General features: G+C 39.5%; 4 protein-coding genes across 10 annotated transcripts in view; 2 read left to right on the forward strand and 2 right to left on the reverse strand.

Moving 5' to 3' along the window:
- Positions 1–941: 941 nt before the first annotated feature.
- Positions 942–2,480, reverse strand: LOC119914843 (putative UDP-GlcNAc:betaGal beta-1,3-N-acetylglucosaminyltransferase LOC100288842). The gene is made up of 2 exons (XM_038734385.1): positions 2,404–2,480; positions 942–2,302 (listed from the first exon to the last, which is right to left on the reverse strand). Exons 1-2 carry the CDS (start codon positions 2,407–2,409, stop codon positions 1,196–1,198), a joined length of 1,113 nt encoding a protein of 370 aa, XP_038590313.1. The 5' UTR covers positions 2,410–2,480; the 3' UTR covers positions 942–1,195.
- A 1,296-nt stretch (positions 2,481–3,776) lies between these two features.
- On the forward strand, positions 3,777–8,482 carry LOC119914665 (26S proteasome non-ATPase regulatory subunit 5-like). 2 transcript variants are annotated; one of them, XM_038734107.1, is made up of 10 exons: positions 3,777–3,987; positions 4,700–4,844; positions 4,922–5,035; positions 5,112–5,240; positions 5,564–5,673; positions 5,764–5,906; positions 6,171–6,362; positions 6,498–6,607; positions 6,725–6,865; positions 7,055–8,482. In XM_038734107.1, the coding sequence occupies exons 1-10, from the start codon at positions 3,815–3,817 to the stop codon at positions 7,310–7,312; spliced, it is 1,515 nt and encodes a 504-aa protein (XP_038590035.1). In that variant the 5' UTR covers positions 3,777–3,814; the 3' UTR covers positions 7,313–8,482. The 2 variants fall into 2 exon arrangements, with proteins under 2 accessions (XP_038590035.1, XP_038590036.1); XM_038734108.1 differs by having other exon boundaries at positions 3,801–3,934.
- A 3,631-nt stretch (positions 8,483–12,113) lies between these two features.
- kcnt1 (potassium channel, subfamily T, member 1) lies at positions 12,114–56,977 on the forward strand. 6 transcript variants are annotated; one of them, XM_038733998.1, is made up of 31 exons: positions 12,114–12,604; positions 14,549–14,713; positions 31,767–31,846; positions 32,194–32,341; positions 33,309–33,356; positions 33,713–33,761; positions 33,933–33,992; positions 34,710–34,784; positions 35,569–35,652; positions 36,138–36,232; positions 37,414–37,594; positions 37,678–37,842; positions 38,066–38,202; positions 40,645–40,708; positions 40,869–40,977; positions 42,884–42,992; positions 44,149–44,298; positions 46,791–47,020; positions 47,144–47,360; positions 48,557–48,662; positions 48,804–48,976; positions 49,865–49,936; positions 50,126–50,260; positions 50,520–50,661; positions 50,827–50,928; positions 51,188–51,271; positions 51,385–51,513; positions 52,515–52,809; positions 52,924–52,986; positions 53,090–53,174; positions 55,156–56,977. In XM_038733998.1, exons 1-31 carry the CDS (start codon positions 12,438–12,440, stop codon positions 55,271–55,273), a joined length of 3,837 nt encoding a protein of 1,278 aa, XP_038589926.1. In that variant the 5' UTR covers positions 12,114–12,437; the 3' UTR covers positions 55,274–56,977. The 6 variants fall into 6 exon arrangements, with proteins under 6 accessions (XP_038589926.1, XP_038589928.1, XP_038589927.1 ...); XM_038734000.1 differs by having other exon boundaries at positions 50,520–50,631; XM_038733999.1 differs by having other exon boundaries at positions 12,492–12,604; positions 14,379–14,713.
- A 9,396-nt stretch (positions 56,978–66,373) lies between these two features.
- LOC119914979 (potassium voltage-gated channel subfamily H member 8-like) overlaps positions 66,374–71,720 on the reverse strand; it is a 12,090-nt gene continuing 6,743 nt past the window's right edge. The window contains exons 6-12 of the mRNA XM_038734523.1: positions 71,684–71,720; positions 71,174–71,423; positions 70,870–71,084; positions 68,985–69,250; positions 68,175–68,266; positions 67,521–67,597; positions 66,374–66,718 (exon numbers count right to left, since the gene is read on the reverse strand). The exon at positions 71,684–71,720 is cut by the window's right edge and continues 163 nt beyond it. Of these exons, the coding sequence (XP_038590451.1) occupies positions 66,551–66,718; positions 67,521–67,597; positions 68,175–68,266; positions 68,985–69,250; positions 70,870–71,084; positions 71,174–71,423; positions 71,684–71,720 (1,105 nt within the window). The 3' untranslated portion in view covers positions 66,374–66,550. The remainder of the gene's footprint in view (positions 66,719–67,520; positions 67,598–68,174; positions 68,267–68,984; positions 69,251–70,869; positions 71,085–71,173; positions 71,424–71,683) is intronic.

Genomic DNA, 71,720 nt, shown 5'->3' on the forward strand with positions numbered 1-71,720 from the left:
CTATCAGGTTGGTTGGTGCAAAACTGCCTTTTTGGTCATCATCTATTATTTCTAATACTACCACAATAAATTAGAATTTCTCTGAAAACAGGAAATACCACATACCTATCAGATGAAATAAATGGGACCATATCTTTAGATAAATTGATTCTCCATCCATCCATCGTCAACCGCTTATCCTTCGTACAGGGTCGCGGGTGGCTGGAGCCAATCCCAGCTGACATCGGGCGAAAGGCGGGGTACACCCTGGACAGGTCGCCAGTCTAAATTGATTCTGTAATATTTTATTCACAAATGTATCAGACTCAGGTCAGATTCTTATGATAAATACCTTTATAATAGACAACTTTTATTCAATTTTAATTTATTTGTCAGGGACAGTTTAAACTAAAAGTGGCTTTTAATAAGCACTAAAATGTCAGAAATCATATTGTACCAAATGTTTTTTGTCCGTGTTTTAAAGGGTCTCGACACCAATCGTCCACCCACACTGTTGTTCTCAGTTATTTTGCCTGATTAGACCTCCCCTCAGGACTGTGTGGGCATGTGCAGACTGTGCGTCATTGTCATTTCTCTGACTCACCTGCTTGTTATATTGCATGTGTATCGAGGGCAAGACATAAGGCTCTTTTCACAGCAGATAGGACAAGTAAAGGTGTAATTAAAAACATTAAGAAGGGCTCTGTTCCATTCAGTGTGTACCTGTGAAAAATGGTATATGCAGCTTTAGTTTATCTTCACATTTGTATCTCTCTGGCCATGTCGATCCCCTCTGCATTGGCTCTGTGCACCCCAATTTGAAGCCATCGATTTAGATAATGACAATGTTGTTGGAAATAAATGTAACAACTGATTTTATATACTTTGACAATCTGATGTAATATTCACTCTAGGTGTAAAAATAAATGTGTCATCTATTGGAGCTCCTGTCCTATTAGAAGTTAAATTTGCACAGTACTTTTATTTTCAAAATCTGTTAATGTGTATATACATTACAGTGTTCCAAGTTTTATGTTTCCTTTAGTCATGATAGTGATCTTAGCTGTCGTATGAAGAAATTAACACAGATTTCTTTCAACCATATTGACAGGGAAATGTGAACACTGGTGCATACTTCAAACCCCACTTTCCGTCAGTCTCTTTTTCTCTTTCACTCACAAGCACACACACATGAACTAATCACAAACTCTGTCAATTAATCATGTGATTCAGCTTGACTCTGGGAGTTGAAGAAGGACAGTTTATCCAGGTATGTGAGGGCCTTGCAGGTCACCAGGCCGTAGTACGTCTTTAACAGTGAGCATCTTCCACCTCTCTGTCCCAGGTCTGCCCACACTATATCTAGTTCATGGCTTCTCATTCCTGCTGAGCTAAACAGATAGCGATAACAGCAGGCGTTGTAGCGGATATGTTTCTCCCCTGAGAACCTGGCACTGTGGGTAGGTGCCACACCAGCCTTCTGAGCACAAATGCCCACAAAAACATCAGCTGGCAAAGGTGCCCGGACTTCTGCAGACACTACATACACTTTTCGGACCACATCCTGGGACAGAACATAACTCGTCCCATCACAGTATTCAGGCAGGTACTTGTCAGGGTACAGAGCCGGGAGCAGGTAGCCAGGACTGTTGGGGTCCCTGTCAGGGGAGTCCCTCTGGATCACCCTACCTAGATAAAGATCCTCTGGGTGCCTGTGCAGCCCGAGTAGGTAGCCTCCGATGGCAGGGAGGTTGACAAACACAGAGTCCTTGGTCAGCAGAACAAAGCGTGCCATGGGACAGAAGGTGATCACCCAGCGAAGTGCCAGCACTGTCTTTTCTGTTGGCCCACGGAGGGATGAGTCAGTCACAGCATGACCCTGGACCATGTCCCCATATCGGTCAGACTCTATCATGAGGGCCTTTTGTGCATCGGAAGTCTGAGTTGATCCTAAGAAGAACAGTATCCGCACTGGGAAGCCTTGGACGAATGTTTGGTTGGCCCATGTCCTCCTGACTGCATCTCTTTGGGTGATATTAGCTGTGGAGCTGAAGACTAGAGTGAGGAGGAAGAGGTCCGAGTTTCTGCAGGCATCAGGGTTAGCAATGGGGTAGGCATGGGACACATTCTCCCTGGCGTTGCTCAGGTCAAGTTTCCTTGCTTTCTCTCTTACATCAGCAACCGTGCCATCAGTGTAGACCCCAGGTGTGGGCTGCAGGAGGTACTCCTCGACAAAGTCTGCCCCAAACAACAGGGCATGGAAGAGTAGCACATTGAAGAGGAGGAAACACCACTGGTGGGTACGCAGTTTGCAGGGAGAGCACTGGAGCATGAGATCAAAAAACAGAGTATGAATTATCATAAAGGTAGCGAATCACACTTAAATTAAAATTTCATATAAGCTGCAAAGAAGTAACACTGTACCTGCATGACAGCCTTGTTGTTTATCTGTTTTTAGTAGCTGTATTAGCTGTATGTGACCAGAGGACCTCCCGCTGTTGTCAGTTATACAACACTACTTGCTGACAGACTGGGTTTCCACTTTCATGAAACTCTAGCAGCATGTAACCCTGCACCCCAACCCCAAGTCACATGCTTCATCAAGAGGAGAGTATCCTGTATCATGTATACAACATTAATGATACCAAGAAGGAATAGTTTAACCATACCACAATGACATTAAGGGGCCACTCCAGATGTGTTTTATGGCATATAAAAATACCCTACTTTGAATAATGATTTATGTCTAATACCTTGATAGAAATTCTTAAAATGACATCTACTCCTTCTCTCACACTGAAAAATCCAGAATCTATCAAAATGCAAATATTTTTAATTTCAAAAGTTTAAATACTAGACACATGATGTCTCCTACTTCCCTGAGAAGTCTCTTCTCAGTGTATGTGCACTGTTGGCTTCGACTTTCCAGATCACAGTTGTCTTAGTTGCAAAGTGGACTATGATTGGCTTTGCAGTACAAAATCACCATTGTAAATGTCAAGCTCATATTTAAGGTAACAGTGAAACATTCCCCCTACAGCAGATAAATGTGAAAACTTCTAGTGTCAAACCCATACATCATTTTGCACAGTGAAGGTCAAACATCCACTATAATATTCAGACTATAAGATAAAGTTATCTTTTAAATTAAAGATTTAAATGACAGACATTCACTGGCTATGCACCTGAAAGACTGTGAGAGAAGAGGTTTATATTTAAATTGTAAAAAAGATGTCCTTTTCAAATTGTTCAATTGTTGATGTTCAATTATTGATGATATTGATTGTGAGGAGCGATCCAGGTGCATCAATGGAATGCCAGTAAAATTGCTGCCATGACTGGCCACCAGCCAGTGCATGCATGTTCCCATTAATGAACAGAACAATATCTGGAAGCACTGCAGAGCCCAAACTGCATGTTCTGAGATTATAGGTGTTCCACCATATAGTTATGGGGAGCTGATTTTGCACTTGTTTTCCCTCCATGACAAACATTATATTTATGAGCTTCGGGTAATGTTATTTGGTATATAAAATAACCTTACTCAAAGTACAAAACGCCACTTTACCACTATATATTTACAAAAGAAAGTCATTTTTAACACAAATAGGGAGTGGTGGATGTAAAGAATTGTAAATTATGTTTTACTATAATGTGTTTTAGACCGAAGTGGACAGGCTGAAAGAAAAATAAATCAAGTGGAAGCTCCCACTCCGCCCAGCAGGTGGCAGTAAAGCGCCATAACGTTGAATGTCAACCGCGTTAATTACGACGGAGAAGAAGAAGTTGTCGGAGTCGTTAGTCGATAGTTTGGTTTCCCCAAACATTGACAGTCATGGCTGCTTCCATTGAGAGTTTACTGGAGGAAATCTCCGGTGTCGAAGATCCAATTGAAGAGCTACAGAGTTTAAAAACAGCTCTACTATCGATACCTCTCAGCGCGTTGAGAGACTCTGTGAGCGGACAGCGTTTTAATGTGATATTCTCTCTGTTAAACTCAAATCAGAGGTTGGTTTGGCACAATGCATCTCGTTCACACTGTTCAGCAAACTGCGGTGTGTGAACTGCTGAGTCATTCAGCTGTCAGTATTTGATTTTAGTATCATAAACAGTTACTCAAACAGTAGGTAAACATACCGGAAGGTTAACTAGCTAAATAGGCTGTGTTTACCCGTTCTAGTAAGCAAGCTAACTGGCTACACTACTACTAAACAGTGCAACGCAGGTGTGGGCAGGGACACGTTTCCGTCGTATAGCCCTCTATTATTGGATTGAAAATGAAAATAACATGGCTGACTTTCATATTGAGGGCAACAGAGCTCATAGCGTTGCCCTTTTTACACACAGTCCAATAAATTAATTCGTTTTGTACAGTACAGCAGCAGAAAATGTTTTTGCTAACGTTACACATCCTATGTTACGTTATTCAATATGGATGTGAACACCGTGAAATTAGCCGTTTAACTGCATAGTCATTGCTTAATTTCAAGTTTTGCGTGCTGGATTATAGAGGCTACCAATGTAAACATGTCACTGTCCAAACACTCACACAGACTTTTGCTAATTGATTAATTGTTATATCTCTGACTGTTCTTCTGCTTCCTTGGCAGTAGAGAGAATATCTGAGCTTAAGTGTCAGACAAAACAGCAATTTCAATATGCCAACTTGACTGCACTTGTACTGCACATTTATATTTACTAATGTGAGCTGTGTTCACAGGGAGCAAGTTGAGCTGTGTGTGGACATCCTGAAATGCATCTTAATGGCCCTCAGCCCTGTGTCCCTGGCCCAGAACTACAGAGTGGAGATACAGGGGGGTCTGACCCATCCTAATGAAACTGTTAAAATACTGGCCTTGACACAGGTAGGCTGCTTGCACACAGTACACGCACATACACAGACTTTAAACCACTGACCTTGTCAAGTTTTTATGTTTTTCAGATTGGAAGAATAGTGGAGCACCCTGACGCTGCAACTGAAATCCTCAACAACCATGACATTCTTCGAGCGGTGATCAACTGCATCAGAGAAGAGAAAATTGCTGTGGCAAAGCAGGTGAAGACCTAAGCACGCAAATATCCTGTGTATTTAATTAATATAGAGTGGGTTCAATAATTGTTGTGTTTCTTAGGCCATCCAGTCCTTGTCGAAACTGAGTCACTCCAAGCCCGGGTTAGACACATTGTTCCAGAGCGACCTGCTGAAAGTTATGAAGGATGTGATGAACACAAGTGACATTGTCAGATACAGGATATATGAGGTAAGCTCAACTGTGTGTCACTTTGGGTTACTTTGTGGCTGATGATGCAGAAGTAGCAAATTTTTTTGTGATATACAAGTTTTTATTTGGATGGAATCAGAGGAAAAGATGACTAATCATAACAGTAAGTTCTGCCAGAATGTGTGGGCACTTAGATTCAGTTATATTAAAGCTTCAATTCGTTACAGATGAACTTGTAACCATGTACATAGAAGCAACTAAATTAATAAACTAAAGTTTATTTCAAGTTTATACTGCATATAAGCGCACATAAAATAGCTCTTGTATTGATTTCCCTAATAAAGTTTTCTTGCTGCTTGCAGCTGGTGGTGGAAATCTCTTCTGTATCTCCCATTTCCCTTGGATACTGTGCCAATAGCAGCTTAATTTCTCAGCTGATTGGAGAACTGACAGGAGACGATGTGTTGATCAGGTAATAAGTTTTATCATATCATAGGTACAGAGAGTGTCTTTACATTTCTATCAATGCTACATTTGTTCCTCTTGTTTCCTTTTCCTCCAGAGCCACAGCCATTGAGATGGTGACCACTCTAGCCCACAGTCAGCATGGCCGACAGTATTTGGCCCAGCAGGGTATAATGGACAAGATCTCCAACATGATCAGAGGAGCAGAGACTGACTCGCTCTCTTCTCTCTACCTTCCTGGTGAGTCTCTTGAGAAAACTGCTCCAAAAAAACCCAGAAATACAGCAGTTACTTAAGTTACTGGCTCCTTTTTTTATGTTTTTTGTTTGTTTTCCTGTTAAATCATAGGCAGATGTGTCAGACTATTTTCTTCTATTATGGGAGCAAATCATTTCAGATGTAAAAGGGAACATTATTATGTTTAGATGGAGTATTCCTTTATTTAATACAACAATTCAATGCTGCATTATTCAGTTCTTTACTGTTTGAATTTTACTCCCGTAGGTTTGGTGAAGTTCTTTGGAAACCTGGCCATTATGGACAGCCCACAGCAGGTTTGTGAAGCATACCCGGTTTTCCAGAACAAAGTGTTTGAGATGGCTCTGGACCCAGACCCTGTGATGATCGGCGTGGCTCTGGACACTTTGGGATTACTTGGGTCTACTGTGGAAGGGAAGCAGGTCCTTCAGAAAACAGGTTAGCTTGTTATCTTTCTCCCAGGCTTTATTTAATAAAAGCCAAAGATCCCAAAAGAGAAATGGAGAATGTTTACATTATTGTAATTCTAGCTGATGTCTTGAGATCTTTGTGAGATTCTCTGTGTGTCTTCAGGTGAAAAGTTCAAAGCTGTGTTGTTGAGAATGAGCCAGCTTGCCAGCTCAGGCGCTACAGAGCTCAGAGTGCGCAGCTTAGACGCCATATCACAACTTCTCACTCTACAGGTATGTGTGTGCACATGCAAAAGTATATTCATAGCCATACTTCTTTTTTTATGTTTTTAAATGACATCTACAAAACAAACGTTGATCACATCATCACTCTAAAATGCTTCATTGCAGCCAGAGCATCAGACAGAAGACCTCTTGGCCCTCACAGAGTCCTGGTTTCACCTTTTGTCTAAGCAGCCCATGGACATGATTTGCAACATTAGCACTCAGCCGTTCCCAGAGCTGCATTGTGGGGCTCTGCGGATATTTACTGTGAGTGCTCAGCTCTTTCTAACTACCATTATTTCCTCCATGTGTTACTGACTTTTTTTGAAAACCTGTTGAGCTATAGATATTGGAAGATTTTGTCTTGGTGTCTGTACCATTACACAAAACCATAATGCCGTCAACATTGCTCCAGTCACATCTGTATCATCACATTTGGTTGTGTGTGTTTTCCAGGCCATCGCTTCTCAGCCATGGGGTCAGAAGTTAATGATCAGCACTCCCAGTTTCATGGAGTTCATTTTGGATCGTTCAACGGGTCAGACAAAGGAGGCCAAAGACGCTAAGTTTGAACTGGTGGGGTCGATTGTGTGCTCATCGACAGCAGCAGAGATTCTGGGCAGCCAGAATTACATCCGTCTGAAGACGTATCTCAGAGAGGGAGCGTACTATGTTTCAGCTGTGGCCTCAGTCAGTACAGAAGGAGCAGACTGATGCAAACAAACAACAACAGTACACTTCATGGGTTTCTGGTTAATGCTTAAGTAATTGGTAAGTGCCTGAGTAATCAAACTCATTGTTAACACATTATTCACTGCCTTCATAAACAATTCTTCTGATAAATACATAAATAGTTCTTACAAATCAGGACAAGATGTTAAAACTTATTTAATTTTCAAACATGAGTTGACAAAAATGCTTATACACCTACAACATAAAATCTGAAAAGGAAGGTTTAAGTACTTTGAAAGTATTTAAAAACAAATAATTTGTCTTAATTACATGCTTTGCCTGACACCTCAGCTGCTGTTAATTTAGGCCAATCTAAACACATTATATTTATCAGGCATTTCTGATAGGACTTTAAACTTTGTTTAAACTTTAGACTTTGTTTTTGTCATATTTAGTCACCACACCTGTGGAGTAAATATAATAGAGTATCAAGTAAAGTATTGAAATGTACGTTATATCAGTTTGGGCTTAGAGATTGCACATTTCTTTACAGAAAGCGTTACAACCTGGGGGCTTGGAGTTTGAAAGATTTGGGCAATTAGAAGACAGGGAGGTTCTAACGTAAGACGCTATTGAGTTGCATTATGGGAAATGTAGGAGTGAGTGATTTTGAAGCTTGACCCATACTAGATATTTAAGATTGGTATATCTTGGAATCCGCTGCTTTGGTTTTCTCTTGTAAGTCACCCAGCGTTATAGAAACACAAAATCGCTGGAGTATCCCAGTAACAGTTAAATTTATTGTGACAAGATGAACTTCCATGAAGGATGTGAAAATCCACACACAAACACATCAAACGTAGCCATTGTAAGATGATGGATACCTGTTCACGTCACTATATCTCCACATCATATGACAATGTCAGCATGGTCTTCTCAGAGTGTTTACCAGTTACTTAAGCAATAATTAAAGAACTTATCCTCAAATGTTTACCATCCAGGCGCTTATAAACACAAATTCCCTTCATCATATACAGTATCTTTCAAATCAAACAGGGCGCAACCAAAAATGCAATCCTGCTGATCAAATGCTTTTCGAATGCTTCAGACATTGATTACATTGTTTTGTGTCAAATATTTTGTTTACTAAATAAAATTGATATAGAATTTTTTTTTTTTTTGCAATTAAAGAGGACGTAATCTGATACCTGATGTGTTTGTTTACTTGTCATATTTTGCACAAGGGTAATTATTACAACCAGAAATGTGATTCTCAAATTTCAAACACACCTTGAAGGTTTTTTAAAACAGCCATTAAATGTTTTGTAGCACCAAGTAAAGTCAATTTAATGGTATGTTTTAGGAGAGTAGGCAGAAATATTTTTCCACTCTAGTCTCACACATCTATGTCAGATGGTTTTATATCTTGTGACAATAAATTGGACCTCATTGGATCTGTTAATATATGAGGGGGTATTATCAATGTGAGGCTTTTCATTAATTTCTCAGAGGGGACAAGGAGTTTCCAGTTTCTCTGAACAGACAAACCATTAATCTGAAACTGGATGGAAGCAGTACTGCACGTGTCTTGATCAGCAGCTTCACATTGAAAAGCTTAGTTATGTCCTGTTCTTAAATTTTGATTCTGCTAAACCATTGAGCATTAAACCCACACATCCAGTGGGTTTGACTTGATTGGTTAAACTTCATTAACAACTCATTTAAGGAGAAATATGACTAATTGGCCATCACTTTAAAAAAAATCATTTTCAGATTTAACCCAACATGTGAGACGATTATTTAATGTATTTGTGTCATATACTGCTGTGTATAAAGTAAGTGATACGAAGATACAAGACCTATAGTTGGCTATCAAGTGTTGGACTGGGTTTGAGATTCAACTGAATTTCTTTGTCTCCACTAGAGGGCGACAGTTCAACTCTGCCTCCCTTAGACACGCAGTCTATCAGCAGTCAGGCAAATTACTGAAATCCAGTTTCACATTATTAATTCTTAGAAGTACGCCAATTCTTTACTTAAGTAATAGTGGGAAACCCACACTAAAAATCCATGACAAGTAAAAAATATTACATTCAAAATCCTTATCAATAAAAAAGCTTTTTACTATATATCATGGTTGTTGGTGCTAGAGGAAAAGTCATAGTCACACTAAACTCATTAACATTTATCCTCTGGGAACTAAGAATGTCTGAATGTGTTGTGATATATGGCAATCCATCAAATAGTTGTCAAAAATATTTCCTTAAAAACAAAATTGTCAACCTCATGGTGTCTAGATGAAAAATCTGATCAATACTAGGTGGTGAACCGTCAGGCAGACGGTTCACCACCTTATTATGGTATTTTCTATATCATAAACACCATTTTCTTGTGAAGAGTTTAGGCTTTCTGGAGTTATTTTATCATAACCCACCTGCAGATCTCCCCAGGTGGGATAATCTCACAGGTGTGACTTATCTCCAGTAAAAAAGACTTCCCGCTTTAGTCAGAGTGACTGACTCAATCCCAAACATCCATCATAAGCTTAAACCTCATGTGACCGTCAACCCAGTGAATCATATCACCTCTCCCACGTCTCCTCCATACTTGGTCCAGTTTGCGTCATCAAATAAACAAAGAAATAAATAATAATAGAAAATCCAGTCAAGCAATCTTTTCTCTTTACATTTTATTTTCATTTCTTCTTCTGGCACTTCTGTGAGTGTAAGTCATTTAGCTTCTCCTCCTTTTCGTTACCTTTTATGATTTTCATCACTGATGTTGAGTTTTAGTGTTATCCTAAAGGATAAAATTACAACAAATACTGGAAGCCATATCATGTTACAAAACATTTTTTAAAAACCCGGTTTGTGATAGGATTCTTCTTTGTGATGCTTTATATTTACCAATCTCAGTCCTCTTTGGTATTCCACAATATGAACTGTAAGCATAAACTCTTATACCAAGAGCTGCCTGTTAATCCCCGTGATGCTGCTGGCCTCTGTAACATCCCCTGCTGTCTGTCAGACTATGAGACGCCTCCTGGGTTTTACTCTTTGTGAAAGGTGGGATGATCTGCTGCTTGAGCTCAACACACCTGAGAATCACTGACAGCAGGCACAAGGTGGAAGGAAATGTGGGATTTTCAGATTTTACTTATTACTCATCATCAAGCCATTGGATTTCTTAAGGCATATTTGAAAAAATCAGTTTAAGAATTATAAATATGCACAGCAGCTAAGACAGAGTACCCTGTATCCTTCATGCGAAGACATTTCTGTTATGTAAAGAAATATAAATTTTTGAATTTGGGGATCCACACATTTTGATTTGCCATGCGATCATCTTGGTTGTTGTTGCTGTCTTGTAATGCCAAGTGGTACAGAACACTTTAGTAAATATATCTCCAACCCATGTAAAAACTACTGTTCTGGTCCACACAAAGGCTTAAAAATAACACATCACATGTGAATTGTAGGCAAACTGACATTTTTGTGTATGTATTTATCATATTATTTCATTCTGTATATTAAGCTGAAAATGTTTCTTGTGCGAAGTCTAAGTGCAGGGATGGAAAGTAATTAAGTGCAAACAATTTTGAGGTACTTTTTACTTCTACTCCACAACAGTTCAGAGGCAAGTATTATACTTTCTACATGACTACATTTATTTGAGAGATTTCTTTTCAGATTCAGATTTTACATGAAAACAAACATAATAATATTATATAATACAATGCATTATAGATTTCTCAAAGAAAAATAGCACATATTTTAGGGCTCCTGGTCACATTTCAGATGTCTATTTATTGTCTAAACTTCACAAATGGTTTCATTTAAAGGAGTCTTCGTGGCCCAAAGAGGTGAAATTATACAACAATAAAATAGTACTTACGCCTTGATATATCATATATGATTAAATATCAGTCACAGGGATATTCTGCAGAATGAGTAGGTCTACTTTATGTACATTTTGCTGATAATAGCTACTCCTGTACTTTTAAGTAGGATTTTGAAGGCAGGCCTTCTGCTTCTACTTCTAATTGTAACTGTTACTTTTACTTAAATTACCTGAGGACCAGTGTTGGGAAAGTTACTCAGAAATTGTAATATATTACTAGTTACTTATTACTCCTTAAAAAAGTAATATTACTTTAGTTATTAGCGGTGTTCACGAGAGAGAGAGAAAGAGGGAGTGAGCAAGCAACGAGGTGCTGCACGAATATATGCTCCTCAATACAGCACCTCGATCAAATATAATCAAAAATGTCCATTCTTCCTTTAGTGTTTGGCTATCAGCAGACATGAACAACAAAGTCGTCGATTCATGTCAAGGATGGTGCGTTCAGTAACGAGTAACGCAGTGTTACTTGCATTAGTAACTAGTAATAATATTACTGTTTTAGAAAATTAATTAGTTACACTAGGCTACTTAGTTACTGGGGAAACTAGCCTAATATTATTACAGTAAGCAATCTGGTACTCTTGCTACTAATGAAGCGTTACTGCCCAACACTGCTGAGGACATTGACATAGGCCTACTTAGTTCACAATAAAAATAACACTTGTACAATTTAATCCAGTACTGCTATGAGAAATAAAAACCTTTTGAATCTGGTAATTATATATGTTTTTTCTCCTTTATGTCACAGTGTTGACTCAGCTCTGTAGCCATTATGATTCTATTGTGCAAAGTCTTTGTCTAAATGTCAATGTTCCCATTTAAACGTCACTTTTACCTTCTGGAAAACTTAAGAGACCCGCAGCCTCCGACAGATGGCGCTAATCTCTCTCTACTCATCAAGAGTTGGGTGATAATTCACCAGTTATGTCATTAGGTGTACCGCTACCTCAGGAAGGAAAGCTGTCATGTTCACTGCTGCAGACGTGTCCTCTGCATCACACAGAATATTTCCACTCACACGATTTTTTCGACACCCAAATTATTTCACTTGCATCTTTCAGTCTGATTCTTGAAAGACTTCATTAGCCAGTTGTCACTTTGCTCGCAGCTTCTTTTCTGCGTTGGTTGACAGTAACTCCTCCATACCTCCAAGATGCACCTGAATAGGTGAGGGGGGTCATCCGCGGGTAGATATAACCCGGGCTTTTAAAAGAGCGCGTCTTTCTTTCCGGGAGTCCGCTCCTTTTTGGCAGATCACCCTCCGATGCAATTAACCCAGGAAGAAGACTTTGTCAAGGGGGACTCAACGCCGACAACCGCAGCTCTCCAGGCCGACGGCAGCGCCGGATCTTCGGCCAAAATGTGCAGCGAATGTTACGAGAACCAGTCATTTGTAAACGATGATGGGACCGTGAACGACCACAAACCTCGGTAAGAGAAACAGACAGGAATCAAGTTGTGAAGGAAAAACTTGAAGTGTCATGTGTGGAGATTAATAATGAATAACTTTTGCATTATTAGCCTTCACGTTTCTGTTGTAGCACAGTGTTCACAATCACTGTCATGCTTTGTAGATTAGGGGTTTGTTTGAATAAAAACTGTGAAAAGTATCAACAATCCTTATATTTGATGAAATTTTAATATTTTGTATTCAGTTAGCGGTGGTGCAGTGCGTATATAAACATGCTGCTTTTTAGATTGTATCAGTGTTTTCCCAAAGCTCCATCCACACATTGTCTACATGTCACCACTGTTGTTTGTTCAGCTGTTCACTGGCTTGCTCTCTGTCTCAGCTTTCTCCATTACAGCTTGGATATTATCTGCTGTAAATTTGGTTGCATAACTAGAACTAATAATAACACGTTAATTAATGTTTTAGTGTATTGGACATTGCATTTGTGTGTTTACTTTGGGACATTTGTGTCACTTGGTGACAAAAAAAAGTGTTTTAAAAAACTATATAGTTTTAAAATGTATGTTAAAGGTCCCAAAGAAGATAGAGCCTACAGATGAGCTCAACAATCTAACCATAAAATTTCTCACTTAATGTCTTTGGCTCTTGATTCTCCAGAGAACAAAACCAGTGCTCCAGTGTGCTTAATGAGATCTGAGTGGGGCTCTTTGCCATTGGGTTTTGTTTGGTTAAGTTAGATGGATGGATTTCATAAAATCCACATGGGAAATATGCCCTTCATCTATTATGCAATAAGTTTGACAAGCTTAATGGAGGACCTTAGCAAACAGACAGACAAAGTGATGGAAGGTGTAAAGATGGAGGAAAGAGAGGTTCAAGGCTTTTGTACACTCTGCCCGCGTTGTATTGTAGAAGTTTAGCTGCTTCTTCAGTCATCTGTTTAAAAGAGACTAAAAAACAGCACCCGTCTCCAATGAAAATTCATTTGAATCCTAAAATACATTTCTTCCATCCCCCAGCGATGAAAAATATTTAATGGAATGGGATGTTTTAACCAGGGAATTAATGTGCAAGGTGTTCAAGTGAAGCTTGTAATCTTTTAAAAATACCCATCCATGCAGTGTACTCTAAATATTAGGGTATAAATCAATCCATTCACTTTACCCTGGGGTTTCTAATGAATCTCATTCCTTCAAGTGATCATATCATAAAATGGTCACTTAAATAAAGTGCTGGTAGCTCAGAAATGTTCTTAAAAACAGTACTTGAGTAAATTAACTTAGTTACTTTCCACCAGTGGTTGAAAACTTCAGACCAAAATAAACAGTAGACGTGGTGGGCATTCACTCTCTCTAGCACCTAGAACTGATTTATTATGAGAAACAAAAAGTGTTTCTTTCCATATCAGAGAAATACCTGTATATATACAGTGTTTGTCTAAAGAACAGTTATGCTTCTGTTAAGAGTTAAAACAATAAAATCAAGTTGTGGACATAAGAAACAGGGTTCAGACTCTGTTTACTCTACTGTAGTCTAACTGTACCTTAGCAGTCTGTGTCTGCTCATTATGCTTAAATTGTCACAAATGAATGCTTACAACCACAGTAACTGCGTTTAATTCTATTGTCATATTACTGAACAATCTGCAAACAGACAGTGAAAGAGGGTAATTAAATGTAATCACCAAAGCTGAGTGTGAAGAATTTTCTGGAGTGTGGTGAAGTACCAGTTTGTGACAGAATCTTTTTTCTTTCCCATTTTCTCGAAACCATGCTTTTCTGCATGTATCAGTCTGCACATTTTCATTCCATGTTTCCTTTCCTTGCTTCCTCTCCTTCTCCCTGTGCTCCTTGTTCCTTTTCAGCATTTCCTGCCCTTCCAAATCCCTCCACTTGTGCACTTCTCCTCTCTTTCTCCCTTCATTTCCCTTCTGCTTCTTTACTTTTCTCCTCTCCCTTCAGCGCCTCTCCAGGGCCACTCCCGACCAACATCAGCAGCAGTGGGGTTATCTTAGACATCTCCACTCTTAAGATGGAGCAGCTGGAGAGTGAGGTGCCTCCGCTGCCGCCCCGCTTCCGCTTCAGAGACCTGCTGCTCGGGGACCAGAGCTTCCAGAATGATGACAGGTAGGCAGCAGAGAAACTGTAACTCTCAGAAATAAGGTTGAGCAGTGTTGTTTTACATAGACACATTAACCCATAAGAAGTTGTTGATTTTTGGTGATGGTCAAAAGTATAAAATTGTGAGAAACATAGCAGATTTTGACTTTCAGATACAGACAATTCAGTTAACACTTTAAAGATGAAACTCGATTAGTCAATAAATCTGTTAGTCCTTGTTTTGAGAGATACCACCAATCACATTCTTTCCCAAACTGTTCTCAATCCCAAGTTTCACAAATTGATGCATGGCCAAGACCCATTGGCGTCAGTTTGTAATGCTGGAAGCCCCTTAGCATCATAGTTTAATGCACTGGGGGAAACCCTGTAGCGTTAGGACGGGTGGATCTGTTAATGGGTTGAGGGGTGGGCCAGATACCAGACTTTCGCCCACTAGACCAGTGTTCGTTTCCCATGTGAAACAAAAAGTTAAGTTAAGCGTTACTTAAGCTAAGTCACATAAGTAATGTAGTTATTTTTAACCCAAACCATGATGCTTTCCTAAACCTAACCAAAGTAGTGTTGGTGCCTGAACCTAATCAAATTTCGACGTTTCACAACATTAAACACTGGTTTTATTTTAAAAGTCTAACCGGACATTGCATATAACTTGACCGCTGATCTGATCATACACGTCCAAAAATGATGCTAAAGGGGTACCCAGGGCATTAGCAAGTGACACCATAGGGTCTTGACCAAGTGTCCATATGATGGGTTGGGAGTGAGAATGTGTTTTCTTTCCTTGCATTCCCAAGCAACTGTAGAAGTACCTTACGAGTAGCCGTGATTGGGAATCACTGATTGATCAACAGAATATTTATCGGTAACTACTTTAATAATAGATTAATTGTTAAAGTAACTTTAAAAACAAAAATGCCAAGATTCACTACTTCTACACTGTCATAGCACATCTTCTATGGTTCTCTGAAATTACATTTTGGCTTTTGGACTGTTGGTTTTTCAAAACAAGACATTTAAAGACATCCCCTCGTGATCTTTGAAATTGTGGTAATTTTTTCACTATTTCACTGTAGACCAAAACGGTTCATCAGTAATAAAAATCATTGTTGGTTGCAGTTCTATAAGACTTAATGAAAGATTTTTCAGACCTCTTTCCTCACTTTTATTTTGACCAGTGGTGTATTGCTTTCACTTTTCAAAATGTGCTGATTACTTGGGGTTGAATGCTAATCTTTGAATTAGCGTTGACCCCCCTTTGAGGCAGTGTTTGTAGTTGTTTTAGTGTTACATCAGTTATTGTGCATGGAGTGTTTACCTTGTCTATCCCCTACAGTCTGAGCATACACAACAACATACCCAAGTGTCATCTAACCCTGTTATACGGTGTAAGTGGTGTTTGTGCTTTGGATTTTGTCAGCCTTGAAAGAGGAAATGAAGCAGAAACATGACAGAGTTGGGGTGCTGTCCATGGTGCTGAAAAAGAGGAGTGTTTTTGAATCACTCTGGTTGTTGAGCAGAAGTTGTGAAGCGTGTGTATGTGTGTGTGTTTGACACATTCTCCTAAGAATTTATTTGAAACTCGAAAAAGTTGGACTTGAAACATGTTTTCAACACTGTGACCCAATTCACAATAAGAATTTGAAATGAGATCTCACCATCAGTCCCTCTGTTATCTACCTTTCCTCATCCACACATTCTCCTCTTGTACCTTCAGTTCTGCATTCTGCTGCAGCCTCTGGGCTTCATAGACAAGATCAGTAGCAGTCTGTTTTTCTGAGATCTGCTTCATTTGTTTTTGTCCTGAGATTCGACACAGTGATATAGCAAGGATTTTGATAGCTTCTGCTTCTCAAGTCTAAAACAAAGAGTCCAAAATAGCTTGAAAAAGCAAAACACATGTCCTCTTTTCTGTTATTGCAATGGTTTTGAAGAGTGTTGGAATTGAACAATCTACAGCAGTTAGTTATCCGCTCATATTTGCGTTTCTTAAAGATATTTATTCAGTATGTAATCTGGGGTTCTGCCAGATGGAACTCAGGAGAGTGATGATCAAATGTAATTTTAGATGTGATTACAGCAGCAGTAAACCTTTGAGACCGCAGTGCTGTTTGTAATGTTTGACATCTATTTGACGAGGAAAAACAACAAGCTCTGCCAATCCTTTCAGTCAAATGTGACCTTTCTCCATATGACCTCCATAAAGCTGTCTACATTTTCGGCTCCTATTTAGACAGTTATTATAATTTTTCTGTTCTTTCCCTGCAAATGAATCCTGATTCTGTTTCGGGGTAGATAGTGTTGCTGGAGGTGAGTGATGCCTCAGGTTAGGTTTTTAGTGGTCAGCTTCCAGGCTTGTGTTCAGTCTGTGAACTCCTAAATGTCACTGGTCACATCTGCCCAGGGATCATCCATCACTCAAAGGTTTATTTTCTCAAAGGCAGGCATGCATGAGAAGAAACATATAAAAGCATATACACACACTATACTGTCAAAGTATTAGCCTTATATGAAGTGCTGCAGTCTTTCTCTCTGACCGCTTTCTCCTTTCATCTGTTCCACTCTTTTTTTTTTTTCAATTAACTGTTTATCAAATGTTTTCTATTTTAAATGTCTTCATTATTCCCACCTAAGTGACGTCTTTCAGCTATATTTAGCAATGTATAGATGTAAAATGTCACATAATTTACAGGCAGGAATGATGGCATATAGGGGTCTCCTCATGTAAGCATGGAAAGCCACACTGAGTGGCACAACAGTTATAGTGTGGGCGGAGGTGGTTCAATTGGAGTGGCCTCTTCCGGTATTTTCAAAAGCACTGACTCATGGAGGAGGTCATCTATAAATTACTACTTCAGACTCTTCAAATTAAGAGAAGACAAAAAGGTGGGAGGGACACAGAAGAGAGAGTGAGACAGACAAAGAGAGAGAGCAGAGCCTGCTACATTGTTCTTAAATTTCTTGTCTGCAATTTCAAATCCAAATGGAAAAGCATCGATCTTTCTGTTCCTGTTGTCTGTCCCTCATGATGCCAAAACCTCCACATCAGCAGAGCAGAGAGAGCCCGACAGCCTCCTCTTGTTAATTTCTCCTGACATAAGAGCAAAAACAGAAAAACAGAAAAATGACACAAGCATTTGGGCTTTGCATCCTGGAAGTCATGGGAGCTTCCGATGACACGTTGGAGACCCTGTAAATACTGACATGCCCATGAAGCCTGATGCCAACTGCAGTGTGTCAGAGTGAATGTTTACAGCTTTTTCATTAGCTGCAGTGCAGGAGAGGACCATGCTGCCTGCAACAGCATCAGCTAGGGTTATTCCAGTCGTAGCAACGTTGCTATGGCAACAGGCATGAGAGAGAAAGAGAGACTGTATATATTTCTAAAAATATTACTCAAAATAAATTATTTAACAAACACTGCTTTGTCTGTGAATTATTTTTTAATATAGTTTGTTGCAATCGGCGTGTTTTGTTTTTTTTCCTGACAAAGCTCAAAAATACATCTCCCGACACAGTTAGTGCTTGAGTTATTTTAGAGCTGCGGGGAGGCGTGTTGGTATAAGAATCGTATACTGTAGGAACTAAGACTGACTGCACGACGCAGCAACAGGTGTCAATGGACAATGGATCCGAAGATCATCATCCCAACCTGGATCAGTTCGTCCGTGGCCACTTGGAGCTCGGACCCTTTTGGCAGTGATGCCGGTCAGAGGTAGGGCCACATGGAGAAGTGTTCCTCATAAGTGCGCATGATGTCCTGATGTCAGTGGAGAGGAGCAGGACGCACTGAAAGGGAAGCTTTGTGAGACATGTTTATTGTTCTTTTTTTCAACTGAGGCAAATTGAAGTTATGCACAGAAGCAAGCAACGCGCGCTCTTCTGACAAATTTAATAAGCGCGCGCAAAACAATGCCTGCGTTTTTATTTGCTTATACAAGAACCTAAACGCCATTTATTTGTAGCATTCATGGAAACAATTTTCATTGTCAATTCAGTCTTTTCCCAGTTCATCAAATCTTTTATTTGTCAGGAAACAGGCTAGTGAAAAATGCCCCTCACGAATTGAAATTCAAGCCTACTTTATATCTCACGGATATTCAATTCATTATCATGTAACACAAAGAATTTTAAAAATCGATTTTTAAGTATTTGCCGATAACTTTTCTGTCTGTCAACTAATCAACTAACTGTCTCCTTAGTAATAAAGTGTTTGATATTAGGGCTACAATTAACAGTTATTTTCATTATCCATTAATCTGCCATTTCCACATCAATTTATCGATTTATAGTTTAGTCTATAAAATGTCCAAGCAATCCAAAACCAACAGATAATCAGTTTACTATTACATAAGACAAGGAAAAACTGAACATATTCATATTATAGAAGCTACAAGGAGTGAATGTTTTGCATTTTTGCTTAATAAATTGATTTAAAATGAATATTTGAAAATAAAAGCTGCAGAATAGGCTACTTTTTTGTCAGCTGAATAATTAAATAATTGACAAATCCTTCCAGTTCAAATATTAGAAGTTTCATATTGCAACTAACAATTGCTTGCTTTTGTCCAACCAACAGACCAAAGCCCAAATATATTCAGTTTACTATCACACAAGAGAAAGAAAACATATTCAATACAGTAATCTATACGTTTTTTGCCAATGGACTAATTGATCAATCAGCTAATGATTTCAGCTGCATTTAATAAGGTACCAAACAATATTTTCATGACTGTGGTCAAACCCTCAGGTTTTATTCGACCTTTTTGTATTCAGAGATACAGGTTTCGTTCTGTTGATGAATACATCAAGGTGAATTGTTTTGATAAAGGCAGGCCTGTTTCAGAGCTGCAACATGATTGTTGCCTACTTGCAGAACTTGCTCAGTCGCAATTAGTTGGTCTAAAAAATCTGATTGCTCCCAGAGCTGCGTGTCTTGTATTGCCTGAAATTCCGATGTGACGCCGCAGTATGACTAATGACACCACTTCAGATAGTAATTGTGTGCTCAGCAGGAGCTGATTAAGGGTCATTACTGGCACCATTATCTGTGGGTGTGTGTGTGTGTGTGGGTGTGTGGGTGTGTGGGTGTGTGGGTGGGAGAGGCACAGAGACAGACAGATAGACAGAGAGCAATCTGTAGGACTCTCATGTGTTACAGCCAGCTCTCAGTTGAAGTGCCTTTACCTCCACAGCTCATCTCTGCCCTGCTTCTGGCTAGATTTGACAGCTGTTTTCAGATCTCATCACAGAGGATTTCTCTTTTCAGTGTTCTCTGTTTCACCTCTGAAGGGTTTTCTTCACTCTGTGGTGTAGTTTTATCATTGTGCAGACCTGAAGTAGCTGTTGCAGTGCACACCGAAGGGATGTCGGCGCATCCAACAACCCACACTGCCTTTTCCTTCCCACTGTGAACCTTTCAGCCACAACATTGAAATCTGGGATTACTGCAATGGCTCAACCTCCCTCAGAATCTTCCAATCTCTCTTATGGTTGTGCTCTGTCTTTTCATTTTTTCATTTGCACTCTCTTCCAAAGGCAGCACCAGGAACATATACTTTGATAGTGTGAAGGTTTTCATGTGTTGAAAACCTACCTGCTGTATGAGTTGTGGTTATTCTCTCTGACTGACTTTCCTTGTACTTAGTTTCTAAATTCTCAATGATTTTGTTTCATAATTAATCCAGTCAATTTCTTTTCCCACAAGGAAGTTACTGCTCAGTCCGTCCTGTGTTGTAATACCACTTGTGCTTTGAGAGGCGATAGTCCAATTATATAGCTTGTTAGTCTAATAAATGATCTAAAACTGAAAATGTCAGTAAACTAAATATTCTTACACATATTTTACTTATCAAACAGAAAAATACAACCGTACACCTGAATTCAAGTTTCTCTCCAAACTGTAATTGCCTTGTTAACTCATGGTAGGCTAAAACACACTTCATGCAAACATGACAGAAACAAAATAAAACTCTTTCCACCGTTCCATCAAACACCAGCAGCTCTGGTTTGGTTGAAACAAACCCTTAATTCACCAAGTTAGATGCAAAAATATTCTGGCTCTACAAGCTGTTGCTCTCTGATGCCTTGGTACTGTACTGTCTACCATCAGGCTGTGTTTGGTCCCGCTCCCGGTTCACTGGGAGGCTGCTGGGCCCGGTTCTGTTGCCCTTCACCCGGCTCTGGTTCTTGTGCCTGTTCTGGACTCAGTCAGCTGACAGGACCACTAAGTTAGCTGCATGGCAACTCAGCTAATGGCAATTAGCAGCAGGTATGACCTGGTATGTGAAATGCTGGCCCCTATTCTTTTATGAGTATGAATTCGACAGGTGGAGAGTAGTCTCAATTCTTACACACTGTACCTATGATTCTGAGCAAGCAAGTTCATGCGTGCTAGTCGGAAACAGGGAGAGAGTTGTAGGGTTTATACACCCTGTACAGTCCCAGAAACAACAATGAAGGCAAATACAGCCGCAAACGGCAATGATCGGGATCCAAGCAAGTCGTGAAAAAAGCAACATTTGACATTTTCAGAGGAGAAGAAAAGATGCAGACAACTTGAGAGATTAAAGTGATGAAAGAATTTGGACTTGGAGATAATTGCGGAAACGCAAACTTGATTTTTATATGTACCTCACTACTGGGTTAAATGTTCAACTCACCTGCAACATTTTGTATTTCCAAGATTTAAAGTTTAAGCTGCACAAACACTTTTAGGCAGCTAAAATTAAGAAGAAAGTGTCACTCGATACAAATAAAATAGGGAACTTACTATGATCTGAAGAACCCTCACTGTCAGCAATATTGATTGGGTCACCTGGGGATTTGAATCCTGGAACTTTAGTTCTCCAGAGCAGGTGACTTACTGACTGAGCTACTGGCAAGAGGCCATTCCCCCACACCTTCTCACAAGCCGAGGTAATGACGTCACATGTGCCATACATATTTATCTCCACCATAGTTCTGTCAGTTTAAACTTAAAACGCTTACCACAGTCAAGATGTTGGTGAGAAAATGAGAAAAAAGAAAAAATCACACATCATTCTGCTGGTTTTGGGTGTGTTGTCAATTGTTTTGGTGGCATTTGATCCAAAACTGAGCAAAAGAGAAAATGTTGTGCATACTGTACAAGTTATGGCAAGAGACTGAATATCACTGCAGACTCACCATTTGGCCGATGTAAAAACCCTTTGATACACTTGATATCGGCCGTCTAGAGAATGTCTCTGTAGATTTTAGTAGCGATTAAAGTAGGGGGGATATAGATGTTAACTGAATTAGCATATTCTGAAAAATATAGAGTGACTGACCTCTGAATTGACCATAGGTTGCAGTGAGGCAAACATTTGTCACATATCAATAGATGTGCTGAAAAAATGTCAGCTTTCTAGGACGTACGGGTGATTTGATTGTTTGAAGTATGGAATGAGAAATGTCAAGAGAAATTTACATTTGTTGTAAAAACCCATGCGCACTTTGAGGAATCATCAATCAAGTAGTACGAATCCATGCAGCGAATTACGAGGTATAAACTTTCTGCAAGTGTAGTGCCCCCTAGTGGTATAATATCCCAGGACTGCTCAGCGAAGCTAGGGAGACGGGTATGGCTGCAGCCTGGAGCCTCCCGTCTTATGCCCTCCCGCCTGGTGCCCTCTGCTAGTTTCTACATTTCTAAATAATAACTTGCGTCTTGTTCCCCATTTCTACCTCGTTCTTTGGTGTTTTTGAACTGATAAATGAAGACTGTTGTGCTAATGATAATGCTATTCCAGCAATCTGGTAGAAAGATTGTTTTAAACATAGTTTCAAGTGTCAAAATGGAAATTGCGAATTATGTGTGTGTTACACACTCCTGTACAGATGGCGGTATGCACCTAAAGGTTGTTTGCAATGCGGTCTCAATCAAGAGAAGATGAAGCAGCAGCAGCAGAAGGAAAAAGTCAATCACAGGTGAGTTCATTCATGCAATCAATTAAAAACATATAAATATATATAATATATATTTGGCCATAAATATATTTGCATATTTCTGGGTGTTATTGTTGTGTCCCTGACATTAACCTATTTGATGAAACCTGCGATTACTTTAACTGCTACAGCGTTTCAATTAGACGTTTGTTAGCGAATATTAGCTCAACACTAACTTGTTACCTATAGCAATTTATGATAACAGACTTTAGTGGTTTCTTTCTTTGATTTTACCAAAGGAACACATCAATGTCTTTTAAAAAAATAACATATGCATCAGGCACAGCCTACTGTGCTGAGCATGCTTGTTGCTAACAAAAAAAGACTGTCTGAAACAAAACATAATCTAAACACTGTATGAGAGCAGATCAAGAGTATGATTTTGTTCTGTTTTTCTTATAAACACAGGGTACGTTGGAAGAGGTGAGCTGCAGGAGATATCTTCTGAAGATCCCCACCCTGGATCCTGCAGCAATTTCTGCCAATGTGCGGGACAACAGTGATAATGGAGAACAAAATAATAAACATGTTATACTCTCTCCAAGACTCGTTTTTATTTAAATATTCTACATTGTTTCCACACTTAATAGGGAAATTGCTGCAAATACAATTGCTTATTCTATTCTACTGTGTGTGTGTGTGTGTGTGTGTCGTTTAGTTGGCACATTCACAGGATAAGCAGCAGATATTTTATTAAGTATTTTATCCATTCGCATGATTGCCGTAACTATTCAGGTCAAAAACACCAAAGTACGAGGAAGACAGAACGAACCAGACGTTTGCACCGCAGAAACTAGCGGAAGGCACCACGCGGGAGGCCATGAGACAAGAGGCCATGAGACGGCAGCCATACAGTCTTGAAGCTAGGACCGAGCACCTGAACAGATGCGTCAAGTTTGGTTACAATAGCTTAAAGGTTCAGTGTGTAAGTTTGCATCTAGTGGTGAGAGTTGAGAATTGCACCCCCCACCCCCCATCCAAGCGAGTTGTATAGCTACAGTGCCTGAGACAGGACAAAAAGATGCCCTCTGTGAGATTGCAGAGAGTGGCCAGTCAAGAAATGGGGTTTCTTTAGATGGATATATTAAGAAATTATATTTACTTAATTATTTAGTAAAAACATATGTTTTTATGAATATTTGTTCATTAACAAACAACAGCCACATCAAGAAATGAAGTGCTACATGATATCTGATACAGTAATACAGTATTTTACAACTTGGGAGGGTTGGCATATCTGGACTAACATACCAAAGAAAATGACATCTCACATCTCTGAAACACTGTCACATCTAGTGCATCAAGTATGGCCACTGACAGATAACAGGAAAACGTAAGCCTCACTGTTTCTATACCACAGTCCATTTTAAACCACATAATACATGATGTTTAAAAGGCATTGTCAGGTGAGGATCAAGGCTCCTCTGGCATTGTTTAATTAATTAGATAAGCAATCTGCAAATCTTACCAAAATGTTTTTTAAATTTTAAAAAAATACAACAGAAACACAAAGTAGTACTGACGGTGCAACGTTTTTAATGGGTATTTAGCCTGTGAAAGTACAAATTACACAATTGTATGCACAGTGGCGAAGCACAATTTTTAATACAAATTCGGTAAGTATTCATTATTGGTCACTTGACAGGCACACGGTTGTAGTATACCTACATGGGCTAGTGTTAATAAAATTATGAATATTACTTATTCAGAAATATTAATTAATAAATTCTCGGGGCACCACCGGACATTCAGTTCGCCCAGGGTCTCCGGACTCCCTGGGTAACGTTATGGGTTTAATAACTACACAATTATTCCTAGTGATCAGTTAGTAGTAATTGCGGTCATTTCTATAAATCAATCAGTCAATCTCATATCTATGGCATAAATCCTCCGTTACGGTGACCTGGAGTTAAACAATACACACACACAGTTCCTGTGATTTAGGTGCAATTTATTAGCTAATTACGTGAATATATATAAATATATAAATGCGGTTAAATATACATCAAAGACATAAACAATGGCTAAACAAACAGGATGCACACAATGAGAATGTAGTGGAGTTCACTGTGAATTTAGTTGGTCTGAGTTATTGTGGAGAAGGATGTGATTCTAAGAGAGAAAGAGAACTAATAAACGCAAGTTATATGATAATAACTAGGTTAAATTTGGCTAGGATTAAACTAACGGATTAAAAGACTATTGGACATCAACTCAACCACAGAATGCCTTTGGTTCCTTACTGCTTGTTGTTTCTCCACCGTCTAGTGTTCGGCTGCCCCACGCTGGCTGAGTTTTGTGCGTTCTCGGTTGAGATGGCTTAACACGCCGTCTGCTGATCGCTTTCTCTGCCAGGGAATTGCTCTGGAGGTCCGCCGCTTCGGCTGGTAACTTAGTTGAAGAAACTTGCAGTGATGGCTGTTAACCTTGGCTCGGTTCATGGGTTTTGATGTCCTTTGGGCTGCTGCTGGCGTAACTAATCCACGTGGCTGGGTCCGAACTTCGGGGAAGCAGAAAAAGTTAACTCGACGGAATAAAGCTTAAAAGAAACTTGGTTGTTTCTGAATTAAAATTGCGTGACTTAAAACGGTCTGATAACTTCACAAACAAAAAAAGAAAAGAATAACTTCCACAAAGGTTCTCCAGATCTCGCGGATGTAGGCTGAGTAAGTTACTGTGAGACAAAGAAAACTTGAAAGTCGGCATGAGATTATCCACAATAAAATACAGAGTGATACATTAAACCGCAGGAGACGCATTACATGTAATACTTCTTTTGTTCTCTGGGGGAGCTCTGGTCCCATGAGAGGAGACTGAGATAACTGATTATTTCTTTAAAGAGGTGGTATTATGCTCATTTTCAGGTTCAAAATCTTAATTAGGGGTTGTACCAGAACAGGTTTACATGGTTTAATTTTCAAAAAACACCATATTTTTCCTCATACTGTACATTGCTGCAGCTCCTCTTTTCACCCTATGTGTTGTACGCTCCACTCTTGAGCTACAGAGTGATGCATCTTACTTGTACAAAATCTTTGTTGGGAGTTGCACATTAACTTTAACCATTAACATTAACTTTCTTTATGGATTCTTCTTTTCAACACAGTTTTAACAAGAACATGGTAATAGAACTACTCAAATTTAAGTGGAGAGAACTACTAAGTAACTTAACAAAGATTATTTGAATAAAGAAGGTAATAGGCAAGTTATAAGGAGACAATATTCATTTGTCCACACAAAGGAATTCGGGTCAGTGTCCTTCCCTGGCGTCTGGAGTTTCTCAGCAGTTTCACAACTAGGTGTGAAGAGGGAGAGAGCATGTTAAGAGTTAATGTTAATGGCTCTTTGGTGGGGTAGTGAGTCAAGACTGAGAAATGGGATCTTTGATATCTGGAGTAATTAGAAAGGGGGGCACGGTTGCCATTGTTACCCTGCCATTTGGCTCATCCTGGGGAGCATCGGGGTGACACCTTTATGGTCAGGGTGTCTAGGATGTATCTCAGAATACGCAGTTTGTAGTCTTTATGTCTGTTTGAGCTTTCTAGACCCCAAAGCTGAGTCTTTTCGTGTGCAGGTCACAAAGGCCAAATCTTGGGAGGAGGCCCCCTTGGGTAAAATAACCAATTTCACCTTTCTCTCAGGGGACACAAAGTGAGATATTATTGATCTTCCCTTTTGGCATAAAATAATTAAAATACACTGGCTGGTCCACTACAAGGTCTTGTTATGTGTCACTATTAGCAGTAAAATAAATACGTTTTCCACCAGGGCAGTATTCAGCAGAGGTTTAGCTGCTGATCTGAGCTTCCCTGCTGTTACCGTTTTATTGCCAATAATATTCATCAGCGGTTTGTCTCTGGAAGGTAAGGGCACATTTCTGTCCACGTAGCAAAGCCATAACAGAGCGCTGTAGAATAACTACATTAAACTACAATCCAACAACATATTTTTTCTACCAGAGCAGTAAAAGTTTAGCTGGCTGATCTGAGCTTAGATGCTGAAAGCTACGTTTTATTGCCAATTAGTGATCTGCTGATTGTCTCGACAAAGCCAAAACAGAGAGTCACTACATCAAATTAATCCAACTACATATTTTACACAACAAGCCAAAGCACAGCGCTGAGGAATAACTAAATGAAATCAATCCAACTACATGTTTATTCTAACAGAGCAGTAAAAGTTTAGATGCTTCCATGCTGTAAGCTAACGTTAGTTTTATTGCCAATTACTGATCAGCTGATTGTCTCGCTAACATAACCAGAAAAGCCAAACCACAGCGTTGGAGAACAACAAGGCTATACATGAAATTAATCCAACAAGATAAGACACTGATGGAAACACACCACGGCTCTCTCACAATTATACAAGCAGAAGAAGAAGCCGTGATGACAAACGTGCTCTGTAGCGCTGTTTGTCCGTTGTTGGCTGTTGTAGAAACATGACGACAAAATGCTGCGATGTCCATAGGAGGGGTGACTGCGGTTATGTAGATATAAATGGCTCATTCTAAGGTAATAAAAACATAATGGTTAATTATGTAAGGTCTTTACACACCACTGAAAGCATAGTTATAGATATTATATTGCATTTCTATCAACAGATCCTCAGAAATATTACACACTGAAATTTTAAGCCAATTTTGATTGACGTGCATTTATGTAAAATTGTACATTAATACACAAAAGTATAAATTTACGGAAAAAAAACAGATTGACCTATCAAAATTCTTTTGATAATTTTGGATCACCAACGTCTGTGGATGATCCTGACAAAGTTTCAAGTCAATTGGTGTAACCGTCTGGGTTGAATTTGGAAAAACGGTTTTTAGAGAAAAGTGCTAAAAAGTCTTATAATTTGACATTTTCAGAGCAGAAGACCATTGGAGCAAAGATGCAGATGAATCCAGAGATTAAAATGATGAAAGAAGTTTGATTCGCAAAAACGTAAAGTCAATTGTTATAGCACCACCGTGAGGTCTATGAGTGCCATTTTTTTTTGCCTGAGTAGTGGGTGGAATTTGCAACTTACGCGCCAGTTTTGGTGAGTTTTTGTCCAGCAGTTTTTGCTGCACACAACACTTTTAGTGGAGAAAAAGAAGAAAGAAAGAATAATGAGAACAAAAACAATAGGGCTCCAGCAGCTTTGCTGCTTGGAGAGGGCAATATAAAATGAAAGTCTCCTGTGAAACTTGTGAGGGTTGGTGTGTATGCCAAAACAGCAAAGTGTTTTAACAATAAAAAAAGTGACAAATGTCAGAAATACATCGATAAGGCAGCCTAGTTGTAAACTCAGCAAAAAAGAAGCTTCCCTTTTTTAGGACATCATATTTTAAAGATAATTCTGTAAAAATCCAAATAACTTTACAGATAATGTTTTCCATGCTTGTTCAATGAACCAACCTGATCTCATCCCAGGCGTCATATATACACGCTTTGACAAAGCTATTGTACGCAACAGCAATTTTGCGTGTGGATGACACGCTGCAGTTTGCTATAGCATTGCAACATGGCCGAAGTGCTAGCAGGTAGGGTTAGCCGGTCGACATGAATATATTTACTGACTCAGATTTAAGCACTAACTTCTGTGATGGTTAAGGTTAGGGTAAGTAGCCTCGGGGGACTGTCAATGCCTTAAAGTGCTACTAGCGTTTCCCGTCACCCCAGGGCGTCATGTACAAATGCGCCTGGATTCGTCTCTTCAGCCTATCGCAATGTCCCCACTAAACCCTAATCCCTGAACCCTCACAGACTTTACTGATGTCATTTGGAAAGTGACTGAGTGTAAGAGGCTGCAAGGGATCACAATGCTGTGAACAGGAACAGGCCAGCACCTTGCCACATTATCATGTTACCTTGACGACGCTGAAACATGTTGCACACTTTTTATTTTATGATTTGGACTGATTTTTAAGTCTTGCAGGCCCTTGCCCTACAGATTGGATGAGATGTAAATATTAAATATATATATTTGTCTATAGTCAATGCACTCTTGTTGGTCAAAACACCATCATTAAGCAAAAACTTAAATAAATATTTGAATATGAAAGTGTGTAATAAGGTGATTGCATTCCTCTGACTTCATGTGTTCTATGTACCATCTTAAATCTATGTTAAGAAAAATTCTAACAATTTAAACATCATCGGTGGTGTAGATACTTGTTTGTTTACCATTCTTCTTTTCATATAGGACGGATTTTCCGTGATTTTTCTCTCACTGTCCCCTGGGGCGAGTCAAGTCACTACTCCAGCTAAATCCTTCCATTGTCACAATCTTGCCTGAGTAGTATACAACCAGACCAGCCATATAAAGGCTTATGTATATAATTACTATCATTATCTCTAAAATTCTCATTCATAGAGCAGCCTAACGTCCCTATTCATGAGTATAATATTACTATCAGATTTGCAGTAAATATATTTAAGTAATAAGCTTGATACACTATAAGAATAAACACACTTATTAAAATTCAACCAATTTAATAATAATCTGGATCAAACCACCAAGTTCTTAAAGAACTCCAGCACAGAGAGAGGAACAAAGAAATAAACACATATAAACGCAGCAGTTTGGCAGGTCTGGACGCAGAATGGGCCACATCAGGTCCGGATTCTGCAGACAGAGAAACACACATGAGCACATCGCTCTCAAACACTGCAGGTTGTTCACCAGTCACGAGCGGTGAAACAACAGCACGGCTCTGTTGGTAAATAAAAAGTAAAAGTTTCGTTGCGTTCTCTGGCGGACCTGGATCAGCTGTTAGTTGTTTACAGCTGTTTACAACTGTTTTTAATGACCGGGTCTGTTTGTTTTGGAGAGGAGACGACATCAGAGGTAATTCAGCTCCAGGTAGAACCCTGTCAGGGCTCTGAAGTGGACCCAGAACAACTCTCATCAGCTGTTAGCTGTAAACACTAGCAGGACTAAAGTTACTGTGTTAAAACTATAACTTAGCACAACATCACTGCGCTGTAATAACGTTATGCTTTATAAAATGTCACATAATTAACAAAATAGCTATATAATATCAGTCCAGTGACTGTTACCTGACAGCCGACCTGCCTCTCATTATCCGGCGCTGGCAGTCACTCAGCCTGCAGAATGAACTGAGACTGAGGAGGACCCATGTGAGCGGTGAACGAGTGGTTCATTCCTGCTCCACTGTAGGAGCTGTCAAGTGACAAATGAACGACTCAGACCTAGAGACCCACAGTTGAGAGTCGTGAACTAATCAATTCAGTTTCCTGTGCTGACGGAGCCCATGCAGCTGCCGTGTGACGAGGGAACGTAAGAGTCCGAGATCCTTCACGCATGCGTGAAAATGAACGAAAATGAACGAAGACAACCCGTTCCTCCCGAGTCATACGCACGATTAGGTCTTATGAACGAAACGACCTTTGAACGACACAACACTACTTCCCGGGAACGCGCCTCAAAGCCTGTGAGTCTGTGTGGGTGGACATTGGGATTTGGCCCATACTTCGAAGCCCGTTGCAGAACGTTGCAAGGAAACATGTCGTTCAATTAGAAAACGTTGCAAACCGGTGAAAAATGTTTTGAGATTGAACTCGTCCTGGCATGAGAACAGGCTGAATGAACCTAGTCAATTATTGACTATGGAATGGTCGTTAACAGCATACAGACGGTAGGCAATTAAGGTCACACTTATAAAAACTTAGAACTGTACAGAGACCTCTCTACTGACTCTGAAAAACACATAGGAAAGATGCCCAGGGTGCCTTCTCATCTGCGTGAATGTGCCTTAGGCATTCTGTAAGGAGGCATAAGGTCTGCCGATGTTGCCAGGGCAATAAATTGCAATGACTGTGGTGTGATATGCCTAAAAAAGCACTACAGGGAGACAGGAAGAACATCTGATCATCCTCGCAGTGACACCTGGATCAGCAGGGCCACACCAGATACTGATTGTTACTTTTGATTTTGAGCCCCACTTTGTTCAGGCACACATTATTCCATTTCTGTTACTCACATGTCTGTGAAACTTTGTTCAGTTGATCTCTTAGTTGTTGAATCTTTCTACGTTCTTACAAATATTTACACATGTTAAGTGTTAAAAGTAAGTGAAAAATAAAAGCAGTTGTAGAGGACGTTTCTTTTTTTGCTGAGTACTGTTAGGGTTGTCCACTTTGATGGAGGCAGACAGAAAGGACACATATCAACCCCTATTTCTAACATTTTTCCTATATAACAACAGCAATTGTTGAATGGCAACGGCATAACATAATTGTTTACCTGACTGGCCATAAGATTTGGGCTTCTAATAGCTAAAAAGCAATAAGGTTTTGTTATTTTATGCTATTAAATTGGCAAAGACCTCAGAATTTGCATTTAACAGCTGTCAAATCAGAGGGGCTGTTTGCACCCAGAAAGTGGTGGGGGCATGACGTAGGGGCAAAGTACTCGGATGTGCTGCTCTCATCTGTGGGCGTTTACTCTTTACCCAACCAGAGTTTGCCACGATCTCCATCATCCAATCATATTGGTGCTGTCAAACTATAAATCTGGAGCTTTGAGCTACGTTTTCTCTCATTTGACTGGTGTGTCAGAGGTCTCAATGAGCAGTGATGTGTATATAAACAATGTCACCCCCGTTCACCATATCCAGTGCCCAGGTTGAGTTCATCAGTCCACTCCTCATCACATCCAGTTTTTCAGAATTTTCTTTCTCCCATCACTACCACATCTGTGTCCAAACTCTATGGAGTTCACCACCCCCTTAAAATGTGATGACGTCACGATGGGGTCTAATGGCCTATGGCTATCACATTTCACATCTTTATTGTACGCATGGCAAAAAAATATTATACGACACTCAGAGGTAGTCTCTCCTGATTGAATTCAAACAGCTGCTCCTTTGTCTGCATGTGGTACAGTAACCCTGTCTTGTAATTGGGAACAAAATCAGAGACAGATAATTACCAAACTCTCCTCCGGCAGATGATTAGAAAAACAATATTATTAATATTCAAAAGAATTTCATACTGTAAAAAACTGCTTTGAAAAGCATCTGCGTGGCTCCTTTTGTTTGTGCTGCTGATACTTGTGTGACAGTTCCTCTCCTTCTCTTCCCTCTTAGGGTGCAGGTAGAGTTTTATGTGAATGAAAACACCTTCAAGGAGCGTCTGAAGCTTTTCTTCATCAAAAACCAAAGATCAAGTAAGTGTAGGCCATCTTCTCACGTCCCTGCATTAGCTGATGCATAACTGAAAGAGCCCATTAAAGGACACCTCACAATAAAAGCAATATCCGTAAATTCATGCTTAATGACACCCGGATGCATACAGACAAACACAACAGCAGTGTAGAATCCCACAAGTGTCTTTCTTAGCAACCATAGATTGAAAGAGAATTACCACTGTGCTGCACTTACTGTAAATCTACACACATATAAGCGCATATATACACTGATGTTTCTTACAAGTCACAATAAAGCCCATTTTTGCTGCTGCTGTCGTGTTGTTTGTTATATTTGTTTAGAAAAGAGGTGCCTCTCTCATCTTTAGGTCTTAGGATTCGTGTATTCAACTTCTCACTGAAGCTGCTCACCTGCCTGCTGTACATCATCCGAGTGGCAACAGACAACCCTGGTCAGGGCGCCAGCACCAATCACACCGCAGGACAGCAAAACTCTCCCAGTGGCAACAACAAGTGGTTTGTTCACACTGAGAGAAAAGTGTCTAAGTAAAGATTTATTTAAAGCGCCCAGGAGTGTCTCAACAACTGGTGGTGGAGGATGTATTCAGATCCTTTATGCGAGTAAAAGTACTAATACCACACTGTAAAAATAAAGTACAAGTCTTGCATGTCTCTTATTATTGCTCGTGCATTAATGCATGCATTCTACTGTTGTAGTTGGTTGAGGTGGAGCTCAACAGTTTTTATTTATAGTTTATATTTAATAGTTTTATTTTCTTGATTAACAGATTCATCGTTTGGTATCTAAAATTCTGAAAATAGTGAGAAATGCTATCACAATTACACAGAGCCCAATAGTACAAACCTCATTTAGAAATGTATTAAATTATTAAAATAATGAAAAAGAATAGCAGCCAATCCTCACATTTGAGAAGCTAGAATCATGAAATGTTTTTGCATGAAAAATTCAATGATTATTAAAATAGCTGCATATAATTTTTTTTTTCAATTGACTTATCTTTTCAGCTGTACTTGTACATTTTCATATCGTCATTAGCTGCCTAATAATTGTAGTAATGAAGACAAAAGTACAATATTTCCCCCTGTAGAGTAGAAAGTATCATGAAATGGAAATACTCAGGTAAATTACAAGCAAATTTGTACTTAAGTACAGTACTTGAGTATCGGTATCACTTCTCAACATACAAAGTAAAGTCAACAACAGAAAAACTAACAATAGTACAATTATGGATAAAACCTTAAAAGAAAAAAGTAGAGATAAAATATTAAAACAATAATATAGAGTGGTACAAGGAGACAGTTGAAACACAGATGTTTTGACTGTGTTGCTCTTCATTGCTTACAGGCGAGCGTGAAGAGACTGCTTCACTGGGTTAAATCAGCATGTATAAAACCTAATGAAAAACACTGCTTAAAGTCTGTATACTTTTCTCTTAATCTTACCATCATCACTTTTCTGCAGTGTTGACTGTCCGTGGAACGGATCAGTGCAGGACAGAGAAATTAACTGGTAAGCAGCAGAAAGTGTGATTTCTGTTTACAGGGACAAATCAATAGAAAAAGATTATGTAGACACTGGTAAGAGGGTTCTCTTTCGCTATCTCCTGCACTCACCTTATCAGTTTACTTGGCATGAGATGAGTGTTTATATTATGTGATCAATGTTAATTGGACAGATTGTCATATCTATTATCTCTTTTACTCTATTAATACCCATCCAAAGATCTTAGATATATAGCTTAGTTTGACTGTTTATCTCTCGCTGATGGTATAAAAACAGATAGCAATGTCTTTCTTCTCTAGTGTTGAGGATATTTATTTTTAACTGTTAATAAAAGAGCTGCTCTTGTATGCACCATCTGACAGGGGTTTGATCTTCTGGGTGGATAGAAAGGTGCCTGTGTGGGCCATTCAAGTAAGTACATGTACAGAGAAGAATAACAATTAAATTAAATAAGCAAAACCTTTATAAACTGAAGTCTATGAATGGGGTTGAAATATTTGAAAAATCAAATATGCTTGACCATCCAAACAATTGTGAAAACACTGAATACATGAGTTTGTGTTTATTATTTCCTGTGCACAGGTAATTGTGGCCATCATTAGTTTCCTGGAGACTATGTTACTGATGTATCTGAGCTACAAGGTAACGCACAATATTTGTCTACAATATTTATTGCTCTATGGTCCCTATGGAGTCTCCGCTGTACCCCCTACCAGGTCATTCTCTACTGGCCTAAATATGTGTAACCATCTTATTAGATGTTAAACTCTAATGCTACATAAGTCATGTTGTAATACTTTCTAAAGGGGAGACAGTCAGTTTGTCTGAAACAAAATGAAGCTAATCTTAAACTTAGCTTGCCTAGGAGAAGGACGACAGAGTTCGGCCTTATCAAGGCAGCTGTGTCAGTCTAGTCATCCAAACATACAGAGAGGAGAGACAGTGTAACTCATTGCTGTGGAGAGTCACACGCTGTGAGCTTTGGCTTACTTTAGCTCTGCAAATGACCCTAACTTGACCTGGGGAAACTCTGTGATATTACCCTTAAAGAAGGAAAATCACTTCATAACACAGACTTGAAGCACATCAGTATGATTACAAAATACAGGCTGTACAAAAGCCAGTACAGTCTGTGAGACTGACAATCTATAAGTGGTGTAATTAGCCCAAGTCATTTGTCACAGCTACATTAAGACAGACTGTAATTACAGGATCTTGTTGAGGTGAAGGATTAAGTGTTTGTGGAAAGTGACAGACTACAATTAATATATAAATGTAGTCTGTCTGCAGTGACTCACTGTCTATTGTGTGCTTGTAGGTAAAACTGTTAAAAAGTCTGTGCATGTTTTTTAATTTCAGGGGAACATTTGGGAGCAGATATTCCAGGTGTCCTTCCTTTTGGAGATGATCAACACAGTTCCCTTCATCATTACGGTAAAACATTTACCACAACTGAAATACTCATTATCCTATTATCCATAACTATTTCCCTCTAGTTAACCACCTACTTGTTTAACTTTGCTTTTAACCGAGGAAATGTTTACTCTGTTTTGTTTTTGTTTTTGTTCAAATTCTTACAATGCTAGCCTTTGGCGATCCACTAACTTTTCTACCAGCATCACCATCAGCTTTTAATTTGTCCAATAGTAGTTTATCACCAATACCTGCAAAACTAACATTCCCATCACCCTCAGCTGTACTTTGTGTTAAGTGCTAATTAGCATTGCAAACACGCTAATCTAAGATGGCAAACATAGTAAACAGTATCCCAGCTTAGCATGTTAACATTGTCACTGTGAGTGTGTTACAGTAGCATGCTGACATTTAGCTCAAAACGCCGCTGTGTCTCAGCCTCACAAAATTGCAGGCTTAACTGTCGACTCTTATTTGACTTCATATTCACACAGTGTTAGCCTTTGTGAATAAAAGCCATACAAAAGTATTGTAAGTCAGACTGAGTTACATGGGCACAGAATTATACAGAATTTGAAGACATACCTCTGCACCACAGTCATTTTGGGTTTTAAAACGTTAGATAATAAAAGCAGGTTATAATTTATTTACTTTTTTTTTTTAACGGGTTAAGCATTTAGGCCACAATGCATACAGTTTTTCCCATTGGTGTGCAGTTTTTAATGTGTGATTAACATGGTTGAAGAAAGGTTTAACTCAGAAATGTTATCCACTAGTAAGTTGAAGTTTCTCACTTTCTCCTCAGATCTTCTGGCCCTCAATAAGGAACATCTTCATTCCCGTGTTTCTCAACTGCTGGTTGGCCAAGTGTGCTTTGGAGAACATGATCGTGAGTCAACAGCTTTAGCTTAACTGTTTCTGTTCTTGACTTGTTTTTAATGAACATTTAATGACTTTAAGGCAAGACGCTCTGAGTCACACTATGCTGGGTCAGCTGACTAATTCATACAGGCCTTCATGCTCACAGTCATTCATACTGCGGCTGCAACAACACATCCTTCTCCTGCTTTGGTTCTGCTCTGAGTGTGTGCACCCTGGAGGGCTTCCACTGGGGGATCATTTGCAATCATCTCAGCATTTTATCATGTTGTTCTCTATTTCATGCTGCTTGGCTGTATTTCTGCAGCAGGAAGCATCCAATAGTAGAACCATAATGCCATACCCATTTGTAATAAACAGCTCAACTAATGATGTGAGAACTGAACTGACATCAGTGATCATAGAAAACTTTTGATAGATGCAAGTTGATGCCTTTATTTCATATGAGCTGAGTTTGTAGCTTCAAATGTTCTTTGTGCTGTTGTTATTGGGTAGAATGATGTCCACAGAGCAATCCAGAGGACCAACTCAGCCATGTTCAACCAGGTCCTCATTCTCATCTGTACCCTGCTCTGCCTGGTCTTCACTGGGTGAGGCTGCAGTTTGTAAGGTCCTTCTGTCATTCTTTAGTGTGAACAACTATTTAGGTTGCATTTGATGTTTCATTATATATACATATATAATATATTCATATAAACACCTCTCTGACGCAATCTCAGCAAGAGCTGTATGTTTTAAGCTTTATAGGTTGCAGAGCTTTTGTATTATATTGCATTGCATTGGAGACATGTCTATAATAGTGGATGGCTTGATGGATTCAATGTTGATAGCGCTTTATCTTGAATACTCAAAGAATTTCGAGGTGAAGGGGAAACTCACCTCAACTACCACCAATGTTTAGCACCCACCTTGACGATGCACAGGAGCCATTTTAAGCCAAAGCGTTTACCACAGAGCAGCTTGACGTGGAGAGGGAGGGGAAACATAGAGCTAATTACACAGTGATTAGCCAGCTAACATCAGATAGCAAAACCAATTTCAGCATCATGAAAGCAACAAGGACAATTGTTAAATGTTGGTGAAACTTTCCTTTTCGGGTCCATAAATTCTTAATAATTTTTAAGGAAGTTTCCTGGAAAGAAAGACTCATGTCATTTGGTACTAATAAAAGAGAAAACGAGCAGGATCAGTTGGTTCACTTTCAATTAATTCAAAATCCTAAGATAGCATAACTCTGGGACTTAGTTAGTTCACTGCAGGCCAGTTGAACAGGAAAAAGTGTGACATTAGTCTACAAGCAAACAGACAATTTTCATAATAATAGACATTTATTTGAGTTTAAAAAGAACAACATTGTAACTGTAATTAGTACCAAATTACATAATTCTTTATATGAAACTTTCAAGAAATATTAGTAAATAATGGACCTGTAAATAAAATAAAGGGAATTGATAAACCTGTGTGATGTTGAGAATAAAATAAGCTAGCAAAAATAAAAATAATAGTAAAAATGAATCAAGTTTTAAGTTATTTTATCAAGTGACTGTCAGTAGAGGAAGTCAAATCAATAAAATTGCTGCCAAATAGCAGAAACAAAAGAAAAAAAAGAGAAAGGTTTTATTTTTCCAGCTGATTAAGCTTTAAAAATGTGTTTTCAATGCATTTAAATGATATAAATAACTGTATTATTTATTGATATATCCCATTAAACTTTTGACTGAGTTCATTGTGTTTCTTTGTATACATGGTTTGTCTAACCTGCTCTACACAGCACATGTGGAATCCAGCACCTGGAGCGAGCGGGCAAAAATCTCACCCTCTTCAATTCCTTCTACTTCTGCATTGTCACCTTCTCAACTGTGGGCTTTGGAGACGTCACTCCCCGCATATGGCCCTCCCAGCTCCTGGTGGTCATCATGATCTGTGTGGCTCTGGTGGTGCTACCTCTGCAGGTAGGAAGGTGTCGAAATAATCTTTGGCAAATTCTGAATGTTCCTCTGTGAGTTCTAGTTTCACTCAGCTTGTTGTGTGTCAGTTTGAGGAGCTGATGTACCTGTGGATGGAGAGACAGAAGTCTGGAGGGAATTATAGCCGCCACAGAGCGCAGACAGAGAAACACGTAGTGCTGTGTGTCAGTGCACTAAAGATAGACTTGCTCATGGATTTCCTCAATGAATTCTACGCCCATCCTAGACTGCAGGTACCAAACAACACAAAATAAGCACATGCATTTTTATACTCCAGGGTATACATATAGGATGTGATAATGGTCTCCGTGGTGTATTTCAAATTATATATAAAGGGGAACATACTTATTGTGATTATATGACAGTAACTGAGACACTTAAGGACATTTGTAGCTAGATTTTATGACTTCCACATGTTTCTTAATGCGTTAAAGTAGTTCTTGTGTAATCTTGAAGGATTACTATGTGGTGATCCTGTGCCCAAGTGAAATGGACCTCCAAGTGCGGAGAGTGCTGCAGATCCCTTTGTGGTCACAAAGGGTCATCTATCTGCAAGGATCTGTTCTCAAAGACCAGGACCTGCTAAGAGCCAAGTAAGTGACAGATCCTAAAAAACCTCTGAGCCCAGAGAAGGACGACTTTCTACAGTTATGATGGATTCACAAACTGTTGGGGGCGCTATAAGTAAACATCACCACGGTTCTAGGAATGGCAATGTCTATTTATAATCTGTTTATCAGTCTTTCGGCTTGTTTACCAACTGGTCCAGACTAAAATATCTCAACGACAAAATTACCATGAAATTAGTGTAGACTTTTATGGTTTGTAGAGGATGAGGCCCACTGACTTTGGTGATCCCCCAAATCCAATAAATACTATTTTTAATATATTCTGGATATTCTGTATAAAGGTGATCTAACAAAATAATTACAGAAGTATTGATAATAAGACTTCTACCAATGAAGCAATATTAGATGTCTCGTAATAAATTATTAATTAATAATTTGTGCCTGCCTGTTGCCTCAGGGAGGACCCTAAAGTAAGCAGTGAATAATGGTGTATGGATTGGAAATCTCACCACCTTGTCAAAAGATTTTTAAAAAAATTATTTAATTAAAAACAGACTTTCGATACAGGCCTCACTGAGCTGCCTGTGTGGCTGCACACTCTTTGTCTTGTTGCTGAGACCCTGTGTGGCTGACAAAGACTTTTCTTTACCACACAAATCCAGCTGTTCTGAGAAATTACACTGATTTGTCTAATTGCTAAAATTGCCATAATTGAAGGTGAAACAAATCATCTGTTTTTGCTATCTCCATTGATAATAGGTCTCAGTTCAGTTCAATCTTTATTGCAGCTTTAATGTCCCTTAAGGGGAAATTAGATTTACAATAGAGGGCTAAAAACAGAAAACAAGCAAACATACATGAGACATGGGACATTAAAAAAACCCAAAGCCGTTACAGTGTACAACATCTGTTTGTTCGTTCGAAGGTACTCTGACAGCTGAGATTGTAGCCTCACCACCATAAAGTGCTTCTGAGCAGTGCACTCAATAGCTCAGGCTCAGTGCAAATTTAGAGCATTTATTGCCATTTAGGTGCAAAGGAAATTTTTCCCAGAGGGGAGAAGAACAACTAATTTCTCCAAGAGTGGGTAGTCAGAGCTGGCTGTGATGGTTTGCATAATTTATAGGGTTTTTGCACTTAAGTTTACTTAAATCAAATTGTCTATAGTGATTTATTTTATATTTTGCATTTTGGCCAGGTATTGATAATTGCCATAAACCACCAGTAGGATATGAATCTCTATTGTCCTTCCGTTCCTTAATGTCGACCAGATATTCTCTCATTCCTATCTCAGTAAATAGGCTTGTCAGAGCTTTCTCATATTCTGACTACACTATAATTATTCATTCAAGCTATACCCATTTTTTTTGAGACTCATTCTTCTGATAATTTTAACTCATGAAAGTGTTTTGAATGAGACTATGTGGGAAAAAATGTACACTGATGAAAAAAAATTTAAATACTGCTGTCAATCTGTCCAGTTTATTTATCAAATGCATGTCTCAAAGTACTTTACAGAGATATAACCAAGCTTAAGGGTAAATCCAACTGATTTTACATATACAGGACAGTTTATTTGTCATTGCCAATGTGTGGCTCTGGATCAGTTTTCTCAAGTGAAAGAATATAACCCTGCCGATATCCTCAGACACCCTGCATTACCAAGGAAAGTTAAATCAAGGGCAACTTGGTTGAAGAACTGGAAGATGTTTTGCTTCTAATCCAAGAGACTTCTTCACTGAAAAAGACTGTTTGGATGAGAGGCCTTTTGGAGGAGAGGCGAAACGTCTTCCAGTCTCTTTAACCAAGTCAAGTTACCCTTTATTTAACCTTCCTTGGATAACTATGACCTGGACTAAGAATCTTCACATCCTGCATTAACAGGAACTAAAAGCAAAGATATCTACACCTCTCCTGCTTCAATTTGACCATTCTTTGAGTCCCCCAAAATGTATAAAAGTGCAATAATAAAACAACAAAAAGCAAAGATATAAAAAACACGATAGTCCAACACTTATACCATCTCACACCAAACAAGTATTACTTTGATAAAATCGGTTATATCTTCACTGTATACATTTGGCAGGCTTGTGATAGAGCAATTAGAAGTAGAGGACTGGGTGTGTGTGGAGCTTACATCCTGCATCTGGCACCATTTCAAATCCTCCCACACTTGTTTTGCAGTCTGCACTCTCCCGACTGTGTTAATCGTATGCAAAAACAGTTCCACCTTCACAGTACATATACAGTGCAGAGCATTTTAGGTTAATCTTGTGTGTTTGTCTATATGCAGGCAATTTAATATTGAATGAAAGGATGTTGCTGTTGTCTCTTACTCTGACTGGTCAAAGTTAATTTCAGTAGAGTTTTGATTGGCTTACTCTTCTGTGGCAGGATTTGTATTTTTACCCCAGCTGTTTTGTATGACTTTGTTCTGTGATTTGCCAACTTGCCTCGCTGCTGCAGAATGGATGACGCAGAGGCTTGTTTCATTCTAAGCAGTCGTAACGAGGTGGATCGCATGGCTGCGGTAAGAACAACAATAATGAATGAACTCTTTGCCACAATGCATTATCAGTTATGAGTTGTTGTTTATTTGTTTGTCATTAATGCTGTCAGTCATGAAGACAATTACTAATTAATTAAATATAGTAATGTGAAAATGCAACTCTTTGAATGTTTTCCTTCAGGACCATCAGACCATCCTGAGAGCCTGGGCAGTAAAGGATTTTGCTCCAAATTGTCCCCTTTATGTCCAGATACTCAAACCTGAAAATAAGTTCCATGTAAAATTTGCAGGTGAGAGTTTCCAAACAATTATTCCCTTTCTGGCCGAGAGTTAGATGAGATATTTGCTTCCACTCTCTACTTATCACCACTCTGCCACTTATGTCTGTCCGTTAAAGCTAAAATAATCAGTATTCTTATATTATGATCACATTACTACTTGTAGCCTATATGAAATGGGTCACTCGTAGTAATAATCCCTCCGAGAACTATTACCAAATCTGCACTTTCCCCAGCTCTACCGAATCTGTTGCACTATAACTGTGCATGCAGACCAAACGTGACTTTAATCCACACGTTGCTTTCTTCTCGGGGGTTTCATTGCCCTACTACTACTGCTGAGTGTCGCGATAATGCGAATAAACACAACCCGCGATTACTACAGCAGTATGAACCCAAAACAAACATTCTGCTGTTTGTTTAAATAAATTAAATTGCAATAATTGCCGAAATAACTATAACATGATGCTGATTTTACTTTTAAAATGTTTGTTTTCTGAATGGAGTTCAGATCGGTCAGGGCTATGCTTTGCTAACGTGTTCACAGTAAAGTACAACTATAGCTGGAATCATTAACAGTCACAAATTTTCTGAATTCAGGCATTCTGGAAGAGTTAGCAACTTGGTGAACAAAGTGGAGCACTTAGCTGCTAAAGAGCCAGATGTTTCCCTCAGGTGTTGGTGGAGACAAAAACAGAGTTAAAAGGAGAGTGAATATTGGACTTACATTCATCAGACAGCCAGAAATATGACTCCAAATGAAGGATATGTTGCTTTGTATTTGACATAGGCAACTGTTTGCTAACAAGTTTGCTTTCTAGAAGAAAAAAGGTGAAAATGTATCAGTTTTGTGTTTACAGCTTGTTCTGCTTCTCCCGATTGGCCAAGAAATGGACAAGCATAAAAAATGAGGCTAGAGCTGGGAGTCAGCTTAGTTTAGATTAGCATAAAAAATGGGGAAACAACTAGCCTCGCTTTATCCAAAGGCAACAAAACCTGCCTACCGTCACCTCAAAATCTCCCTAATTTATAGGTTATATGTTGTTTGTTTCAATTCAATTGTACATATATAGCACCAATTTATAACAGACGTGTAGACATTGTACTTGTCATATAGAGCAGGTCTAGGTCTTTTATTATTTTCAGAAACCCAACAATTTGCACCATGAACAAGCACTTGGCGACAACGGCAAAGAAAAACTGCCTTTTTAACATGCAGAAACCTCAGAACCTAGACTCAGGGTGAGCGGCCAAATGCCTCAGCTGGTTGGGTTGAGAGGGGTGGGGGGGGGGGGGGGGGTGAGCTGGAAGAACGAGAACACACTGTAGCCCTATGCAAGTTCCACAAAAAGATGTAAAATAATAGTAATGGTAGCGGTAATAACACAAATATCAATAGAACTCAGATACAGCTCTGGAGGAAGAAATACCTACAGAAAGTGATAGGAGGAGAGACGAGAAAGCACAAAACTAAGGGAGAGGGAAGAAGTCAAGTTAGTGACTGTTAGGAGGACAGAGGAAGTCACTGCATGTGTAATCCATTTCAGAAACATAAATGTTTAAACTACAAGTTGTGGTTTTACAATGAGTTAGTTGCTTTAACTCTCTCTGGGCACGTTTACTTTCTTGTTGCTATGCAACCAGGAAATCACTAATAGCAGGTACCTCTACACAGCTTGTCATTTTTACACTGTGATCTTTCTAAGGATTAAGCAAACAAGATATAATCTGTTAATCAGCGTGCTTCAGAGGTAGTAGGTGTGTTTTCAAACTTTGGTGAAAGCTACTCTACCTTAAGATAAGATAAACTTACACTAGAGCTTTATCTAACACTTGGCCAGAAAGCCAATAAGCACAACTACTAACTTGTAATATTTGTATTCCAGCCCCTATGATCATCTCATTTTCTTCTTTTCAGATCATGTTGTGTGTGAAGAGGAGTTTAAATATGCCATGTTGGCTCTCAACTGTGTGTGTCCAGCCACCTCCACTTTGGTCACGCTCCTTGTTCACACCTCCCGCGGACGGTCAGTCATCTTACATAACCAGGGCCCTCCTCAGGTTTTTTTTATTTCTCCTTAGTGTGATTGCAAAGTTCAAATTTCTTCACATGTTCATGGTCTTGTATACAGCTTCCATGGAACTGGCACAGAGAGGTGAATATGCCCAAGTAAAGACAAACGTCTTGGGTCCTTTTGGAAAACGTCAGGCAGTAAAGTAATGCAGTGCATTAAAACAAAAAAAAAGAGAACAGGCGGAACACACAGTAAATGGATTTTCTGGGATGTGTGCTCTGTGTGAAAAGCTCTTCGGTGGAAAATGATTTTTCACAGCATGCAAACAGATCACTTTTAAAAGCTGATGCCAGTGACTGAGAGGAACCACATTCAAGGGGAATCAATGGGCTATAGAGCACTTACTGTGTTCCTGAAAACTCTTTAGAAAGCAAAGCTTTGTGCATTTGTGTTAGATAAAGGTCTTGGGGCTTTAAGATTGCACACACCAGCCACAAATGTGTATGAATGTGTATTATACTTGTCTAAATCTGTATGAGGGAGTGTGTTTATGAAAAGGTGCATTTTATGTGTACATTTGCATTGCATGAGTGGGCGTCTCTGGGTGCACGAGCAGATCACAAAGGATGTTCGGTGGGGAAATACGTTTAAAAGGGGGATACTGATGATAATGATCATATTGTTTTTGTCTTTTATGATGAATTGCAGTATGGAATCCAGAAAGTGTGAAATACCATGTATAAGTCATCTTATGTAAACTTGAATAACACTCAGTATCAAGAAAAAAGCATGTAAACTGCTACGTCCCTTGGGGTTGTTCTGAGCATCTCTCCTAGCCCATTAAACAACAATTACAGAAATTACTGTAAGCCATTACAAAGGCCATATTAGAGCCAAGCTGACTGACAGACAGATTGGTCAAGCTCTCTGCTTTCACCAGAGAACCCAGGAGACCCAGCACACCCCTAAGGGTCTGAAGGTATGTGGAAGACGAGATGGAGAGTTCTGCGAATGACGTTAATGATTGTTCCTGAATAGATGTTCTCAAAAGCTGGGTTTCACTGTTCAGACTTTGTCAAGACTACATGAATAATAGCATATGTGGTAAAAGAAATCTGATTTACTGATCCGTTATATGTTTGATTGTATTTCCCGTGAATGAATGCAGAGAAGGACAACAGTCTCCAGAGCAGTGGCAGAGGATGTACGGATGTTGCTCCGGCAACGAGGTCTACCACATCCGACTGTCTGACAGCAAGTTCTTTGGAGAGTATAATGGCAAAAGCTTCACATACGCCTCCTTTCATGCTCACAAGAAGTGAGTTGACATGTCAGCTAAAGCATGTCCTTGTCAGATGCTGACAAGTTGAAAATGTACCAAACCATTTGCAGAGGTTGTTACATATTTGTTCCTGCTCGTTCTTTGACCTAGTATCATCTTCTATAATCAAGGCTCTCAAGTTTTATCAAACGTTTGGAGTGAGTGTGTTAGAGGAGGAGCCACTCAAATATTTGCAGCAGTGGCCAATTCTCTCAACCTTTTAGTAGCAGTTAAATTTGACCTCTAGTTCATAATTGACACAAACAATAGAAATTAGAACAATAAGTAAAAGAGAAAAGTCATCTTCTCTCTCTCTCTCTCTCTCTCTCTCTCTATATATATATATATTTTATTTTTTTTTTTTTTTATTATATACTTGTACCCAAACGAGCCCACTGAACAGCAATACTGTACACATACCTACAGTAGGCTGTGTGTGTAAGTAGGCTACACATTTCAGCTTATGAATGGTGTTTTGTGTTGTAATTGTTTGTTGCACATTTTAATGCCTTGATGACAGGGGTAGGGGGCTCCCACTTGAAGCACTGTGGCCATATTCATCATGATGGATAATAGCTTTCTGTACAGAGCCAAAATATCTCTAGTCCTTTTCTTAGTTTCAGTTAGCCAAAGCTAAGGCCAGTGGTGGACACTAACAAAGTAATACTGTACTAAACAAGGTATTTGTACTGAACTTGAGTATTTTTGTTTTCATGCCACTTTCTGCTTCTATTCCACATCTCAAAGGGAAATATTGTACTTTTTATTTATCTGTCAGCTTCAGTTACTAGGTACTTTAAAAAATAAGCTTTTTACACACAAAACATATGAAGAGTTTAAAAACAGTTTATACAAGTCCAGCTATTAGAATTACATCAGTTAGGCTAATTGACAGAAATTGAATTGGCAACTGCTTTGGTATTAGTCATTTTTTATGTAAAAACATTTCATGGCTCCAGCTTCACAAACGTGAAGATTTGCTCCTATAGTATTTACAGTGAGGTATTGGTAGGGCTACTTTTATTTTTTTAAAGGATCTGAATAGGCCTAAGTTAGGCTTACTTTGCTCACCACTGGCTAAAAAAGCCAAAGCTGCTGGTTGCAAAGAGGTTGGAGAGGTTTCTGCCGCTCTCACTATCTTTGATCACAGCCTATGGGTCACAGGCAAGTGATTTCGCCCAGGAATCGTAAAATCAAAATGCGGTAAAATAAAAAATAAATAAACCTACAGTTACCGCATCCATCAGGTCTTGCGCTACCAACTTCCACTCCCTGTGTGCGCGTGCATCCATGTTACCTGGTGACGAACGTGCTTGCAGCGGGATCACGGAGTTTACCCGGAAACAACACATTTTAATTTCTGATCGGCTTAAGGGCTCTGGCATTCATTAGGCTACAGAGAAAGCTATGAACTCAGCACAAAAATGATCGTCCATTAATTTAATATAGCGGCACGACTTAGAGGACGTTACCTCTTAACTTCTCAGCGTGAGAAATACAAGGTGTGTCATGTGAACTGGCTGTGTTGCACGGTGAAAGCGTGAGGCTTGAGAGCCCTGTCTATAATGAAGTACAGCAGCAGTGCACTGCTGTTCTTTTGCCTTAGTTTGATACACATTGTGTGCAGATAAATAAATGTGAAAAGAACATCAACTTTTTTGATCATAATGTAGGTTCTATTGGTTAAAACAGTTTTTCAGCTCACTGCTACATAGGTTAGCTAAGCCTATCATAAAGACTGAAAACAAGGGGAAACAGCTCATCTTAATTTGGTTCTGTCTGAATGTAATAAAATCTGGTGCAATTAACACATTGGACCTCAAGTTGAACAACATTTTTTATTTTTATAGAGTTATGCGCAAAATAGTGTAACTATTTTGACATTTTGAGAAATGCGCTTTCTTGACGAGAGTTAGATGAGAAGACATCACTGTGATGTCTGTATGCTATATGGTATAACTAGCAGCTTAGTAGCTTAGTTTGGAAAAAAAGATGGGAAACAGTGGGAAACAGCTAGTCTGGCACCTTCTCAAAATAACAAATTACACCTAACAGCACCTATATAGCGCACCAATTGACACATTATATCTTGTTTAATTCATTAAAAACCCACAGTGTAAAAACGCCTATTTGTGGTTTTAGAAAGGGTAACATGCCAGACCATTTCTTGTCCGACTTGTCCTCATCTTATAATCATCGTGAGGTTGCCAGGCATATAATGTGTTAATTAGTAAGCTTTAGAGATGTTGGTGGACAAAGCCGAGCTAGCTGTTTCCACTTGTCTCCTTTCTTTATGCTAAGCTAACTCTCAGCAAGAAAGCAAATACCATTAAGTGTATTTCCCAAAATATCGAACAATTCCTTTAGGCCTCAAGTATGAATTCTGAGCTATGAAGTACTGTCTTTTTATGACTTTAAATGTAATGACAAGACTCTACTGTCAGACATTTTCTTCAAGTGCATGCTAACAGCAGGTATGCGACGTGCAGGTACGGCGTGTGTCTGATCGGTATAAAGAGGGAAGACAACAAGAGCATTCTGCTGAACCCTGGCCCACGCCACATCATGGCTGCCACAGACACCTGCTACTACATCAACATCACCAAGGAGGAGAACTCAGCCTTCATCTTCAACCAGGAGGAGAGGAAGGGCCGCACTGCTGGGGGAATCTATGACGGACCCTCACAGCTTCCTGTGCACAGCATCATCGCTAGCATGGGTGAGTGTCATGAACTGCTCTTTTTAATGAAGGGGGTCTGAAAGGTATTGAGGAATTTGGATTGACTGTGGAGACGCTGTTTCATTATGTGTGATTTAAAGCTCAGGTGAATATAATTTACAGGCACTGTTGCCATGGATCTTCAGAATACGAGTCCACCTGACACCTCAGGGGGTAGACTGGTCCCACCTACAGTAAATGGAACAGGGAGCCGCCGGCCGAGCATCGCTCCAGTTCAGGAGATCGCAGACTCCTCCTCAATACTGCCATGTGACCTCCTCAGTGACCAATCAGAGGATGACTCCGTTTTCACAGATGAGAAAGGCCACTCATCTACTGAGTAAGGTTTCTGTTTCTCTGTGTGTAAAAGAATGCAGATAATTTAAATACCTAAACACAAGGAAACAGAGAAAATAACACAGGCTATTATATAGTTTACAAAATGTTATATGCAGCAGTGGAAAGAGTGCTCAAATGTCCTACTCAAGCATAAGTGTGAAACCGAAGTTAACTTAAATATTACTCAGGTAGAAGCTAAAGTTCCTGTGCTTATAAGCTTTCGTAAGTAAAAGTACAAATTACTTTGAGCAAAAGTTACTTATTAGTCTCCTAGTATTAATAAATTATAGATAGGTTGTCTGTGTCTTCCAGTAATGGAGTGAGGAAAGTAAAATTTGATATATTCAAACTTTTAGTTGAGTATTTCTGTTATATGGTACTTTATACTCCTTCTTCACTGTTTTATAATCATATCACCTACACAGGAGGCAATTTTTCTGCACAACTATACTTTTGATACTTTTAAGTATATCTATATCAGTACTTTTATTTAAGACTTTGAATTCAGGACTTTTGCAAGTAATGGGGTGTATTTATATTGTGCCATTGCTACATTTACTTACTGTAAGTAAAAAAAAAACACTGGTGCTGTACTACTTTCACATACTTTTGCTTAAATTGAACGTATATGTAGGTAATGTTCTGACATGTATCTTAAATCAGATTGTGCCACTTTTGTATAAACTTGTTTTTTGTTTTTGTATAAAGTCAAACTGGCTTTTAGTTCTACAGCAGGCTTCAGTTAATTAATGTTGCATTAATGTTATATTTAATTATTTCAAATAATTAAAACCACAGTAATTTAATATATGCTAAACCTGCAATATGCTAATTAAGCAAACAATCATACATAATCAAAATGAGTTGAGTTTCTTTGCTATTATGCAACCTCCCAAAATATCAAACCAAAGCTAAACAAAATATTTACCCATACTTACCTGTTAGCATTCTGTAAATAGTTTACCCAGCATGCAGTTGAACCTGCTGATTTCCAAGGTAACATGAATAAATGAGTGAATTCTACATATTGTGAAAATGACCTCTAAATGTTCTCTTAACTTCCAAACGACTATTGAAATGCTAGAAGCCATTTTTTTCTGGTTAGAACAAGAAATTACAAGAAAACCTGACCAATGTTTTTAACATAGTATGTTTCCATGAAATGTGTCATTCATGCTTTTTTGGATTTGTTGCCAGGTATGTGAAAGGTTATCCCCCTAACTCTCCGTACATTGGGAGCTCGCCCACCTTGTGCCATCTGTTGGCTGAAAAAGCACCATTTTGCTGCCTACGACTGGACCAGGTGGGCAGTCGCTGTTCCTCCAACTTAGTCACTCAGTTACTTACTGCCTTCATCATTCCTTCCATTCCTTCCCTCCACTCTCTGTCCTTCAAAGAGCAAACTGAGATACCTGCCTGTTTTTTCTTTTGGTTCTCTATGCAGGGTTGCAGGCACAACAGCTTTGAGGATGCTAAGGCTTATGGTTTTAAAAACAAGCTCATTATTGTGTCTGCTGAGACTGCCGGGAACGGTCTCTATAACTTCATAGTGCCTCTCAGAGCTTATTACAGACCCAGAAAAGAACTCAACCCTATTGTCTTGCTGTTGGATAACCCGTGAGTTCACCTTAACACACACTCACACACACATTGTTCCTTTCTCTCCCCTTCACTCTGTCTTTAACTATTTCACGCTGGGAAATGTGTGCTAAAATCTCACGTCAGCCCAGCACTTAGGACAAGGCTGTGGAGGTGGAACTCCATTGTCGGTCCTGATGTTAGGTTACTGCAGCTGCTAACAGTGACGGTATGTTTTGAGCGACAAAGAAAATAAAAATGCTGCGCTCTGTAGCTCTAGACAGTAACCATAGCAACCTGCTTTGCCTTGAACCTGAATGATATATATTGCTAAAAGGGGAGAAAAAGATGAAGGTAATGATTTCTTTGGAGAACACCAACACGCTTTCATTGACAACCCTGATGTGTCCCTTTTCAGCCCCCACATGTGAGCTCTCAGGACACTCATAGAAACGCACACATAACAATAAACTCTCCCTCCATGCAGCTCTTTCTCCCTGCCTTCCTATCGCTGTTGCGCACACACACACACACACACACACACAAATACAAACACCCACACACTTGGATACACAATGAAAGCACTTACGACAGCCTTGGGTCTCTAGTCAGCGGGACTGGGCAGATGCATAAAGTAATGTTCTGTCAGGGGTGGTGGTGGTTGAGGACAGGAAATAATAAAGCAATCTCTCTGAGCACGCTCAGTACCAGATGGACCCATCCCTCAGCCTAAAGACACACTAAGTGGGGACATAACATTATAATAACATTTATTGTACATTGCAAGTAAACAGTTTTTGAGCAAAACGTCAAATAAGTTGTTCACCAAAAATCAGAAGAAAGAAAATAAATGCCACGAGGCTAAAGTTAATCCTGATTAATATATTTTCTTTTACTCATATTCAAAGCTTTATATGTTTCTCGTAGGCCAGATAATCACTTTCTGGAGGCCATCTGCTGTTTTCCTATGGTCTACTACATGGCTGGGACCATAGACAAGTAAGACTGTCACATTACCTTCTGCTTTTCATATTACATTTATTTTCTCATTAAAATGCAGTATATTGAAGGGGAGTTTGCACTTCTCTAAGATTTAATTGGTTGCACAGTATGTTCCAGGTAAATTGGTGTCTGCTGTTGTTATGCACATTGTAGCATAGTTTGTGTGTCTGCGTGTGTGTGTTTCAGTCTGGACAGCTTGCTGCAGTGTGGCATTATCTACGCTGATAATTTGGTTGTTGTGGATAAAGAGAGTACAATGAGTGCAGAGGAGGACTACATGGCTGATGCCAAAACTATTGTCAATGTACAGACGATGTTCAGGTAATCAGATTTGATCATGTTTATCATATATTATTCATGACATGGTCTTTAATTTCTTGACTTTATCATGAACTGTGTGTGTGAATCTGTATCTGGGCCTGCATTAGACACCCTGTGTGGACAACAGCAGCATTACTAAAAATATTTTAAAAGTTTGGTAAAACATTGTGATATTTAGTCTCATCTTCTGACTCTGGTTTGTTTATTTACTCTTTTTTTATAATCACTTTCTTTAATGTACCCTCTTCTCTCTTTCCAGGTTGTTTCCTAGTCTCAGTATTATCACAGAGCTTACTCATCCCTCCAACATGAGATTCATGCAGTTCAGAGCAAAGGACTGCTATTCACTGGCCCTCTCCAAGCTGGAGAAGGTACAACATAACAAGAGGGCTTACAGTGAAGTGTGTAGTATTATTATTCTTATTATGAACGTGATTTGTAAAGAGAAGATGTCGAAGATTTTTTTCTGTCGATTTTGTAAAACACACTTCATATTGTTGTCATGACTTACACTGATGAAAAGTGGCAGACCTTTAAATGCTGTGGACCCTGGCTCTCCCCCACAGAAAGAGCGTGATAAAGGCTCCAACTTGGCCTTCATGTTTCGCCTACCCTTCGCTGCCGGCAGAGTGTTCAGTATTAGCATGCTGGACACCCTGTTGTATCAGGTTGGTACACACCTACAGCTAAGCACCTCAGATGACACTTTTAAATACCACGTAAAAGAAATGTATGCGTCTTGCAGCCACAGAGAAACAGTATCACCTGAAGAAACAGAGCAGCATTACTACAGAAAGCAAAAGTGCCCTCTTGTGTTCAGTCTTTAATAGAGAACTCACTTAAGGTTCTTTATGTCCAATGCTTTTTTTAACTATAATAAACAAAGTTATAAAGTTATAAAAGTGCTTTTCTGTGATTCCATGTCAGTCTTTTGTGAAGGACTACATGATCCTTATTGCAAGGCTGCTGCTGGGGCTGGACACCACTCCAGGATCAGGATATCTCTGTGCCGTGAGTTAGACAGAAGAAAATAATCTAAAAGAAGAAAGAAATGATCGGATACATTGCCTTACTCCAGTTAATCTAACTAATAGTACTAATAGTACATGTATCTCTTGTTCCAGATGAAAGTAACCGAGGAGGATCTGTGGATTAGTACCTATGGCAGACTGTTCCAGAAACTTTGCTCCTCTAGTGCCGAAATTCCTATCGGGATCTATCGGACAGAATCCCACATTTTCTCAACCTCTGAGGTGAGATCTCAGAGATTATACTGTCAGTTGGATCAAGCGAAATATCCATCACGAATGCAAGAACATATTTATTACAAATAGCGTGTAATCTCTTGTTTGCAGCAGAGTCTGGACACATAAATAATGTATTATATAACATGATTAAGAGTCTAAAGCCATGCCAGTGCCGCTTTGAGTTAAATGCAAATATCAGAATGCTACAGTAACATGCTCACAATGACATTATCATATGCTGATCTTTAGCAGGCAATGTTTTAGAGCAATATTGCAGGGCAACGTTGCCGTCATTGGTAATGAGTAAAGATTACTACCATAATCCCCTTCCACCACTAGTCCGCCACCTGCCCCGCACCGCCGCTATCCGTTCAAAACATAGTCAGACTTGCCACTAGCAAGATTGCCCAGCAACATTGCTCAAAAAGTTGCCCCGTGTATAATCAGCTTTAGTTAAGCATGTTAGCATAGGCTCAGAGGTATTTGATAGGTTTTGCATAATCATAGTCTGGATAAATGTAACTTTGATCTGCTGGTGTTGCTAGATGAAAAGCTCCATTCATCCTGTGGAGGTTATGAACGTCTGAACGAAATTTCATGCCAATCTATCCAAACGTTGCTGCAACATTGTACTCAGAACCACAAATGTAGGTTGTTGTGCATGAAGTAAGTTGCTCACCAAAATCATTAGGATTCATGGTCTGGGAACCATAAATTTGCAAACCTAATGTTATATCATCCATTTATTGAAACCTTTAATCTGCTTGTGGTGCTAGATTAAAAGTCAGAGGATGACCAAAGTCAGTAGGCGTTTGCCTCTGGGGACGTAAATGGTTGATCAAATATTTCTAGACCAAATGCTGAACAACTGACTTCTAGATCTCTAGAACCACACTGCTAGTAAGAACTATTATTAAAGTCACCTGAGAATTATTGTTTCAGTTTTCCTGAACTTATTATGATGAACATTCTGGTCGTAAAGGTAACTTCCTGTCTCCCAAAACCAGTCACAGGTGTCAGTCAGTGTTGACGACTGCGAGGACACCAAGGACAGGGGGGACGAGTCTCGCAGCAATGACCAATCAGATCACCCACTTCTGAGGAAGAAGAGCATGCAGTGGGCACGGCGTCTGAGTAAGAAAAGTGTGAGGTGGCAGGGAGTGAACCGGGACTCGAGCAGGGACCACGGCCAGCGCATCGCTCAGCAGCGCCTCAACCTCTACCGACGCTCTGAGAGGGAAGAGCTCTCTGAGCTGGTCCGCAACCGCATGAGGCATCTGGGCCTCCCCACCTCTGGATATGGTAAATATAGACACAATTTTAACTGATAAAGCCAACTTCTCACAACTTTCTTGTCCCAAACTTGTCTTCTTATGCTTAGTTTTTTTTCTGTTTGTTGTCTAACTGCTTTTGTAGAAGACCTAACTAATCTGACAGCCAGTGATGTCATGAACAGAGTCAATCTGGGATACCTACAAGGTAAGCATTTAAGTTCTCCTTTAAGATCCTATGGCAGGCATAAATAAGATCATAAAGATGTGATTATTACAGTTTGCTGATTGAGACGATATTTCTGTTTCAGATGAGCAGAATGATCACCAAAACACCCTGTCGTACGTCCTGATTAACCCTTCTCCTGACACTAGGCTGGAGCTCAATGACATTGTGTAAGGATTACTCCTTTATTTTGCTCCAGTTGTGCTTGCGTGTTTATGCGTTGTTTAATACAAATAGTAATCTGTTTAAAATGTCACCCATTGAAAATAAGGCACAAAGGTGCTAATGTTTATTTCTCAGCTTTGTCATAGCCATCTTATTTTCGATGGTTGTGTATTACTGTGTACATCTTGTCAGAAATGAATCTAAGTGATAATCAAAGCAAAACAGTTAATGCAAAAAAATGTCAAAACACTTTCAGTGGATCCTCTGCCCGAGGATGTGCTGGTGCGTATGGGACTAAAAGGTCAGAAATATAACAAGGCGAGAGGCCATGAAGAGCTTTAAAAGTGATCAATAAAATTTTAAAGTCAATTCTAAAACATACTGGGAGCCAGTGTAATGAAGCTAAAATAGGAGTAATGTGGTTGTATTTCTTTGTTCTGGTTAAAAGCTTGGCAGCTGAGTTCTGGACAGTCTGGAGTCGATCAATAGATTTTTGGTTAAACAGGTGAAAAGGCTGTTGCAAAAATCCAGGCGTGATGAGATGAAGGCGTGTAAAATGGTCTCGGTGTCCTTAAAAGTTAACATAGATCGAATTTTTGCTATATTTCTAAGTTGATAAAAACACGATTGAACAAGCTTTGTGGTGTGCTGCTCGAAATCAAACCAGACACCAAGGTTCTTAGCAACATGCTTAATGTGATTTACAATGGAATACTGCCGTCTGCTGGGACCTGATGACACCTATTTCTGTTTTGTCTGAGTTCAGCTGGAGGAAAATATTTGACATCCATTTTTTAACTTCACAAAGGCAGTCGGTAAGTGAACTCAGCATTCCAGGGTCTGTGGATCTGACGGGCAAGTGCATTTGTGTGTCATCAGCATAAATATGAAAAGAAATACCATGTTTATGGATAATATGTCCAAGGGGAAGCAGATACAAGGAAAACAAAATGGGTCCTAAGACCGACCCCTGAGGCACACCATATTTAACTGGACAGAACGAAGAGACATAGTTGTTTACAGACACGTAAAACTTCCTATTTGACAGGTAGGATGAAAACCATTCTAGGGCAGTACCAGAGATCCCCACCCAGTGCCTCAGTCTGTCTAACATGATGTTGTGATCAATGGTGTTAAAAGCAGCGCTAAGGTCCAGGAGTACCAGGACTGAGCACATACCTTCATCAGAAGACATTAAAAGGTCATTGGTGACTTTAAGCAGGGCAGTCTCAGTGCTGTGGCACTTCCAGAAACCAGACTGAAACTTTTCAAATAATTTGTTATTTTCCAGTACAGTGAGCAGCTGTTTGGACACAATTCTTTCTAGAATCTTTGCAATAAAAGGCAGTTTTGAAATTGGTCTAAAATTTTGTGGGAGGGAGGGATCTAAACCAGGTTTCTTTAAAAGTGGGTTCACGCAAGATGTTTTAAAATAATCAGGGACACAACCAGTAGTAGGGAGCTCAAAGATCAAATGAGGCCTGACAGAATCCATTACTTTCAGTAAAAACTTTGTAGGTATTACATCAAGTGTGCTGGATAAATAGGCAATCAACAACACAATCAGCGTAAGAACTTTATAAGGTACGTCAGTGTTGCATTTGCAACTTGGTCCGCTACCCCTCCAAAAATAACTTAATACTGCTTTACAAAAGCACTGCCCCTACCAATTTTGTAGCATATCATTTTGGAAATAATATACGGTCACAAGGAAACAACGTGAATTATAACAGCTGAGCAAGCAAGGCACCTATCAGTATCCATGGCGACGGCTGTTTCTTGTTCATGATGAGTGTGGCGAGTGCACCCCACAGTTTACTTGTTTATTTAATTCCTCTGCTTTGCCCTTCATAGCTAAGAGTGTGACTTCTGTAGTGAGGGGTTAGTGAGTGGTGAATTGGTTTGGGAAAGTTTCTGAACACTGAGCTCCAATGTGGCAACTCTTAACAACTGATGTGCATGTTTATCTCTCTCTTTCTCTCCCAGGTACTTGATTCGTTCAGACCCTCTGGCTCACGTCCCAGAGGAGCCTCCTGTCCACAGCAGCAGCCTGAAAGAGAGACACGAATCCAGTGTAGACACCAGAGAGGACACCCAGCTCTGATACCATGCTGACCTTCACTGGTACTTCATAATCACCCCCTTCTGCTGTCATGGGGGTCTGGTTGCACCCATGCAGGTCAAGTCTGAAAGAGGACATTTTGTGCTACAATGTTCCAGCATTGCAGTCTACAGTCAGCTGTAATATATGAGTGCCTACTGTTTGGCAGATGACATTTGACATCATCTGTGACATTTTCATCCTCTTGCCACATACTCTGTATGTAAGAATGGTGTATTCATGTCAAAGCTCTCTCTCTTGGTGATGATCAGTGATAGACAAGCTTGTTAACTGAAGGGATATCAATCAGGTCCATCAGATGTACAGGACCACACATGATTTTTTTTGTCATTGATTTAAAAAAAATATATAACCACTGTTTTCTGTGAGTGTCTAGTCAGTGTATTTGGTACCCAAATGGTTAACATCTCTCCTTCTCTACTACGAGTCCAATGCGTTTTTAAGATTTGAAAGATTATGTACTCCTCCTCGTATGCCTCACAGTGGTTTGGTCTTCTGCGTACCTTTTTCAGACCCTCAGCAACTTTCTTTCTAAAAAGTGACTAGTGACAAATCTAGTGAGTTAGTCAGACCATCAGGGGTAGAGTGAGATATGTACAAAAGTCTCTTATTTTGTAGGCTAATTTATTCCTCTGCATGCTTCTCAGATTAATCTAATTCAGCAGCTCTCCCTCTCCTCTCGCACTGTGCGCACACAGGCAGGAGTGAGAGTGAGTTGCTGTACATTTCTTAGTCTGAATGAGGTTTTTGCACTACAATAACTTAATTTAACCCTTTAAACTGGCCATGCCATATACTCGTGCCACTTTTCATCAGTGTAAGTCATGCCAAAAAAGGATTTATTTGATTTATACTATATTAGTAATCAGAAAACCAAATTTTACTTTCAGTGCTGCTCAGTGAAAGAACTTGCTTTTTAATTCACATTTGTCGCTGTTTCGTCAAGGTATGTATTTCTAAAATGCTACAAAAACTAAAATAAACTATGAAAATATTGATTTTACTGTATGTGGATTATTCCTATAACTTTAAGATGAACTATCCCAAATCAACTTTCACTGACATTGTCTTCTCTACATTTAAACGAGATGTAATTTGAAATATATGTTCATTTTAATTAGCGAAAACAAAAATTTCATGTTCACTCATCAGTTTGAATAACTTGAAAGAGAGTAAATGTCTGTTTGGTATCGAGTTGCAGTGGGTATTTAACATTAAAACACAGGGACGTAGATACTAATCTGGTAACTAATGTGACCCCTTTGCATGACGTCGTCTGAAATCCGCCAGTAGTATATCCAAGTTATTCAGTATTTATATTTACATGCACTTTATGTCCGTCTGTCTTGGCAATCAAGCAAACAGTTTCCACGTGACATATTACGAAAAACATTCAGACTTATTTACTTCTTAAAAAAGTTTTCTTATATAGAACGTTTTTAATAAGATGTTTTCCTATAGCATAGTCTCAGTTTTTTTAAGATGTATAGAATAGTGTAAAGGTAGCACCCTGGCTTCACCTAACTGTATAAAATTGATAAGGAAGGAATAAACGGGACGATAACTCCAAACGTCTGGTTTTATTTTATTTTTTAACAAATCGGGTATGGAATTAATCTGCAGATGTCATAATGCATATTATTAAATTGTTTTTACTGCTGAAAAGACAAAAGTCTAAGCTTTACAATAGGCCATATGAAAGTACAGGTGTAAATGCACCGAAGATGCATTGAGGATGAATTGTGATCCGATCCAAACTATCTCTGGTAGAAGTCGATGACACGTTGTGACCACACTGAACATAAGTGTAAATGCAAATGTGTTGTCAATCCACATACAACAACTTAATATGGTGAAAATATGTACCGTTCGCAGTCTTCCGCAAATAAAATAAAATGTTTGACGGCTCATACAGCTGTGTCCATATAGTGTTTTTCCATTAATGTGCTTAAAGCAACACTTGGTAACAATTGAACATACATTGCAAAACCTTCTGCATCTCCCTCTGCTGCTCGTACGACTCTGTTATGCCTCTCCCACCAAAGCCACAAGCAGGAGGCTGTTGGCCTTAGAAACTTCATCCAGCTCTTGCTCTCCCCGTCAAGAGCCTCGCCAAGACCCCAGTTCCCCTCTCCACTGCTCATCTTCTCAAAGATGCCCCTCCAACGCTTTGCAGCCCAGGCACAACACCCCAGGGTTCAGAGGTAGCTGCCAGAATGTCTAACCCTCAAAAATTATTCTCTACTGTTTGTTATCATACTTCTTTGTCACTCATTGATACGATACGCCATGGCATCAGACATAATGAGCTTGAAGGTCCATGTGGAGCCGGGACGTGTTCACACAAGTGTTTTGTACTATATGGTGTGGTTGACGAAGGAGACAAAGGACTTTACAGATTATCTGTCTCAAGTACTATTGTCAAGATATAGTGAAAGCATGCTCCTCTGATTTAAAAAATAAAAAAAATAAAGCACTTAAATGCTCATTTCTAATGACTTTTGGAAACAGAATGTACTTATTAGTGTGGTTGAAAGAGGGTATTTGCAGTGACAGAATATGGAGAACAGACTGGGGAGGGGAGATTATGAAGACTCGGGTGCACATTCAGAGAGACAGAGAAGAATATAACTAAAACAAAACCGTCTAGGAACGCAACAAATGTTTGTGAACACAGAACTGTCTTCAATGCAAATTCTGATGACATGCCATTGACCTAACAAAGTCATTTTACTATGTGAATTTTAGAAGACAACATACAGTATGTCATCTAGTGTTACAAGCTCATCCTCCTCAGTTTTTTCTGTTCCTACTCAATTGACCTCTGTCTTCTTCCCCTTAAAATACTGTAGGATGTTAATCTCTGTGTGAACATTTTGATTACTTTTAAATTGTTTATGGCATGGTCACGGACAGAGGCAAAGAAATGAATGGAGTTTGTCCCTGGTCAGCTCACTCTCCAGACAAAGCATTTGTTGGGGCTTCTGGGTCTTTAGAGAACTTTATTCCTGCATTCTTGATAATTTTAGAGCACATAACTAAATTAGCCATTAAAATACATTTTCAAAACAAGAAACGCCTCTCTAACTCTCCTCAAGTAAAGTAATCACCTCAGCTGAGCCCTTGAGTACAATAAATGTATAAGCCATATAATTATCAATCTTACCATCTCAGTATGCAGAATGTCCCATTTCAGAGCAATGTATATAATATTAATGGTTTGATTGTTAGTACATTAATGTGTACACCACTTTGATGTTGCTTCTGGTAATAGTAGGGTTTATTTTAATTACTTTATGTACTATACTGCTGGGTAGCTTGTAATCAATTGTCTTATCTTAACCTATAATAACAGACTATAATTTATTTGTGGATTATATTTTGTATAAATAATCCCAATCAATAACCAAAGTTATGGTAAGTAACAGGTCCCTGACCGGAGGTCTGTATTCAGATTATAATTTCTGTAGATGACAGAGAAATGATGAGACAGGCAACAGGTAGTGTGTTTCCCTTCCTCGCTTCTACCAGAGAAGAGCTCTTAAATATTGACTTTCAACTGCTCATACTATTCCACTGCTCTTTATCGAACCTGGAACCTGGTCCTGGTCAGCGTTTACATTCCACCTCAGGCCTGTGTTAGTGAGGTGTTGCTACACCTGGCCAACCAGATAACTAACGTGGAGAAAAAACATCCAGACTCCCTGCTCATTGTTCTCGGGGACTTCAACAGTGCAAACCTCAGCCATGAACTTCCAAAGTACAGACAGCATATTAAGTGTCCCACCAGGGACACTAACACACTGGACCACTGCTACACTACATTAAAGGACGCCAATCGCTTTGTTCCCCGCAGCCCTGGGACTCATCTTATCTCAACATACAGGCAGAAATTAAAATCTGGACCAACAAGTCAAAGCTGTATTTACAGGCCTGCTTTGACTGCACTGACTGGAGTGTTTTTGAGGCTGCAGCCACTGACCTGGATGAACTAACTGACACTGTGACATCTTACATCAGTTTTTGTTTTTGTGTGCAGACTAAATCCTTCCGCATATACAACAACCAAAAACCCTGGTTCACAGCGAAACTCAGGAAGCTTCGTAAGACCAAAGAGGAGGCCTTCAGAATTGGGAACAGAGTCCTGTACAGCCAGGAACACACTGACTTAAGAGATCAAAGCAGCAAAGAGGAGCTACACTGAAAAGCTATAAAACATCTTCACAGCCAGTGACCCTGCATCAGTGTGGAAAGGCCTGCAGACACTCACCAACTACAGGAGGCCATCCCCCAACACTGTTGGTACTCAACAACTGGCAGACGAGCTGAATAGTTTTTATTGTAGGTTTGAAAAGCCCACAGTCACACCTCTCCTCTGCTCCAACACCATCTTCAAACAGTCACCTTCCCCCTCCGACACACTGCCACCCCCCCTCTCTGACCCCTCATCTGCACTCAAGATCTGTGAAGAGGACGGGAGCCACCTCTTCCAAAGAAAGAAGATCGTGGACTTCAGGAGGAGCCCCCACACTCTTCCCCCCATCACCATTCTAAACAGCCTGATGGCAGAAGGAATAAAATAATTTGCATATCTGTTAGTTTTCCTTGTGGGGGCGAGGTAGCGCCGTCCGGAGGGCATTAAACAGAATTCCTGACTAAGAACGTGGTCAGAATGACTCATGACCTGTCTAGCCTTCTGGAAGACCTGTTTTTCCCAGAGGGAGCTCAGGTCTGTCAGCTGAACTCCAATGATCTTGGAGCAGCAATTGTGATAAGGTACTCCCATGACCCGATTGAGCCCCCTGAAGAAGTGACAGCAGGGCAGTGTCATCAGAAAATTTTCAAGGTAGCTACCCTGTTGGGAAGTCCTGCAGCTGTCTGTGTACATAATACAGAGCAAAGGAGAGAGGACAAAGCCCTGCGGAGAACCTTTATTTGAAGTGATGATACTGGACATGTGGCCATTCACAAATAAAAAGTTTAAGAGCAACTGGTAGAGGTAGATTAAATAAGAGACAAGTTGCTCAATTAAAATATGAGGCTGCATCTTGTTAAAAGCTGAAGAAAAATCAAGAAATAAAAGTCTTGCATGTGATTTGGGTTTTTCAAGGTGCTTGTATTATCTGACTAAAATAAAATTTTAGAGTCATCCACACCTTTCCCAGCTTGATAGGCAAATTGTAGTGGATCTAGTTTGCCATTGATTAGAGACAAGTGTCTATAGGCACAAGGCAACAGACTCAGGAACAGTTTCTTCCCACGAGCCATCATTTTGATGAACAGCTGACTTCTGACTCACAGTGTCAGGAACAATTCCTGTGCAATAACCCAGTAACTCTGCCTCTAATCAGCCACCTGTTCACTGACTACCACCTCTTATTTATTCATCATTCTCTCGTTCTCTATTTCAGAGCAGCTCATACTGTTAATATTGTCATATTATAGATACTGTATACCAAATCCACCTACCTCAAGTACATAATACTTATTTATTCCAGCATCCTTTGCACTATGCACAATCACACTGTGTACATGAGAACATGTGTATGTGCACCTGTATATCTCATCCACCTTCGACATGTACATAATAATAATGGTAGTAATAATTCACTCTTGCATCCTTTGCACTCGGCTCATTGCACTATTGTCTTAATCTGTCTATATTGGTTTTGTTTATAGTGTGTGTGTGTGTGTGTGTGTATCTCTATATATATATATATGTGTGTGTGTGTGTGTGCGCGTGTGTTCTATACTGTAGCCTGTGTCTGACCTGGCAAATAAAGCTGATACTGATTCTACAAGCCACACCAAGCTGTCTCGGTAGGGAGGCGAGGCCCCCTTGTGGCAAAAAACAGTATTACGATCCCAACATAAATGTACATCAAATTAACTCAATTAGGCTCTGCTACAACAATAAAACACATGGAAATTACACAGACTATTGCTAATAAAATCACATAATGTAACCATGTGTGTCACATTGTGCAATAAGTGTAGTAAAGACTATATTTGTTTGGTACAGATGCAGTGGAGTAGAAGGTACCAGAAAATCAAAATACTAAAAGTGCAATTACCTCAAAATTGCACTGAAGTACAGTACTTGAGTAAATGTACTTACAGGTAGTAACATTCCACCGACTCTTTAAACATTACATCTCTAGCATTTGTGTAAAAATATATGTGCATTAAAATTTTTGTTGTTGGCATGCAAAGACATTGAGACACTATTAGAATTGAGATCAGCAGCCATGTCATGTATCAAAACAAACTACTGAACTAAAAATAATTACTAAAATTACTTTCCCATGGTACCATAAAATCACTTTGCGAACCTTTCTATCTACTGGCCTATTTGATTTCACCAGTACAACAACTCAGTTAATTAAAAGCAGCTTTTCTCTGCCTAATGAGTCATGTAATAAATCTGATATATGCAACAAGTTAACAGATAAAATACTGAAATATCCCTATGATTACCCAGATGAAATTTTAGAACCAGAAACAGTTTGCTTATGACACAGACTGTATCCTAATTTAGTAACTTGGTGTTTGGTAATGGGCGTACTCAAATGAGTGTGCATTTAACAAGTTACACTGTCTTGTGGCATTATAAAGTAATATAGCCTATACAACAGCGCGGAACGTTTTATTATTTTCTTTTTATATAAAAGATATATATGATTATATGGTATATGATTTAGCCAATGCTACTAAAACGAACACCAAAAATTAACAGGAACTGTTAAGAATTGCAGCAATTTATGCCAAACATCAATGGAAAGCTGGCAACCTCGCCTACCTTGACTTTCTTCTTTGGGTGTGGATCAATTTACCGTTCTGATCTCAACCCTGAGTAAATGCCTGAATGCACCAATCAGAGGCAGCATTTTTATGATGTTATCACGTAGACTTCTCAAAAGACACACAATACCGAGTTCGCCAAGTTCGGACTTCTATACTTTAAAGCTCGGACTTGGCAAGTTCGGCACGGGAGCACAAACTCCCAGGGACGGGAGCGCGCAGTCAGTCATTCAGCAATTGGAACAACATCCTAACCTCCTTTCCTTCACCACGATGGAAAACGTCATGAGGTCAAGGAAAGATGTGAAGGAGAATCCGTAAAGACTTAGGAAAAGAAGACGGCGGGTCTAAGAGAATCCGACTGCTCTTTATAAGCGACGTAATTATGCGACGGCGGGTTTTACTGACGTGACCTGCCATGATGAAACCACAATCTTCTGAAGACGGACTACAAAAAGCGCATCTATGACACTGCGCCCCGTGTTGTTGTAATGCAGGCCGTCTAAAGGTGGACAACACGGTGGAATATATAACTTAATAACCAAGATAGCAAAAAGGCAGATAAGGTACCAGTCACTAAATAATGGACAGGGTTGTCACATTGAGAATGCTCACACTCACCCACAGAATGACAGTGTAACTGTGCTGAGAGAGAGAGAGAGAGAGAGAGAGAGAGAGAGAGAGAGAGAGAGAGAGAGCGACGGGGCGAGATGAGATGCTGAGAGAATATATGCTGTGCAGCGCTCTGTCATCAAATACGATTTTACCCATTTTAAATAGTAACAAAATCAATCGAAAATCAGCCTTGATAATGTGGCAGGCCGCCACAAATAAATCAATGTGTGGGAAACGCCTACTGTAGAGGTTATCCAGCTTGATCTTTGCCTTTATTAAGGCGAGGGTGTCAGCATCTGTGACTGAAGAAAAATAAATTTGCTGAAGGCTACACACTGCAACATTATCCTCACTTTGATCACATTACAAGACTGGTCTCAGTTATTGTTGACAGTTTAAGATATATGCATATTACAAAGTTATGGCATAAGAGAGAAAAGGCTTAATAGCCAATGGTAACTTACATGGTGATCAACATCCTTTATCCGTCATGGTTGTTTCAACAACCCGAAACATAAAACGTTGTTGAAACAGTATTAGATTACAAAAAAGCCTAAAGAAAACAAACCAAAAGAAATAAGGTAATTATGAGTCTTATTAAAGTATCATAATGTGTGTCTGTATTGCAAGGACTTTGCTAAATGTGGTTGATGGATTTTATCGTTTGAGTTTGAGAAAGTGCGCCGCTTTAAATGTTGCCGCCGCAAGGAATTGTGGGACGGCATTCTCTCCTTTCCTTTCGTAAAGGATGGTCCATGGTGTATCCTATGCTAAAGGAGATATGAAAGGAAGCATTGAGGCACCTTTCCTCAGCTTTTAGAGAATTTTAACAGCTCTTATCATGGCTGACACTGAAATACTTCCGGGTCACTTCACTCAGTTAGGAACCTTCCTAAGCAAAAAAGACTTTTCGAACGCAGCCATCATGTCGGCCGGACCCGTTAGCTGGCGGGACCTCACATCTCCGAAAACGTCGTAGCAATTTTTTAAATCAGCTCTGTCTTGATAAATCAACCACATATGTGGAGTTTAAACAACTATATTCTATAAACTCTTAAAACTACTAGATGTGACAGAAGAACAGCAGTATTATAAGTTACAGTTGTGAGTTTTTGGCGGTGAAATGCATTCTGGGATATCTGGCTATCCATACAAGTCATCTATGCTCGGTAAAACGTGCATAGCGAGAACACATCCGGGTATTTGACTGTACTTGGCTAGATGCGGACTTTTGAATTAGAACAGTACTTTGGCTGCCACTTGAGAAATAGCTGTATTTTTCGGTCTCTATTTTTAAACCTTAGACTGTATTAATGTTTAAAGTATTTAGATACAAAACAAGAAACCATTTTGATCAACCATATCAAATTCAAATGACAAAAAAACACATGTAAACCTATCATACATCCCAGAGCCCTTTAACTGCTACTAATGCTGCGTTCCTCGGAACTAGGAAATTTCAAACCTCCAACTAGAAACACTACCCTGGAACGCCACCTGAAGTCGGATTTAGTACTTGTGAACTCGGGGGGGGGGATATGTTCCCCCACTTCACGAGAAGCAGCTGAATTACGTCACAAAACAATGTCAGCACCCATGGATGCACACATTGTAAATGGTAAACCATAAACTAATAAGCAACAAAAGTATATTTGCATGTATTTAAATTAAAATAATACATACGGTCATATAGTAAAACCTGTTCTGCATGTACATTGATGAGGAAATATGTTAGGCCTATTAGGAATCTGGCTACAGTAAAGAATCTCATAAAGTCATCTTCTCTGCATAAAAGTTAAAAAATGCCAAACCATTGGGAAGTATAACCTACAACATTGACTGACTTGAGGGTTACCAACTGATGTAGGGGTACACAGAACTAGTAAAGTAGGCTATAGGCTATTTATGTCTGTTGTTGCAGTTAAACTGCACTGCCCTACAAAGCCAAAGCGCAGCAACTACACATTTAGTCAAAATTGAGTTAAGACTTGAAATGGGCTTAATGACATCTGTTCTGTCTTGTGACAATGTCTCCTACTTAAATTTTGCCCCGTTTCAGAGAAACAAGAGTGTCAAAATTGCAGTAACTACAAAATCCAAGCTAATACCAAGGCAAACCGCAGTGATGTTACTGCGCTCTGACTGGCTTTGTTTGACAAGTGAACTGTAATACTGTTTGCCCCGATCGTAACACTCCCTCACACAGAACCAACAAGCCAACCAGCTAATATTATCTTGCCATAGAGAAACACCATAGCACAATCCCGCAGTAAAATCATTGTTGAACTTGCATTAAAACGCAGCAAGGCGAATGACAGCTCTATAATCAGTTAAGATTAGCTAACTAAGTTGGCTAGCCAGCCACTTGCAAATCAGACAAACATTTTAGCCTACCTGCTCCCTTGAAGGCATTTACTCTGGCAGCGTGATTTATAATCGCGTTGATGTTTTTTATTTCCATCTCTTTCTTCACATTTCAAGCAGCTATTCCAATTGTTGTGACAGAGGTTAACGTTAAAGTTATATAAAAAAAAAAGTTAAAGGCATTTTTCTCAGTTTCAGTGTTTGCGTAGTTACTGCACTTAGACTTTGTAGGGCAGTGCAGTCCTTTTAATTAACACCTAAAACACTGCTGAGGCTGCAACTGTGTGTACACTTTGTCACGGTCAGCCGTTTTCGTTCACTTTTGGTGTCATGCACCACCATGCACCTGGAACGCATTGAGGTCGACGTTTCAACTGGGAAATCTCCCAGTTCCGACCGGTCACGAACGCGGCATAAAAGTCTTGTCTGAGCAGACTTATCAACAATTACATGGAAGATACTACGATCACTTATACAATCGTATTGAGAGTCCAGACAGGTCTGCTTAAATAAAAAAGGGAGAACTAAAAATCATTGAATTCACAGCCATTAATGAGAGAAAAGACAGCTGCAAATTCTTTTAAGCCTACAGGTGACTTTCTGTGTTGCTCTGAGAATTTATTAAAGTTGCAGTTTCTTCTTCACAGTAAATGGATGAATGACATTTTTTAATGTTATAAGTTTAATTAAAATAATTCACTCATTTTAAAATACACCACAACTCTAAAACCTTGTGGATAAACATCAACAGACTAACAGTAAAAAAGAAAAAGAAAAAAGGCATTATACTCCAGTACAATGAGTTAATGTGTTTTTTGACCAGGAGGCATTCATATTTTGTAAATTAATAACAGTACAATTAACAATAACAACAATATTTCATGTGGACCACTTTTCGGCTAAATATTTATGTTTAACTTATCAGCAGCTATGTCATATTTATTGAATTGTAGATCCATGAGAACGTTTTTTTGTGGAGTGAAATTAAAACTACAGAAAAACAAAGCAAATGTATTCAGATCTTCTAAGGCATACAATTGGAGATGTTCATTAGAATTATAAATAAGACATGATGAACTAATAAAAAAACATTCAATTTAAAACAATAAAAAATCAATGTTATGTGATGAGTTCTATGACAGATGGGTCGCAGAGTGAAAGGTGGGACTCTACAGCATCCGATCACAGTGATCCTGAATATAGGGAGGATCCAAGAGGGTGGTCTGGCAACGTGGATGGAGAGGCAGACACAGTGTAGATTGAGGGGGGTGAGTCCTCGATTTCGTAGATGAGGTGTAAGAATTGGATGATGAGTCTTGCAGGCTGTGTGTGGATGTATGCCTACTTGTAGGGGCACTGGACGAAAGGCTATAGTATTCATCACCATCACAGGGAGGCTGCAGGCACAAAGTGAGCTGGGACTGGCTGATGAGGGTCTGGCTTGCACTTTCATGGCTCCTAGGATCGTTGTGGAGGTGGTTAAAGGATTGTGGACTGTGTTGGGGGGCTGTGGGAGGCCTGGACACCATTTGGGTATGAGTCGTGGGAGTCTCTGTAGTGATGCACAGATGCGTGGGTGTGGAGGAGATGCATCTGGTGGTACCGGCCTCTGGTGAGTTCATACAAATCCTGATTTAGGTTTTCAATCTGGACAGAGAGAGCACATCGTTTAGTTGTAACATTAAAAGACCTATCCTAACATGCATAGGCAATTTATAATCCTGTCTGTGACTCTAAGAAATGGCTTCTTATGCATTAGTGACATCCAGAGGGACACAGACTGAGGTAACTGACGCAAATAGGGAAGAAAACTGGGAACAAGAGAGTGAAGCAAGTTGGAAAGGGGGTCAGAGAAGGACTACGAACTAAGTAGAGCTAGGTTGTAATCAAACAGTTTTCTTTTCTTCTTCAGATTGTCAAATCAACACTCCTGACTTTCATCTGGATTGCAGACGTGCAATCCAGACCTGCTGATTAATTAATATTAACTTCAGACAGCACATACCAGCGTCCATCTGGAACCTCTGGCTGCACCTGCTTTCGCTCTTTTTATATTCAAATTAAGGACAGACTGAGATAGGCAGAAAGTGAGTCTACTTGATTTCCGTGTATGTTTGCCCCTGTAAATCTATAACCATGGCTGTTTATTGCATGAGAAGCCAGAATGTATCAATGAATAAAGATCATGAGTTTCTGTTGGTCTGTTGGTCTGCACTGAAGATGTCAGAGAATCCGTTTGTAAAGACAAAAACAGGAAATCATATTTTAATGTTGAAATAGCATGAAGATTGAATTTTCTAATTACAAATTCATTTATGATTCCGGAATTTTATGTTCAGTCTCTCCACAATACTTTACAAACAGAAGTTGATTTGGATCTCAAAGATCTTCGGGCTCCATTTCATTTGGTCCAATCAGTTTTAATTTAGGTCAAGAGGCTATACCTTACCTTGTTGTTGAGTTGACTAATGATCTGTCCGACCTCCTCCGGCTCCAGCAGCAGAGTAACATTAGCCTGAGTGGACTCTGGACAAATGAGGAGGAGAAAACATTAAGTAGCTGACTTAGGGCAGGTTTAGGCCAGCTTTGTTTATTCCGGTTGAACCGAACCCTGGACATTTTCCCCCTTGGTGCAGTTTGTCTAGGACCGCTGTCATGTGAACTCTGGAGCAGTTCATTTTTGGTGTGAACACCAAACTAATCACAGGAAGCGTACTATTGTATGTGTTATTTAAAATAGTACTTATTTATTATTACTGTGCTATTAAATGTATTATTGTTATTTATAACATTTGATTTTTATGACAATATGTTTTATTACCAAGAAGGTTTTCACTGTTTGCCAATTTGCCTTGGTGTTACATACAAAAACATATTAAGAGGAATTAAAAGAAAGGCAAGTCAAGAACGTAAATATAGAATAGAAAAAGATACATTAAAAATGCCATAACAACAAATATGTATTATATTGTCTATATATCTCGCAACTCTGTGGAATCAGTGAGGCACAAACTAGAAAAAAGCCAAACAAAATGCAGGCAATCCTCCGAGAGGCGCTGTAGAATGGCCACAAAACTAAAAAACTGGTGATGGTTTGGCTTACCGTGGGTGCTGCCTCCTGTACTGGCCCTAGGCCCGGTGCGCTCCATGTTGAAATGGAACATGTGTCCATGGTCTTCAGTTCTCTCCACAACCCTGGTGAAGGGGTGAAGATGAGGAAAGCTGGAGTTAATGTAACAGTAGAGCTTTTTCAGTGAACACCGGAGCCAGCAGATTACCCAGGAATGAGAGCTGCAGAGTCCCATGTTGGTTTGAACATGAGGAGCCCAGCCTGGAGGGGCGACACCTGAGCTCTCTGAACCAGCACTTTCCCATATCTAGGACTTACTGGATGACTTAGGTATAATTACATTATGAATACAGATGGTTTGGGCAGGAGGATAGGGTGCTCTGGTAATGAAATGCAGTGAAATTTGCGGAGATATGTAATCCAACATACAAGTAGATGGTGCAGGTTTCTGAAGCATGACTTTAGGTGTACAGTTCTAAAACACGTTCTACAGCTGTCATAACTAGGGTAAATAAAATATCTTCTTGTTCTTCTTAAATATATAGACATGATGTGGTCTATACCGTTAGATACCAGTGTCAGGTTGATACTGGGTATCTAAGAAAGACATGTAGTAAAGGGGGACTGTTTGACAACACTTAAACAACATCATAACAAACACAGAAAAAGATGCATCATTGTATATTGGTGTGGTTATTAAGCAAACCATGGTCAAATTAATTTAAACTGGACACAAATTCCCAATGCTTTAAAATTTCAGTGTCTGTGGGGGAAAGCACTGAAAAGAAGGAAAAACACTAACATGTGGATACTCATTACACTTTGACACAGCTTTCACAATACCTGGGACCAAGATCTGGGGGTCCAAAGCAGGTGACAGTTGGGATAAGCCGCTGTGAAGGCTTTTGCTCAGCCGCTGACTCTCCCTGGGCGGTGCTGTTCTCTTTTTTTGACGGTGACTGAGGGGTTGAGCTCTGCCTGTGAAGGCCAACAAGGCTGCTGCAGCTGGTCAGCAGGTGATTGCAATGGGAGCGTGTTGCTGGAGGGAGGTGGACGGAGTTGTCAGACTCATCCCCTTGTGTTTCCACAATAGAGGGGAGCCTGGGTTTCTGAAAAACAGCATGCAATGTGCAGCATTAATAACTGTACACTTTCTAATGTGCCTGATTATTTGGAATTTGGAAATACTGGAATAACAATTACATGTTACTTAAATACTTTGAAATACTGGGATCATGTTAAATAAAAAAAAATAGTTACAGCTGATGATATTTTAATCACACTCCCGTTACAAATCTATTAGGCTCTACCCATGGCTGCCTGTGTACTTGTGAATTGGGTGAATTGGGTGTCATTAAGTGGCTTGATTAATAGACCAAACAAGCACTGTAAACTGTATTTTAATAATAAAAAAATAAGGTGTGGCATTCAGCATATAGTGAGACAAGTAGCTAATAAGGTTTCCCTGCTACTGACCAAGTTAGCAAGCTAACTCCAGCTACTGAGTCCTTGCACAAACTGTCCTACAGTACTCAGTAGTAATTTAGCATGTACCAGAAACATGGCACATTTACCTTGAAAACCCAGACATATGTCCACTAAAAGCCAGGAAATGATATACAACAACTGGTGTTGGTCCTGGTCCTGCCTACTATAATATACTTTAAAAACAAGCTTTGGAAATGTATTATCACTTACAAGCAGGGACGTGCACAGACATTGTGGTGGGCAGGGGCTCAAGTGAAAAAAAAGGGCATTTCTTTAAATAAGACAAATATATTAACTCAACAACATTTTTACTTTTCTACAAAAAAATCAGTTCACACAGAGACCACGGTCTTCTTTAGTATTCACTATATCACAGGAGCAGGCAACAGCAAAGCAAACTATGCCACAATGTGCATGTTTTCTATGCTACTGGTTTCAAGTATATATTTATGGCACAGTTTCATTAATAATTTGTTTATTTTTCACAAGGCAATAAATTGTTTCAATTCTTTTGGTGTTATTGGAATACATAACACTTCACATAAATCTTCACACTAAACTGTGGCATTGGGCTGCAGGAATAATTAAAATAAATGTTATTTAAATACTTTTACTTTTTGTTTCACAAGCAAGATGCCAAATGAGCAAAGATAACCTTCAGCTTCACACAGCCAAGCAACAGAATACTGAATTGCCTGAATACATTAATGTCGGGGATAGGCCGGCTTACACAGCTCTGAATGTTGGACACTGCACTTAACAAACATGTGAAATGTGGAAAAGACCTGACAATGTGTGATTGAGGTGCCAGTTACTTATTTAGAAATATTGAATCTGTTAGTACTTATTTCGGAACATTGAAACTTCGACACGCCAACGGCGTTTGATGAAACCTCTAAAGCTTTTCAATTTACCGTCACAGAGGTCTTTAAATTTAATTCCCAAATTTGAAGTCGATCAGAATAATTATCAAGGAGTAGTTCATACAGAGCATGTAAATGGAAAAAAATGTAATTTTCAATTCAAAGTGACTGGCATCAGGTTGGGTTTAGTGTTTTTACTGTATACAACACACGTTTGTAAGATACTGGATGAAGGTTTGTGGGCTGGTAGGCTCGATTTCAGCAGTGTTGAGTTTGGAATTAGGGGAAAAAGTTTAAATAGATGACACAGGTTTAAAATTGTGAGAAAAGGAAGCCTACTTTTAATCATGTTTTCTGTGTGAGTGTATATTTAGTACCTCATCCTGGCTGTCCTCACGCAGGTTGTAGGTGAGGTTGTCTTGGATGTGTGAGGCAAACACACTGGCATACTCGGGGTAGAGAACCAGCACATCTTTCAGGTCACGCACACTGATATACTGAATGTGACAGTATGTCAGCGCCTTAACATCAGCATTGGTCTTGATGACCTGGTCTGTTTCAGGAAGGTCAGATCCAATCAGGTTCCCTGCTTCTAAAATCAAAACACTACATATTCACTTTTTTGCTCCACTTTACACTACACTTTGTGCCAAAAAAAAGTCACTTGACCACAAGACAAACCTAATCTTTCCAGCACCATCGTATCTTTCAGCACTTCCAGAGACCCAGAGCAGACATAGTAGATGGCTCGCAGCACGTCGTCCTGACAGATGAGGTACTCCCCGGGGACACAGAAGGAGTTTTTTATGTGGAGGGAGATTGAGCGCAGACAACCACGACTGGCCCCCCTAAAAACCTGCAGCTGGATGATGTCCTGATTCCGCTGCATGGCGATGTCAGCCCGCAGCTCAAAAGGGAAGTCATGCAGGAGCTGGGGATGTGTGACAGATGTAATGAGGTGTGACGCTGATTGATAATTAGGGAATAAACTGTGTAGCCACAAGTTACCCTTTTTTGAATGCCATGTATTGTGAAAGATCATTACAGTTACAGCTACATAGGGTTGTCAGTGGAATGCAGAACAGCTTTCAGTGCTCAAATGCCTTCCAAACATTACCCTGAAATGTCTTTAGGACAGACAGTACAATGTACAAAGTATTACATGTCAACAACAATGAAAGGGATACCTACCTTGTTGACATCTATACCATTATTGACCGACCATGTA

Source organism: Micropterus salmoides, unplaced genomic scaffold (assembly GCF_014851395.1).
Source record: "Micropterus salmoides isolate LMB-PRFRI ecotype aquatic unplaced genomic scaffold, ASM1485139v1 Ms_hic_scaffold_20, whole genome shotgun sequence".
Classification (NCBI taxonomy): Eukaryota; Metazoa; Chordata; class Actinopteri; order Centrarchiformes; family Centrarchidae; genus Micropterus; species Micropterus salmoides.

Excerpts from the sequence above, each read along its gene's own strand:
- LOC119914665 (XM_038734107.1), top strand. The coding sequence starts at position 3,815 with ATGGCTGCTTCCATTGAGAGTTTACTGGAGGAAATCTCCGGTGTCGAA. Across the intron at positions 6,363-6,497 it reads GCAGGTCCTTCAGAAAACAG|GTGAAAAGTTCAAAGCTGTG; the intron begins GTTAGCTTGTTA and ends GTGTGTCTTCAG. Across the intron at positions 6,608-6,724 it reads CACAACTTCTCACTCTACAG|CCAGAGCATCAGACAGAAGA; the intron begins GTATGTGTGTGC and ends GCTTCATTGCAG.
- kcnt1 (XM_038733998.1), top strand. The coding sequence starts at position 12,438 with ATGCAATTAACCCAGGAAGAAGACTTTGTCAAGGGGGACTCAACGCCG. Across the intron at positions 44,299-46,790 it reads TCCTTTCATGCTCACAAGAA|GTACGGCGTGTGTCTGATCG; the intron begins GTGAGTTGACAT and ends TGCGACGTGCAG. Across the intron at positions 53,175-55,155 it reads CTGGAGCTCAATGACATTGT|GTACTTGATTCGTTCAGACC; the intron begins GTAAGGATTACT and ends TTTCTCTCCCAG.